Genomic DNA, 72,089 nt, shown 5'->3' with positions numbered 1-72,089 from the left:
TTCATTAGAAATTGTGCACATTTTGCTAATTTTAGTGTGTATGAAATAACTGACATTTTATGTTTATATTTTTATCGTATTAGCCACCTTCGATACCCTATGATATAAGGAAGGTTAAAAATATTACAAATACATCAACAAATATTGAAAGGGCTAAAAATTTAAGGCTGGTTTGTACATGAATAAATATCAGTTCATTGATTAAAAGAGGGCTGGCTGAAACAAATTTACTAAAAAGCTTTGTTTGGGTGATGGGATGTCACTGGGTAATATGAAAGCTCTACATGTGTTCTGTGATAGCTAATTCACACATTCAAGACATCATCAAGTGATAAAATATCATAGATGAACCATCCCTTGCAATTCCTATAATCTTGACACTTTGTAAAATATGAATCCTCTAATGCTATATTTAGATTTAATAGACGTTTCCATTGAATTTCTTTTTTTTTTCTAAAGGATTTGCACCTCTCACATATCCAATAAGTTGCTAAACCAAGGCAATTTATGATCTTCCATGTATCTCCTCAAAAAAAAAAATTATCCCTGCAGGTAGACTTAGTACGTCTAAAATCCAAAGTTATTAGAGGCAATTTTGTGAAAGGGATCATTAATTATAGCACATGAAAGTTTAATAGGCGGCTTCTTTCTGCAGGAATGGAGATCAAAGTAGCTGCCATATGTTGACCTAGCAAGTATGTTAACAGAGAGGTGCACCATCCTTGAGGTGCTGTCTTATTTCATCCCTCTTTACTGGGCTACATTTGCTAGCTAAATTTGTTTTAGGAAGTTCTTCCCTTCCACATACACATTTCACTTACCATTCTTCATAACTGATAACAAAAGAACTTGCCCCACTAGCAAGAACGGTTTGTTCATCAACAATGCAGCTGTTTTATTAGTTGTTTATTTTATTATTTATTGTATGTGTTATTTGTTACATGTGTTAGTTGTCCTATAACCCAGGTGACATACAATTAAACAACAGATAAACATTTAAAATTAAGAGCTTTTCTACACAAGGCATTTCTTGTGCGCTTGTGAGCTGACGATGTGAACTTCCAATTTCACTTCTGCTTTTTAAGAGCATTTTCCCAGTTTTTTGTTTGTTTGTTTTTAGAATGGAGGAATTCTTACGTTAAAAAAAAGTCCCAGATTTAATCACTTGCATCTCTAGTTAAAGGATCAGTTTTGGGGAGTGGGGGGGAAACCTGTTTGAGATCTTGGAGGACCACTGTCAGTCAGAATTGACAATACTGGGCTAAATTGACAAGTAATCCAGCTTGGTATAAATCAGTTCCTGTGTTCCAGTGTTCTTTCTACTAACAGCAGTTATCTGTTTCCTTGAAAGGAGCTATCGAAGATGCTGAACCTATTTTGTAGATAGGGTTCAGAACCTTGGACAACTCCTTTAGAGTTCTGGCTTGTTCTGACTAAAACTCAGAATGGATTTACAGCCCCATGTAAATCAGAGCCACCAGGCTCCATTACTTGAAACAAGTTTGCATACAAGACAGTATGAGCTCAGGACAGTTGATGATGAACACAAAGTTCTTGTAGTTATACTCAAAGGGCTCATCAGGATATTCCACTATGAAAGTGGTATGAAAGTAGTATATAAAAGCCAGGAGCCACACTACTGCTTTATAGCGGTATTGAAGTGCACTGCAGGATCTACACTACTGCTTTATAGTGGTACTGAAGTGCACTGAGAACTGTTGGGGCCCATGACACATCTACACCAAGCAGGATATAACACCATGAAAGTGGTATGAAAGCGGTATATGGCATGTGTCAATGGGCCCCAACAGTTGTCAGTGCACTTCAATACCACTATAAAGTAGTAGTGTGGCTCCTGGCTTTTATATACCGCTTTCATAGTGTTATATCCTGCTTGGTGTAGATTAGGCCAAACTGTGCTTGCTAAGAGCAGGCTTCCACAACCTGGCACCCTCCAGACATTTTGGACTTCAACTCCCATCAGCCCCATCCAATATAGCCAATACATCAGGAATGTTGGGTGTTGTAGTCCAAAACAGCAGAATGACACCAAGTTGGGGAAGGTTGGTTTAGAATTTCTGGGTAGAATTTCTCTGTATACTTGAATTGTAAAAAAAAGAAAAGTGCATGAATGGAGTAATTATTCATTAGCATATACAGTTATGCCATTTACAGTATTTTCCCATACCCAGCTATTGCTCCATATATACACTTTTTTCAGTGCAAGTATTTATATATCACAGTGTGTGTGTGTGTGTGTGTGTGTGTGTGTGTGTGTGTGTGTCTGCTTCTGGGATGAACTTTTACAAGGCACAGACAACGGTACGACTGCACTGGCCAGTAGCTTGCATCCTTTTAAAGCAGAGCAGATTTTCACCTATAGTAATATATAGACTCTGCTATTGCTCCCATTTCGCATGGGTTCTGAAAGAAAGCCTCCCAGCCTTTGATCAGCAGGTACTTCTGCTGAGCCGGTGCTAACTGCATCCCCTAGAGAATTGTTCAGCTCCCTCCAAATGGAATAATTAGGACTCTTTGGACCAATACGATAAATTGCTTGCTATTAGCGGTGCTAAAGATTCTATGCTATCACAGATCCCCCTTTATGGTCGTCGTCGTCGCCCCCACCCCCAATTCTTGAAGCAGAATATCTTTGTATTGCCTTGATTCACTTCCCCCATTTTATGCATGGCCTTCTCTTGAACTTTTTACATTTATTCAAGTTAGCCTAAAGCCATTCATAGAATCATAGAATCGTAGAATAGTAGAGTTGGAAGGGACCTACAAGGCCATCAAGTCCAACCCACTGCTTAGTGCAGGAATCCACCCTAAAGCATCCCTGACAGATGGTTGTCCAGCTGCCTCTTGAATGCCTCTAGTGTGGGAGAGCCCACGACCTCCCTAGGTAATTGGTCTACCCATCTATATGTATGGGTACACACTCAAGACTGCTTAATGAAGTTTGTTTACTCCTTATCATACTTTGATTAATCTCTTGTTTAATGAGAGATGGGTAATGGTAATCCCTATGCTTTCAATGCACATTTGTCTACAGAATAGGGATGCTTGAGGATTTTGTTCAGTCCATATTTTTTAGTGAATTTATCCTTCTGGTTTTGTACTTCTCCAAATTTTTTGATAGAGTTTTCAGCTCAAAAAAGTGCCAGCATGCATATAAAATGTAAACTTCTGGTTTAAATGCATTTTAAAGTGTATTTTTAGATAAAGTCCATACAAAAATGCATATTTAAAAATGTGTACAAAATATATGTATCTTGTGGGAAAATATGTGAATTTTCATCCAGCTTTTGAAAGAAACCATAGCTTGATGCAGAAACAGGAAGGGATAAAATTATGAATGAACACAGATGAACTGACATGCACCAGAAGCAGACAGTTCTAACTATACCTAGTACAAAATGGCATATAGCTAATCTCCTTTAGTACAGAATCAGATGGCTTTACTGATGCCTGATTTTTCACAAGCCAAAGATTGTGATCTGAATCAGCAATGAACATTAAACTCATCTTCTCCTGGTTATTGGGTGAAGAACCTCTGGAAGCGGAAGGATTTTGGGGATAATTAATTTCATGGACTATTTTAGACAACATCCAATATCTGAATTCAAAGTGCTGCATTAAAGTCCTAAATGGCTTAAGAGTAGAATATGATACTATTGGAGACATGGCCTGGGACCACCCAAGTGGTTAGCTGATTATTCTGTTATTTTTAGATTGTTTATCTGCTGCTTCTATAATTATGTGATATTGTTTAATTGTTGGGTTGTTTTCAACCTGTCTCTTCATAATTTGTTGTACTCTGATTTAGGCATAGCACAAAGGCAGGATATAAATCATGTTGAAAATACAAATAAATACTCAATATATAGTCAACTTCTGCACACGATGCATGTTTTCATCTCCCCCAGAGGCCTCCGTAAATATGAATCATCCCATAATGTCATGAACATTCTCTGGTTCTAATTGGAGCAGGATGCCAAGAATTTCCCTGCACCCCCAGAAACATTCTTTGTTGTAAGTGGTTTCCTAACTCCTTAAAGACATGGGTTTTTTTCTTCAGGGTTGTCTTACAATAAACTATCTATTCACCACAACTTTCCATATACAAGGCCGACTTATAGACAGTATTGTGTGGGTACTGCATTTCCATGGGAGCACTAGGGTAGGCAGAGTTGCAGATAGCGGCAGTGGGAGAAAATTCAACAAGTTTCCAGTCCACATGTTTGAAAGTATATGGGCAATGCCATGACCTCTCAGATGCAGAAGAGGTGACTGTGGCCTTAGCTAGACCTAAAGTTTATCCCGGGATCATCCCGGGGTCATCCCTGTTCATGTAAATGACACACAGGATATCCCGGGAGCAGGCAGGGACGACCCCGGGATGATCCCAGGATAAACCTTAGGTTTAGCTAAGGCCTGAGTAAAATTTCTAAGGTTTCAGAGCCCTATTCAAATATCCAAAATTGCAGAATAAATTATGCAAATAGGGGAAATGATACAAATTGGCTTTCTCCTGATCACAAGTGGATTTGTTAGTTTTAATTTGTTTACTAGATTACACACAACTCTGCTTATATTAAGTCGTAGAGCAGTCAACACAAAGAAGGCAGGCATTTTGATGGACCTAGCTGTTATTGATGAAAACACAGGAATAAGAAGCAGTGTATATAAATACAATCATTTGTTTCTTGATAGTATAAACCTAGGGAGGGAAAACCTCTTTCTTTCTTTCTCTTTCTTTCTTTCTTTCTTTCTTTTAAATAAATAAACCAGTTTTCCCATTTTGCTGTGTTGTGCTTTATATTCCATGTTCGCCTACTGCTAGAATTTGTCACCACAAGTCAGAATCCAGCTGACACGGAGTTGTCTCTCACCAGTAGCAAGCCTGGACCATTCAAAGAGCCATCAATCATTACATGGAAACTGAGAAAATACCTAGCTGCCTTGAGTCTCTCCTGTGTGTGAGGAAATCATAAACTCTTACATAAATTTCATGGAAGAAAGCATGTGGGGCAGTAAGTCAGGCAAATTGTTCTACCATATTATAATAATTCTTTCATATGGGGAAAAAAACTTGCTTACAACTAGCCCAAACTACAGCTAAACAGGGTGTAAGGTTACTACAGATCTCCAGACCCAAAATTAAATTATTTCGGCATGATCCATAGTAGTATGACCGCAGTGCCTGTGCATGGAGAAATAAACATAGGGCTTTAAAAAGCCCCTTTCCCTCTGCTTCCCTGCTCGCACTCCCCTCTAGCATCTGGACCTTTATCAGGAATACAATGCTGTGTGTACCTCCTGCATTCACACCAGGGCCTCCCTGTAGCTGCCCTGCAAGTTGCTCAGTTTTCAGAGGTCAACTAGTTAGAGTGGCCACTTAGGAATTGCCAAAAAAGGAAATACACATCACCAAAAAAGAGCAACAAAACATGATCCTGATTTGCCTATGCTAATGAATATGTATAGATAGAAACTTAGAAATATTTTAATTTAAATAAAAATGTCGAATATCTCACCATAATGTGAAGTGAACTGTGTGCCTACCTCATTTTGCTGTCCAGGTGCTTGAAGGCCCTGCTCTTCCTTCTGATGATTTTTTACCTTTATGCCGGATTTGGACTAGACAGCCCTACAAAAAGAGGATCCCTTCAGAAAAGAGAAGACAGACCTCTGTTAAAATAGAGGACTGTTGTCTTAAAAGAGGACACATGGCCGCCCTATGACCTGGCCAAGAGAGATGTGCACACAAGCCTTCTATTCCTGGTAATGGTCTGGGCACAGCATTGCACATGAATTGGTGAGGAGAGAAGCAACACTATTGCATATGCCCATACCTGAGCACGGGCACATATTTACGGATTGTGTCATCGTTCATTCAGATATTTTTTTTAAAAACCTAGCCTATGCTGAAAGCCTCTGGATAACAGCATCTAACAATCTATTTAATTATAACCCTGAAAATGTCCTAGCAACATCAGACACTGCTGCTGCAGCTAGTTCTGTTGCACTAAAATAATCATGGAAATGAACCGCAACGCTATTTCCAGAATGGATTAGGTTAGCAGAAGTACCTTCTGTGAGCTCCATTGACGTGTCCCATTCTGGAAACGAGCATTACCACTGGATTCTGTTCCCCATCGCCCCCCCCCCCCCCCCGGAAATGCTAATTCCTGTTGCATTGGCAGTCCATTTCTCTAGCGCAGGAGCAAAATAGGATACTTCTTATAATTTGTGGAGAAATCCCTGCTCTGTGCTGATAATGCTGCTTTAATAGTTATTACAAAGGATTAAAGAAGAAAATCACTACCACATAAGCTACAAAAATGCACAGGTTTTCAGTTGCTTAATCTTGAGTGTATACAAAATCAGGCCTTTGAAGACATGGCTGAATCCTGCCCAACCCTATTGAAATATTCCCCCTGCCCCCAATAATGAAATTGGGTGAGGTACAGGATTGGTTCACAAATGCCTTCAGAACCATCCGCTTTCTTTTGCTATCAGACCTAAACTCCTAAAGGGCCTACTGACAGAAGACTTGCGTTCACTTCTATGGGACAAGTGCCAATGGAGTATGCTAAGGATCAGGTTATCCATCTGTAATGCCTCAGGAAGCCCGGATACATAATTTAGGAAGAACATCTGTTGTTTCACAAAAGGCTTTTAAACTGTAAATGAAGACAGAAATAGTTTCCTATTTTTCTAGAGGGTGATTATTATCTCTCTCATTTCCAAAGGCCCAAGTGAAATCACAGATAAAATAAGCGAGAGGCTGTAAAAATCCAACGAAAATGTTTGCAAGCCACAAAAATATTTTTTTAAAGGGTGATATTGTTTTGATCAGTCCTGCATGATTGATTGATTGAAGGTGGGATCTCTTTCATCAACCTCATTGTGATACTCAGGCCATTTCTACACCTGCCTTTTCCCCCAGGATCAACCCTGGATCATTCCTGTGCATCCAAATGACACACAGGGGATCCCAGGAGCAGGCAGGGATGATCCCTCCATTTTCCTGGGATAACAGGTGTAGAAAGGAACTCAGACACTCAGCAGGGTTGTCCAGAGGCAAAAGAAAGATATCCCATCCCAGTTCTACATACAGAAGACAACCAGACTGGCACTTGAATCTCCTCAACATTGACAATGGGACGGTGTGTAGTATTTTTAATGCACTGTATTCATTAAATTGCTTGCAAAAACTGTGTATATTAGGTAAAATTGCATACAAAATTGCATGTGAGAAATGAAGACAAAAATGCATACAAAATTTTCATGCAAACCGATTTCTCAAAAATTCACACGAAGTTTGGGACAAACCAAATTTAGGATTAGAAAAATTCTCAAAGTTCAAGAGAAAACAAACTTAAGGCTGGAAAAATGAGAAACCAAAATTGCCAGATTGATCCACCCCTGCTTGGACTTCAGTTTCAAAGCTACTGGGATAGAATATGAAGAGGTTAAAATTCTGTTTGTTTCCGTTTGGTTTCGCCTTGAACTATTTCATGTTGTCTTATTCTTCCCAGACTATGGCAAACTATAACAGAAGAATGGGACAGAGGCTACAGCTTGTTGTAACTGGAGTAATTTTGAGAATTGTAATATAAGTTTCATTTACATATCCCATGTCTATGCTTGTTTCAAAGTATGTACTGGGGTTTGAAATTTCAGCAAAAAGATCTAGCCTGCAAAGTCCTCTGTGGACTTTGATCCAGTATAACGTAATGGAGAGTTTTAGAATTGTACCAAAGCCCTGGTTAGTACAATGCTCACTGGTTGACCTTGAGCCTGTTGCCCTCACTCAACCTAGCCTACCTCACAGGGTTGTTGTGAGGATAAACTGGGATAACCCCTATTGCCCTGAGCTGCTCAGGGGAACAAGTGAGAAACAAATGCAATTAATACATTTTGCAAGCTCAACAAACCGTTGAAATTGCTGAACCATCCCCACACAGAAACACTACCGAAGAGCAAGCAGAATGAACCAGGGCACGTTCCGATTGGCTGCCGCAAAAAACAGTTTGTTTAAATCTTGCCATTCGGCTAAATACATACGTAGTCAGGTGTCTCCATTTTGTTATATTTACAGCATCTTTAAGAATAATTTGGCCAATACAGCCGACATTTTTACAATATAGAATCCACTTACTGAACAGCGCAATTTGGTGAGGAAACAAATCAAAGCAATTGGAAATAAAACAAATCAAGTCATTGTTCTCAAGGGGGCTTAGAAATGCAAACCCCAGGAAGCATCAAAGGGGTTGAAACTACAAATATATTAATGAAATAAAAACAGCTCTAGCATATATGTAGATGAGGATACAGACGCATCTTTTATATGATTAGTTGAGGGGAATACGGCAGAAGAGACAAAAGGTAAATATACAGTAGGGGGGGGGAGGGAGGAATGCGAAATCCAGACAAAATTAGCATGAACCCCTGAGATACTTATTAAGCCATCAGTGGGAAACTAGATGATGATGTCACACCTAAGTACAGGAGAGGAGACGCATGTAAACTTGGATGAGATCCAGTTGGTGCTGTAGATTTATGCAGTTAATTTTGTCCCTTGACTGCATTCAGATGAGCAGTTCTCCTTGACATACACCACGAAAATTGCTGCATTATAGCTGTGTTAATGGTAATCAGCATGTTAATGAGCACCAGAAGGTCGTTACAGGAAGGGGAGGTTCAAAGACGTATCACCTAGAGCAGAAAAGCAAGGAATTCTTTGGGGAACAGAAGTGTCTTGTTTGCAGGTCATAGATTATTTGTTTTGGTCATTGCAGAGCAGAGGAAGCTTAATTTAAGGACAGAGAAGAAGCTACTTGAATGCTAGAAGCAGCATTAATTAATTGAATATAGATATGGAAAGGGGGGAACTAGCAGCAGAATGCTTTTATCCTATTGTAACTGGAATTGCACTGTTATTCAGGTGGGGTGGGGTGGGTTTAAATCACATTAATATGTATCTTGCATAGCTGCCATTCATCATGGAACACATTCTGCTGCATTAACTTTTCTATTCATTAAGATCAATGAGGAATATTCTACTTCAGGTGTCTAGTCCTTGGGAGGTTGGCCTAGATTTAAGGAGCCAGGAGTCTTGAACTTGGGACCCTAGCAGCACTTTACTCATTGCACCAGAGTTTTGCTAGGAAAGGGAGCTGCTAGCCTGCACTCTGCTGCCTCCACTGCAGATGGCCAGAGTGTGGTATTACAACTACCAACTCAGCAGGGATCAGCTGAAGTAGGGGCACCATAGGAGTTCTACAGGCTGCTGGATCCTCAGTATTTATTTATTTACTTCCAATAATTATATACCACTCCCCATTCTAAATTTTGGAGTGGTGTACAAGATAAAATAAAAACAGAATAAAACACTTTAAAATAGATTTTAAAAGAAGCAAAATCTACAGTGAACCATGGCTGGTCACTAAGGAAAGGCTTCCTGGAATACTGACGTTTTCAGGAGGCACCAAAAGGAATACAAAGTTGGCACCTGCCTGACCTCCAGAGGCAGGGAATTCCATAGGAGAAGGGCTACCATGCTGAAAGCTCTTCCCCTGATGGACTCCAATTGGAGAATGGGTCTATGTGGAACCACCAGGAGCATGCCCTCGGATGACCTCAGTGACCAGGCAGGTTGGTAGGGGAGAAGGCGCACTCTCAGTATAAACAACAGTAGCTCAGGTACTGAGAGAATTGCTGGCTGGTGAAGTTGGGAGTTGTCATCCAATGAGTCTGAAGGAACCAAATTGGGGAGGATGCCTTATTTCATCACCAAAGGTTCTAATAAATATCTCATGCTGCAGAACTATTTAGGCAAGAGCTTCCACATCTATGCCCATAGAAGCCCATGCGGCCCTCTCAGGATCACAGCCTTGGAGTTTATTTCTTAGATGTATGTAACCCAGCCTGAGCTTTCAGAACAGTGCAGGATGAGAAACTTCTTGTCTGAGAGCTACAACGACTTAACAGTCCTTCACAGCAAGATATCAAATCTAAACTTCAAACACTGTCTGCATTTTTATCTTAGCAGGCAAAACTAAGGAGAATAGATCATTAACAATCAAGGAAAATATTCCAGCAAACGACTTCCCCAGGGAATGAAAAGAGAGATAAGCAACCATTGTGAGAGGAAAAAAAAAAGCATTTAAAAAGCCCTCACTAAAAGTATTATTTTGAAATGAACCTCACCTACTCTTTGAGTATCGGATTACCTATTACTATCAATAGCCACTACCTTGTGAACACAACTATGTAGTTTTTGCTGTGCTCCAGATGAGGCTTTTGACTAGAGTGGTGGTGCTCAGCTTTTGGCAACTGGCTATTTCTGAAATTATGGGCGATTTCTAAAGCAGTTTGTGATGCAGCCTGGGTGAACTGCAATTGAAAGTGAAGGTGGGGAAAACACAAAACAGGAGTAGGTAAACCTACAGGAACCTACAGGTTGGACTCAATGGCCTTGTAGGCCCCTTCCAACTCTGCTATTCTATGATTCTATGAATAACTGAGAATCAGCAAATAAAAGAGTACCAGGAATGCAAGTCTACCTATATGAACAGCGTATAATTATTGCACATCATATATTAGTAAAATAAAAGAAATGCAAAAGGTGAATGTTCCATAGCATTACAGACAGGTAAAGATCATAAGGGAATTCCATACATTCCAGAAAGTATTCTATGGAATGGACAAGCTCCTGTTGAGCCCAAGGAAAAAATGAATAATTTGGCATGTGTATTGGGACTGATTGTTCTACAACCATCACTATTATCTGGACACATAACTGATAACTGAGAAGTCATCCTTTTTAGAGAATTAAATATGGCATGAAAGAGACATCACCCTTAGGGTATTGTCACCATTCATTGGGTGTTGGGTTTGGCCAGAGACAACAGAAAGAGAATAACACTATTATTATTTTTTATTTATTACATTTTTAAACTGCCCAGTAATCAACACTCTCTAGGAAGAATGAAAACCATCACATACAAAGTGGCAATAAAAACAACAATAATAATACAAATCAGAAAAATCCTAGATAAAACTAGCAGGAGCACATGATAGAACCAGAAGTAAATGCACCAGCAGGTATAAAAGAATGGAAAGATCTAAAAATACTAAACAACTGAGAAAATAAAAAGGACTTCATGCTGAAAAGAACATATCCAATATAAACTTCTCCTGTTGACCTACAAAGCTTTTCACTGTCTAGCTCCTTCCTATCTCTCCTCTCTCACCTCACACTATTGCCCCGCTCGTGCTCTTTGCTCCTCTGATGCCATGTTTCTTGCCTGCCCAAGGGTCTCTCGTTCCCTTGCTCGGCTTCGTCCATTTTCTTCTTCTGCTAACCCTTATGCCTGGAACGCTCTTCCAGAACATTTGAGAACTACAAATTCAATTGCAGCTTTTAAAGCTCAGCTAAATACTTTTCTTTTTCCGAAAGCTTTTAAAACTTGATTTTGCTCTGACTTTTATACTGCCTGTTTGGTGCATTCTCTTCCCCTCCTTATTGTTTTATTATGACTTTATTAGAATGTAAGCCTATGCGGCAGGGTCCTGCTATTTACTGTTTTACTCTGTACAACACCATGTACATTGATGGTGCTATATAAATTAATAATAATAATAATAATGTCATCACCAGGCAGTCCCTCAGGAGATGGGGGGATTGCATAACGAAGGTACCACCACAGAAAAGGCCCTCTTTCTTATAGCCGTCTACCTCGCTTCATTTGATAAGGCAACTTAGGATCTGGGCAGGTATAAATGAGAGGAAACACCCTTTCAGGTAACATGGCCTCAAGCCATTGAGCCCGGAAATATATTGTCAGCTGGTGCAAGTGGCAAGGTACTGGCATAATGTGATTATATCAACCAGTCCCCATTAATTATCTAACTGGTTGGGTTAACTGAAGTTTCTGGGCTGTTTTCAAAGGCAGTTCCACATCTAATGCATTGCAGCAGTCCAAACACAATGTTATGAGAGTGGAAATAACACACAAGACTATCTCTGCCGAGAAAGGGACATAGTTGGTATATCCACTTCAGCTGATGAAAGGCACTCCAAGCCAATGAGGCCACCGGTGCCTGTGAAAGCATTCGGGAACCTTCAGCTAGTCCAAACCAGGGGGGCTAGATTGTTAATGGGGACTGTTCGTACTTTGCCATGCGCTCTAGCAATGCATTATCCCCATAAAGAAATGAATATGTTTGCCATGAGCAAAGGTAGTTCTCCTATGCAACTTTCAACCAACAACAAACAAGACAAAACTATTATTTATCTCCAACCTAAGAAAAGCCATTGGAGGGGTCAGGGGGAGCAAAGAATATAAATAAGGCTTGGAGAGTGTAGGATACCTCCATTATTATTATTATTATTATTATTATTATTATTATTATTTAAAGTGTTCAGTGATATAAACAAAAAAGCACATTTACATCAGACAATGAATAAAAACTGTTTCTAAAAGCCTTCGAAGAAGAGCAAAATGTCCTAGTTTACTAGAAACCAAGAAAATGAGGTGTAACCAGGAGGGTTTTTCCTCCTACTTATTCTTTCTTTGTGGTGAAATGGAGTATGATGCCCTTAGGTTTTCTCCACTATATATGCAGATGTGGGGAAGAAATGAGTTGTGAATTGCACAGGTTCAGGGACTGGTTAAATTAAAATGGTTATAGATAATTTGTTGATCTTCTTTACATAGTTTATATATACTAGAAGCATCACCCCAAATCTGATATTTTAACATAATATAATTCAATAAAATACTGTTTGAGTCACAGGGAAATTCTATAGAAAGAAGCATATTGGATAAAGCATTGCTCATGGTGCAGTTTTAATTCTGAAATATCTTGCTAAGAGGGTTTATTTAAATAAGGTCTCTCAGAGATGAACATTTCAGGGGGGGGAATTCTTACAGGATGATTTATAGAAAAATTATATGAAGCGAATGAAGGACAGAAAATTTTTATTAGAAAAGACTCCCATTTCCACAAAATATAAATTATACCTTTTTAGAGAATATATTGCATTTTATTAATATTCTGGAGACAGCCTGCAGTGTTAATCTCCACCCATACCTATAAGATTTTCATTATTATGTACAAGGTATATTTACCCTTTAACCAAAGAGTTTTAGAAGACTTTGTGGCAACCTTGACTATGTTTTATAGACTCCCAGCACATCCCTAAATACATTTCTGCTTATATGCAATTCCATATATATATATATATATATATATATATATATATATAGTAAAATCATATAATTTGTGGGATATAATTCTACCATTTGTGTCTGGGTCAGGCTTCAAAGCGGCCCATGCCTGGGGGGCCTGGTGGCAGGGATGTCTGCTGATTATGCTTTCCCTCTGCAGATTTTTTTTTTTTTTGAATGTTGAATGTTGCTGTAGACTAGAGGGGGGTCCAATCCTCAAAAAATGCTTGGATTGTGTGCATGCGCGTGTGAGTTACTGTGAGGAAAATGGGCCCTGATGCCATTGCAGAAGGCCATGTCTGGGCCATTGGATCCCAATTGTGCCATCCACGGCGCTTCCCCAAAGGAAGCTAAACTAATCTAAATCCCTCAGGCTTCAGCGTTGGGCGTATGAGGCCCACTATTAAGGCTGGGCCCTTACGCATCATCAGAAAAGAGGAAATGCATCACACACACAAAAGGACAAAAGCAGAGGTAGATTTGCATGGCATTTGCATATGCTAATTTATATGTAGAGGTGCACATTTAGAAATAATAATGATTATTTAAATAGAAATGCAAAGCATATAATAGCAGAAGATGGACACCAGGTGGACAGTGCGCCTTGCCTAGTCTGCTGTCCAGCTATCAGCAGCTGATGGGCCAGTGCAAGGCCCCTACTTAGGGGGCTTCATCTTTAAACTGGAGTTACACTGAACAGTCCTACAAACAGGGGTCACCTTTAAACAGAGGACCATCCTCTATAAAGTAGGACACATGGCCACCCTACTGCCATCCTCCTTTAGGATGTGAACCAATCAGTGTCTTACAAGAAAGCAAAAGGGCCAGCCCTGTGAAAAGCCTGTCAAAGCTGGACAAGACATGAATGACCTCAAACTCCCAGGTTGAGGGAACCCATTTCTGCCAGATAACATACTGCATTGGAGTTTGGATTCCCAGGAAGGGCAGCATTTCTAGCTAACACCTCTTTGGGGGACTCAAGCTAGTTCTCTACAGTTTTTTCCAAGGGTGACAGGTAACAGACACACCATACGCATTCCACGAGGACTGACTGCTAGTGGTATAGTTGGGGCTCACGGAGTTGGGGCTCACGGGATGCAGGACCAGTGCTTTTTTATTAGCAGGGATGCTGACACCACTGACCACCCCACCTCAGACTTCTCTGTTCCCTTTGAGTTGAGCTGCAATCCTCACAGAAGCTATGGGGAAATGAATTTTCCTAGCAACAATATATTGTTCCCAGTTGTAATGCGAAGTATTTTGGGGTGGCTTGGTCTTGAACAGGAAATTAAGACACATGAGCTTTGCAAAGGACTTGCTCCTGGTGAAGATTAAACCTGCTAGAACTGGATTGTTGAAATCCAGCTGCCTTGGGGACATGGCTATGGAGACTGTCATTGTGAATGTCGGCACTTCAAAATTTACCATTACACCACTGCTGACTGGGTCTCCCAAAATGGAGTTTGGGCCTTTTGAAAAATGAAAGCTAGACATATCGACATGGCCAGACCTTAGCCATCATGGTCAACATAGGCCCATCACAGATTTACTACAAGATGGATCACTCTCACGCTGTCCCTGATCCAGCTTTGTGCTTGGCCCCCATACTGGGCAGGGAGAAAGATCTTCTCTTCCTCCCCACGCAGATGAAATGCAGCAAGGGAAGCATGCTCCACTGGCAGCTGCCACCTCAGGGTGCCTTGAAGCAGCAGCTCCCGAAGCCTCCACCCTCTCTTCCACCATTTCAAAGTGTACATGTGTGTATGGAATATGTGTGAGGATGGATGGATAGATGTGTATTGGCTATGTGCATGTGTGAATGAATGTGTGTGTGTGCATGTGCAGATGGGTGTGTGTGCATGTGTGAGAGGGGTGGCAATTTTAAGAGAAAGAGTGAGCAAGACTGTGGGGTGGCCTTGGCTACATCCACCACCGGTTCTGGCCCCACTGATCATAGACACGTTGCGCTCTCCCTACCCCTGTGCTAAAAAAGGAACGCTGCCCTACCCACACCCATACTTAACATGCTCCTCCTGCCTTGCTTTGCCCTCTCATTTGCCTCCTCTAGAACCTGATCACCAGATCTTTATAGATCGTATCTTCTGCCTCAGACCTTTTGGATCTTTTCCAGCCTGGGATTTTTTTTAAAAAAACTGAGCACTATATAAAGGTCTATGGAAAGCCCAATTTTTCAATTAAAACATCAACAACTGTAAAACCAGACATCTTAAATTCACTGCAACTTACTTCCAAGTAACAGATTTGAGGCTTGCAACCCAAATCCAAGGAGGTGGATTTTTGAAGGGCGATTTTTGGGGGAGTGACTTTCCTTTCCTTTCTCCCCTCTCTCCTTTCCTCTCCTTCACCCCTTTGTCCCCCACTCGCTCCCTCCCTCCTGTCCCCACAAAACTCTTTCTTTGCCCACAAATAACCCAGTAGCTCTGCCCCGCACTTACCCTAAAGGTCTGACCACAACCAGCCAAGCTCACCAAACTCTTTTGCATTGCATGGGGCTCAGGTAACCTGAGGAGAGCACGTGCGCCTTTCCTCACTGTTGTTCCTCTTCTACGCATCCACAGGCGCAATAAGGTGAGTCATGGTGAGTGACTCAGAGGAGCCTGTGGAGGAGAGGTGATGGCGCCAGATTGATGCGTCTTTTTCTCTGCTGCTGCCGCTCCATTGAGCAGGCTCAAGGCACCATTTCGGAGGTCAGAATTTCTCCGGCCAGCTGGACCAGGAATCCGGGATTCTTGCCCAGCCGGTCGGGACATTTCAGAATCTCCTGGAAATCAGGACATTCCCATTTTTCCGGGCTGTATGGCAACCCCAAGTGGGGGGAGCAGGGAAATTATTATTTTTAAAAACATCCGTACCTTTTGCAGACAAGCTCTCATGCGCTCCGTCTCCAATAAAAAAAATGGTGGCTGCAATGTCACACACCGCATGTAAACGAGGGCGACGATCTTGCGATCATAAAATTGCAAGATTGTCGCCCTACCACGCCCTCGTCTAGCCATGGCCTCAGTAAAGGGCACCTTCTTATACTCCAAAACAAATGCAACATTCTAGCAATGGCTTTCCTTTGTAAAACATTTGACTTCCTATTGGCATTATATATTGACTTGGGGGGAGGAGAAGACAGGCAAGTGCTGTCATGTGAGCAGAAGTCCCATTGCCCAGGCAGACTTCCACTCACAGTAGGGATGGATCCAACGCATAGTCTGACCCAAAATGTCCCATTTGTTGAGCACCTTTCTATAGAAGAAGCACACTCTACACAACGTACGAATCAAAGTTAAAACCTGAATGAACCAATCCATAGGCGATGTAATATGCATGACAAAGCACTCCAAAACAAAACATATGACCAACAATAGTACATCATTTATAAAATTATAGATTTTAAAAATTATAAAAAGATTTTAAAATGTGAAACCACCTGGGCAAACCAGTGGCCACAGGTTAGGTTAAACACTTCCCCCTCCTCCTTCCAAACACACCTTCTTCCCCCACATCCACATTAACTCAGGAAATGTGTTTTGGAACTCATTTCGGCAGTGGGTGTGTGGAATTCAACTCTAACCTCACCTCAGAAACACACAACACAAAAAAGCAGAAGTTGTTTGTTTGTGTGTTACCTGTGCATCAGTGCTGAGGAGCACTTTTGATCAGGTGAAATTTCCCAACCAGTTTTGAAGGCAGCTCCATGTACAGTAGGTATCTTACACTAATCCAACTGTTTGTTTATTTGTTTATTTATTCATTTATTTAATATCTCACCTTTCTGCCAGAAAAAGTGCTGCTCAAGGTGACTAACAATGAAAAACAGATTAAAAACAAAATCTTAATTAAAACATAACGTAAAATCAAGTATATTAAAAACACAATAAAAGAAATGAACAGCACCCAACCAATTAAAAACAATCCTTCAGCAACAGACCAGTTTTTATGCCAAAGGCCTACCTGAATAAAAATGTCTTTGTCTGTCAGTAGGAAGACAACAGAGAAGGGACCATTCAGCAGGAAGTCACAAAGCCTGGCAGCGGCCACCAGGAACGCCCTCTCTCACATCCCCACCAGATGAACCTCCAATGGCGGCAAGCCAACAGAATGGCTGCCTCAAAAGAACAGCCTCTTAAAATCTAGCCAGGCTTATAGAAGCCAGTCTTCAGGCCTATGTTATTCAGGACGCCTGAAGTTTAAACGTTGAACAAAGAATAAACCCAAATGAAGTTTAAATATTTTAAAATACTATTTATTAACATCCTGATTCCCCGGACAACATCAGTGCACCATAGTCCTAAGCGTCAATATTTCACAAACCAATAACATCCCTCTTTAAGAACACGAAAAGAATCTTAAAATAAGATGGTCTTCTGCCAAAAATATCTCAAGGTTTAAAAATCTGAACTTCTGTTTCCAGTGGTCTGGATGAAGCCTTGGAGTTGGTGTGATTTATTTCTCTGTTGGCCCTTCTAGCCAAGCATTGCCCCCCTCGCCTTCTGCACCCTGTCTTCTATATTTTATTTCATGTGTCTATTGAGGCAATGAAAGATAAAGCTATCTGCTTTCCCTTGTAGTAAAGAACAGTATGGAATCAGTTCACCTGTCTGTCACTCCTCATTAAATTCTTACCCTCTTCATTCACATTCTGATCTTTGCAAATGAACATTTGCTTAATAAATGTTTCTAAGACTAACAGTGCAGAGTGAAGATCCCACACAGCAGTAAATTATTAACTCAGTCACAGGGGGAGCGCCATATATGACTTTTCAGAATGAGTTATTATGTGGATCATCATGTAATTATGAATTTTTCAAGCCATGATAGAGGAAAATTGAATATTTAATATTTTATGGACATATTCTGCACCGAGGATATCTTTCAAAATTTTATGATAATTTTAGAGTGAGTGAAAAGCAGAACAAAAGTTACAAAATAATTACAACATGGGAATATTTAATCACCATGGGCAGTGCTGGCCATTTCTCAAATTGCATAGCAGAATCAAGGTTGCGAACTTTTAATCATGAGCTGTTCAAACGGTGCATGGGGGGAGGTGGGATCCGGATATTAAAATTAATTTATAAGAATGTGTCAATCCTTTAAGAAACTGGACTTTATTTTTATTATACCACAGTCACAATGGTGTAAATATTCAAAACAAGGTAAAAGCTTGACAACCTCTCCTGAATTATCATGGAAAAATCCCACCCAGGATGCAGGGATTCATTATTTCCCGGAAGACCAACTTGAAAATCTGTATTGGAGAAACAAAACTTTAATAAAGACAGGGTTGAGCAATAACTGTTTTGAACACAATGAGCTTTTCTACATGAGGCATTTATTGTGAAATCGTTATTCTCTACTCACAGTTATTTATAACCATGACATTGTGACCATCCAGTTTTGCTTCTGTTTTTCATGCCAGTCCTCTCCCAGCTTCATTGGCTGCCAGTTCAGCTCCAGGCCCGATTCAACATGCTGTTATTAACATTTAAAGCCCTAAACATCTTGTGGCCAGGCTATCTGAAGGAATGCCTCCTCCCATATGTACCTGCCCAGACCCTCCATGAGCCCCTGCCAAAGGAAGTGAGGCAGGTGGCAACCAGGAGGAGGGCCTTCTCTGCTGTGGCACCCCGTCTGTGAAATGAGCTCCCCAAGGAGGTTCACCTGGCACCTACACTATATTCTTGCCAGGTGAAGACCTTTTTATTCTCTCAGTATTTCAACAGTCTATAAATTCAATTTTAACTTGGCTTTTTTAAATTTGTGTTTTAAATTTGTATTTCCGCACTCTTGCTGATTTTATCCTGGTTTTGCTTTTATATTGTATTTTATATCATGGTTTTCTACTGTTGTTTTATAATTTGAATGGTTTTAATTTTTGTGAACCACCCAAAGAGCTTCGGCAATTGGGTGGTATGGAAATGCAATAAATAAATAAATAAATAAAAATAAATAAATAAATAAATAAATAAGCAACACTTTGGGTGAGTTTTTTTTAGAAGAGGGAGAATGTGGTGCATTAGGATTTATAAGCCCAAAATATATATGACTATATATTTCCAGTGCATACATACACATACTGTAACCCGTCACTCTCTCTCTCTCTCTCTCTCTCTCTCTCTCACACACACACACACACACACACACCATACTGCCATGTCTGGCTATAAATAGAAATCCTGATATTGTATGTATGGAATCAGATTGTGGTATCTGTGAGACGGGGGTGGTGTTCCACGTTTTACTGGGCACCATAATAATAATAATAATAATAATAATAATAATAATAATAATAACTTGCGGAAATCTCCATGTAGCGCAACTTGTTGAAATTAGGGGTGCTTCCACACTATGCATTTAATGTGGAATTTCCCATGCTTCATTCACTCACTTTTACAGGGCCAGCTCAGTTTTGGTGAGTTAATATTAAAGTAATAAGGGGTGAATGAGGTCTATGAGACAAAGATGGCAGCATCACACAAAAAATGTATTTGATTTGGGGAGGGATTTGATGGGAAGGAAGAGGTGGTGACACGAGGCGCATTCAGGAAGTAGAATTTCAGGCAAAATGCTGCAACCTAAACAGCCGATCAGAAGCTGATATATCTGCCGCTAATCTGTAAAGGAAAAGAAAGCCACTCTCTTCAGGTGTTCTGAAGAAAATGTGAGAGATAAAAGCAGGGACGGAGATAGAGCCATGTATAATGGACATGCCCCCAACCTCCCTGAGTGGGGCAGGCCCCACGTCCCTCATTCCCTGACTCACTGAGGTCTGAAACAGGGTCCTACATGTTAAGTTAAACATGAGTAGAACCTGTTTTATCAGGGACCCTGATCCCACGGTGTTCTAGTCACATTTGGACAAGAGGAACTTCTGTTCAATGCAGGGAGATCGGGGAATGAAAGGATGGTCCAGGCACACCTGGAGACATGGGAAATGGGGCCACCATTCACGGTCCCACCCCTGCCCCCATGTTTAGCCCTCATGCATTCTTCAGAATGCCTGAAGAGAGTTAGTGGGCTTGGCTTTTTGGTATAAAAGATTACTCCATTATCTTAGTCTGTGGCCCCGTTCAGAAAACAACTTAAACCATGTTTTAACTACTGCTGTTAAGCCAGAAAGCTGAGCTGTGTTCAGAAGACACCTTAAACCACAGCTTTAAACATGGTGAATATAGCAAAAGGCCTTATTCACCATGGTTAAAGCCGTGGTTTAAGGGGTCTTCTGAACATGGCCCAGTTTTCTGGCTTAACCACCGTGCTTAAAGCTATGGTTAAAGGTGTCTTCTGAACGGGCCCATTGAGGGTTTTTTTAAGCCACTCCAGAAGTAGCGGCCTCAGGTGTTAGGGTTTGGACTCCACTAAGTCCAATACATTTTATTTTTAAAATACCATGCCATACCATACTTCTTTATTGCGATCCATAGATCCATGAAAAAACAAGAATCAAACATGAAACATCATACAGTTATTAATTATCAACTTTCATCTAATACACAGAGAGCTCTAATCCTGGCCGACACTGTAAGAAATTTAGCAACAGCCAAAGTTACTTTTGAGGACTTATCTTCCAACAGAAACTTAACATCAGATTTGTCTGAACTTCTGGACAGTTTATTCAACAATGGGGTGATCATAAGATGACGGGCCTGATTATAAAAGCTACAGGACAGAAAGATACGCTCCATCATCTCCACTTCCATATTCCTACAGGGACACCGTCGTTCCTGATAAGGGACACCAGCATATCTGCCCAGAAGTAATTCAATAGAATAAACATTGCATCTGGCCTTGGAGAAAGCAATACGATATTTAGCCACCGACAGGTTCTGTAACTAGTCAGCCAGATGAAGAGGCCCAACGTAATGAACATGCAATGCACTGGGAGGGCAAGAAACATAAGAGCGAGTGCGTAAGTCGCAGAAGGCTATATCCCACAGTCTTTGTTTAACAGATTTCAAAGCAAAATTCAAGCCCAGATTAAGGATGAGGGAAGAGGAGAGACCGATTGAAGCTGCCTTCCTGGCAAGAAGCTTGGACCAGCTGTTCACATAGTATTTTTAAAATAAAACAAGTGTTGTTTTTAAAAAAGATGTTTTTAAAATCTTTTTTAAAATACACACTGTAGAGAGAACATCTCAGGCCATGTGCATGATATTCTGTTTTCTAGAGTGGTTTCTCAAACTGGCGTCTCCTACAGAAATGAAGCTTGCACTCAGGGGCCATGGCCAGTGCCATGTTGCTTTGATTCTGCCACAGGAGCCAAAGGCTGACAAGGCTTGTAACTGGGTGGAACACAGTTGGGGTGGATGAGGAGATTGCTGATATGTTGGTTGGGGGAAGGTGACAGCAACTTTGCTCTTCTGCCTCCATTAATTCCTGCCTCCATTAAATCCTTTCTTGAAAAGTCTTGTTGGATCCTCGATATATATATATATATATATATATATATATATATATATATATATATATCATCTTTAGAACAAAAAGATCAACTGCAACATGGTGGAGAATGGACAAAGCAGACTCTTTGTAATCCTGACCATGCAACAAAGCGCTGTCAAACTCGTTGCTCAAAACTATGCAAGCGTGATCAAGCTGATTTTAGACATGGCCTAGAAATTCATCACTTAATTAACAATATCAATATTTTAAACATTTTTTTTATAAAGCCACAATCAGAGGCTCTGTCACGTGACCCAGCCAGGATTAATTCACGGTTGGTGGAATCATTGGCAATCGCCCTTCATTCTCTCGCCTTACAACAGTGCGATTTGCTTGAATTAATATAGTTCAATTCAAGCCCTGACATCTCTCGTTACTTAATTATGAAATGTCTTTAGCACTCTGGACATTACAAGGACCGTCTGATTGGCCATGACTGATGTCATCAGTGCCTCAGTGGCAGCTGGTCCATGCAAGAGCAGGCTTAGGCTCTCTCAATACCTCCCCTTATTCCTCTCTTTATTCATGAATCCATTTTATTATAATAGTGATATACTCTTGGATTTGCATTTCTTGGGAATTATTGCCTCTCTCAAGTGGTTGAAGTGAAACAGCTTTTCAGCTTCATGCTCGGCAATGTTCTTCAAGTCAAGTTCTAATTGCTCACAAATGTATCGCCTGGAATATAATTCTTCCTATGTGCTTGTTTCAGTTCCGACTCCCCACTCTGCACAGACGCTGACAGAAAGAGAGACACTGGCAAGTATCTGTATTGGTTTTCTCCTCACAGGACGGGCGGTTAAGTTCTACCCATTGGGTACGCATGCCATGCACAGAGTGGTTTGCGCACATATAATTTAAACACATTAATTTACAAACATGAATCATTCAACATACATTGCACAATGTAATGGATGCACTTTCAAGTCTCTTGACAATTCTGAAGCTCCATCTTCTTCGACTTGAAGGTGTCGGGGACTTACTCAAAATGCACGAAACGACACTCCATATTACAAAAGAGGTGGTGAGTCCCACACATTGATACCATAGAAAATGCTTTAAAAAAATAAGTTAGGTGCTACACTGATCACTTCTGAAAGCTTAAAAGGAATCAATCTTGTAATGCAGCCTTTGAGTCTTAGGATCGAAGGAATAAGCCTTTTTGCTCAGTAAATGATAAACTAACTCACCCCTGTATTGAAGTAGGAAGGCAGAGTTGACTGAAGGATCAATGATAGCTCCCCTGCCTCTTTCTAGCCATTGTTTCCAAACTCTCTACCTTCAGGAGGAGTCTTTCCACACTGGCTCTTTTTTCTTTTCTTTTTTTTGTCAAGGAACTGTGAGGTAGAAGATTCTAGCTGGACTGGCGTCAAGGGTAGGTATGTTTGGGCACCTACCCCAACAGAGGCCCACTTGGAATTTCTCCACCTCTCCACCATTGCTTCACATGTTTGTTCACCTGCATCTCACTGTGGCACAGACAATGCTGGTGAGAAGGAGGCGCAATAGATGCCCCTAAATTCTTGCTCACTGGCTCTTTGCCTGTCAAGCAAGCAAATGGTGGCAATGATGAGACAGAGGATGAGGAGTATTCACAGCTGCTTACAATGGTGGTGAGAAAGAAGACCCACTGAGGGAGGGGCCCATTGAGGGTGTCTTGCTAAAGGGCCCTCCCAAAACTTGTGCCAGCACTGCGTGGACATACCCTCAGATCACCTCACACTTGTTCATCCTTTTGGGCCTCCTGATCATTTCACATAATTTAAAACTGAGCCCTGCAACACACACCCCACAATCCCTTACAGCTGCACTTTTCAAGTGAATGGCGCAAACTGTCTTACCAAGAAGCATGTCTGCCATTATTGATCTTTTAATTAAGGAACTTCTAATAGGCTTCCAAGAACCCCTAGTATTTCCCAGAACGCAGCTTGAAATTCGTTGCTTTATAGTATTTATTTATAGTATACCATAAACATTTAAAAATACAGTACATTTTATTGATGCAATTTAAGAACATTTTATGCTTGAAAAAAAATATAGATGGATGATATGTGAGGCGTCAAGGAACAGTGTTTCTCAAAATTTTGCCATACTGAGGTCCACTGTTTTGAACTGTTTGTTCTTTCTGGACCATAACATTTACTTTATGACCACCAAGTGTGAGAATGCTTGAAAGGATTCCAATTGGAGAGGGAGGGAAATCAGCTGCTATATTTGTTCTCTGTGGTTGGGAGCCTATGAAGTTATATGCATGCATATGGATGTTTTAAGTGGGGTGGGTGGGGGTGAAGCATGTATTCCAAAACGAATTGGGCCAGAATGTGAGGTGTGTCATCACATTCTCCAAGATGTACCCAAAGCAACTTGCACCATTGATGGGAGAAAAGCTTGACGCTTCAGAGCAGCTTTTGATGTGACATAATTTGGAGATTGGGAAAGACAGAGAGTAAACACAAGTGTAGGAGAGACCCAGATTCAAATCCTCACCAAGCTCAATCCAAGTACAAGACTGAGATTCTGTTAGTGAGTAGTTCCTCTGACCTGATGGAGGGTGCTCAACCTGTTCTGGATGGGGTTGCACTCCCTTTGAAGGAGCAGGTTCAGAGCTTGGGGGTTCTGTAGGAGCCATGACTGCCACTTGAGTCTCAGATGACCTCAGTGGCTTCGGAGTGACTCCTGCCAGCTTTGACTGGTGCCCCATTTATACCCCTCTCTGGACAGAGATAACCTGGGCCAGATCTACACCAAGCAGGATATAACACTTTGAAAATGGTATATGGAATGTGGCCTGGGCCCAAACAGTTGTCAAAACCCTTATAAATCGTTACCAAGTGGTAGTGTAGATCCTGCCCTGGTTTCAGTAATCTATACTCTGGTAACCTCCAAGTTAGATTACTGCAATGCACTCTATGTGGGTCTGCCCTTAGACTGTTCAGAAGCTGCAGCTTCTGTTTTTTAACTTTTGTAAACCACCCAGAGAGCTTCGGCTATGGGGTGGTATATAAATTTAATAAATAAATAAATAAATATTTTAGGCACAAGGTTAAGACTGTCCTCTACTTCCTGGCATTTATGACATATGATGGGGCATTTATGCCAGCTGACTGAACAACTCTAGTATTTCATTTATTGTTTTTAGATGATGATGATGATGATGATGATGATGATGATGATGATGATGATTTGTATACTTAAATTTATATGCTGTATTTTTATCTTGCGAATTGTGAACCACCCAAAGAGCTTTGGCTATTTTGCAGTATAGAAATGAAATAAATAACTATAATAACTCCTAGCATTCCTGACCACTGGCCATGCTGACTGGGGCTGATGAGAGTTGAAGTCCAAAACCACTGGAGGACATCAATTATCCTGCTCTAAGTTGAGTCCTGGATCTTTGCTAAGCAGATACAGGATGTATAGCATAGTGTAGTCAATTTAGCAGGTGAATGCCCAAGCACAGTTTTATGAAGCACGTAGGGGGTTTTCCATAGCAAGGTCTGAGGCATAGCCAAGGCCAAACACCAGGAGATCCATCAAGCAAATATGCCATCCAAAAGCACAGTCAGGCAGAAGTCCACGGGTCAGTAGCACAAAGGAGATACAGATGCTCAAGCTGAAAATCAGACATTTCTTTCCAGCAGCTCTCAGGTTACATATAGCTAGAGCTATCATAGCCCCACCCAGGGCTCAGCTGCATCACATTATTGGCTTTGCTCCTGAAGAGTCCCTTCCTCCCGAGGAGTGGGTAGCTGAGCACTTCTTAAGGGAGCCTAACTAGCCTGCCTTTTAACAATGAGTTTGGGGGCAAGATGGCTGATTGGGCTCCCTCTCTGCTTCAGAAACTGAGCTTTCTGCCTGTCGAGGAGGCAGACCTGAAGGCATCAGCCCTGAAAGGCCAGGGCCATCTTGGGAGGAGTGTTGAACACTGTCTCCCCAATCTTCAAAGCACCCCCATGGACCTGCTAATCAGCATCCAGTTTGGCCCTTATTTCAGACAGGGTGATTTCAAGTCCAACAGGCCTAGTCAGTATTAACTGTGTGTCCTAGAACATGTGCCCAAACTCTGCAATTCTATGGTAGTTGCTGCAAGATTCCTTGATAGGCACCTTAATATGAAAAGTGTCCCCTGAACATACAAAGTTTGAAAAACACTGTACTATGGTGAAAAACAGCAATATTTGTTTCCATTCAGGCCCCATCTACAAATCCCGTGCCCAGACCAGTCAGTCAGTCAGTCAGTCAATCAGCCAGCCAGGCGGGCGGGCAGGCAGGCATTGCCCTCAAGTGCTGCACTGTTTCACTGTTGGCTGCTAACAGCCTCACAACAACAATCTCACAAGGTTCCTGTAATGCATCATTTACGAATTGCGACATAACCTGAAGGCACACTTTCTTCAGAGTCATGGCATAGGAGCTGTTAAAGTTCTAAAGGCCTGTAGCTAAAGTTACCTTGGGCAGGAAAGAACAAGCTAAACTTTTTAATTTTATATGACACAAAATGTCACTGTTATGAATAAATGACAAAAATTTAAAGCTCCCCAAGGTACGAGTCACTACACTTTCCATTGCACTAGAAAAAAACATGCCAGAATTCCTATGCAAGAATTCCTATGGAGAGTTAAAGAATGCAAGTATAGATAATCATGATCAAATATAAATATATAATTATACCGATTACAAATATTTGATTTTTTAAAAAACATTGAATGTAGGCAGTTTGTAAACACCATACGGTTTTTGTTTTAAACTCTGCCTATCTCATAAACCCAAGATAATTTTGGCTCACTAAGCGAAGGTAGCAGTCTAATTATCAGTGGAGGCTGGTGGCTCACCTCTGATGTCAGGGGTCAGTGAATTTGTTCTGGATTTCAGTCAGAACTCTAAAGGAGCTATCCAATGTGTGAAGAGTTCAAACTGTTTCTGACTGAAACCCGGAGCAGATTCACTGCCCCACTGACAACAGAGCCACCAGCCTCCACTGATAATTAGATTGAATTTTTCCTGAAATTAAGTATTAATTGAACCATTCCAAAGTACCATGATTTACATGCAAATCATTTTTGTACTTTCTACTTCATAATATTATGGTCATAAGGACTGGAACCTTAGAGTAATTTCCAGTGCTGCACTACCACTAATGTAATTGACATTGCACTAGTATAAATTATCTCTAGCACAAAACAAATAGCATTTTCTGGCACAAGTTTTCTGGGAAAACCTGTCACACCAGCAAGTGCTACTAGTGTTGCACTAGTTTACGCTGACACAATCCATTTTGGATCATTGGAATCTTTGTGGATTTTGCTACTGAGTGGGCTAAGATGTGAACTACATCAAATTTATCACAGGAAGATATACAATTGGACTGGTTCAGAAGAAAGGAGTGGATCTCTAAGAGTGAGCATAGGATCCCACCCCCTTTCTCCCCTGCTATACCCCTCTCGGTGCCCACTTTTTAGGGCTGTGCTCTGCTTCTCTTCAGGTCGGAGAAGCAGAAGCAGATTCGGGTGCTTCGCCTCCCCTTAAAGTGGAGGCGAAGAGGATCGGGGGGCAGCGGAGTGTCGCGGAGTGGATTGAGATGAAGACGGATCCTTTGCCTCAATCCGGAGCTCCAAAAAAAAAGGTAAGGGGGCTTTACCTGGTGCTGCATGTGCGGCGATGGCAGCAGAGCCAGGTAAGGGGGCAAGGGGGAGGGGGGTCTTACCTGGTCTGTCGTAGCCTGTCGCTGGCTTCACTAGAGCCCGCGGCTCAACCCGGAAGTGTAGGCCCCGGGGCCTACACTTCCAGGTTGAGCCGCTGGCTTTAGTGAAGCTGGCAACGGGCTGTGACGGACCAGGTTAGTGATGTGCGCGGGGGGGTGTTACCTGGCCCTGCCGCCACTGCCCGTGCGGCGATGACAGCAGAGCCAGGTAAGGGGGCAGGGGGGAAGGGTCTTACCTGCGTCCGTCCGGGGCTTCAACTGAGCCTGAGGACTCAGACTGGAAGACCAGGCTGCAGCTGTGGCCTGGTCTTCCTGTTTGAGTCCTCGGGCTCAATTGAAGCAGCAGCTGGACTGCGGACGGACGTAGGTAAGGGGGGGAGGGAGGGGACCTTACCTGGCGCCGGCACTGCCGGCACTGCGGAGCTCCATTTCAGATCCGGAGTTCCACAGCGAAGTGAAGTGGACCACTGGCGAATCGGCGCGGAGTGGACCAGATCTGGAAGTTGCAGATTGGAATCCAAAGGAGATCAGGGGGTCCATGCACAGCCCTACCACTTTTGTCTCTTGTAATGGCAGTGTCCTCTGGTGTAATTGTCCAGCAGTAATTTTGTTCCAGTGATGCAAGGCAGTTTAGTAGTGATCCAGTCTTGCCCAGTGGATGTTAATGCAAGAACAAGATTACTCTGCTATTTGTGGGACTTCTGTTTAAGAAACACGGTAGCAAATCTCAAAAATACCAAAGCATTTCCATAAAACTGTGACTAAAACAAATATTTGCGCCTTGGGTTTCTTACTCTATTAATAAGTGTTTGTGTTGTTTACATAATGTGAGGCCCTCGTATTGCTTTATTTTCCAATATGTTTCTGATTATTCATTAGGGAGAATAACATGGCCTCTCTTTCAGTAGAAAATTGGGTTGTTCGTGTGGCTAGCTAGTCTGAAGAGGTCTCTGAAGGAAATATTGGGGATGTGGTAAGAAGACGGAAAGCCACTGATAGTGTTCCAGATTTCCAGAATGCATTGTTTTAATGAAAATTTTGTTGGCAGCTACAATACTGTGGCCCAACCTCCAGTATCTGTGAGGATTTGTGACACTACTTTGTTGGTCATAATGTGGGGAGAACAAAAGGGAGTCACACCAGCATATGTAAAAAATATCAGAGGGACTAGCCCAAAGGTGCTATAAAAATGCATTTAATTAAATCATCTACAAGTCATTCGGTGCCTAGTCCTTTATCAGGGGAATCGAGATACTGTTGCAGAAAGATGTGCTGTAGTCTCCTCTCGTTTACTGAAAACTCTACGCATAATGAAACACATTGGTAACTGTGGGAGATTCATTACATACTTTTTATTGTATAGTTGAGTGAATCCCTTTTCTTTTCATCACTCTTAAAGCTGAGACATGGGGATATGACATTATTCAAAACTAGGAGTAAGGGAGAGTTCTCCCCAGCTGGAACCTGGGCTGGAATACCTGGCTCCCATTAGAGCAGAAACATTGCTGGAGTAATAGAAACCACTCCAGGATTTGACAGAGCACTGGTATAATATATTTAAACACAGTTATAGGATTATCCAGTTGCTGTAAAGATGTCTGGGGTAATTAAGAACACAAGAATGTAAGAGGAGCCATGCTGGATCAGACCAAGGGTCCATCTAGTCCAGTACTTTGTTCACACAGTGGCCAATCGGCTGTCATCCAGGAACCCACAAGCAGGACACTGGTGCAACAGCACCCTCCCACCCATGTTCCCCAGCAACTGGTATGTATAGGCTTATTAGTTCTGATACTGGAATAGCCCATGGTCATCAGGACTAGTAGCCATTGATAGCCTTCTCCTCCAGGAATTTATCCAACTCCCTTTTCAAGCCGTCCAAATTGGTTGCCATCACTACAACTTGTGGTCGTGATTTCTATACTTTAACTATACGCTGTGTGAAGAAGCATTTCCTTTTATCTGTCCTGAGTCTCCCACTGATCAGCTTCATGCAATGAACCCAGGTTCTAGTGTTTTGAGAGGAGAAAAATGTCTCCCTATCCACCATGCGTATGATTTTGTACACTTTTATCATCTCCTTAAACTCCTTTTCCCCCCAAGCTAAACGGTCTCAACTGTTGTAACCTTCCCTCGTAGGGGAGATGCTCCAGCCCCTTGATCGTTTTAGTTGCCCTTTTCTGCACTTTTTCTAGCTTTGCAATATCTTTTTTAAAGTATGGTGACCAAAACTGTACACTGTATTCCAAGTGTGGTCGCACCACAGATTTGAATAAAGGCAGTATGTTATTGACCATTTTATTCTCAATTCCTTTCCTAATTGGGCCTAACATGGAGTTTGCCTTTTTAACAGCAGCCACACGCTGGGTTGACACTTTCAGCGAACTGTCAGCCACAACACTAAGATCTCTTTCTTGCTTGGTCACTGCTAGCCCAGATCTCATCAGGTTATACTTGAAGTTGGGATTTCCCCACCCCCACTGCAACATGTGTCACTTTTCACTGGCTTGCATTAAACTGCGTTGTCGTTTAGATGCTCATTCACCCTGTCTGGAGCGATTCTTTTGGAGTGCTTTGCAATCCCTTTTTGTTTTAATCACCCTAAATAATTTGGTGTCATGGCGAACTTGCCCACTTCGTTGCTCATTCCTGCTTCCAGATCATTTACGAACAGGTTGAAAAGCATTGGTCCTAATACAGATCCCTGTGGAACCCCACTATTTACTTCCCTCAATTGGGAAAATTTGCTCCAAAACGACTGCTTAAAGCTCCTTAATGGTCAATGGCCAAGCTGCCAACCACATCTACTGTAAGGAGAATTACAGGTAAGTGGCCCCAAATGGTTGGAATTGCCTCTGGAAGGTGAGAGATACATGGGCAAAGATGAAACATCCCCTCCCCCACCCTGCCCAATAGCTAAGGGGAGGGGCTGACTAATAGGTGAGTGAGTGAGTGAGTGAGTGAGTGTAGCAACCTGACGCCCTGCAGATGTTTTGGACTGCATCTCCCATAATCCCTGACCGTTGACCATCCTGGCCAGGATGATGGGAGTTGTAGTCCAAAACTTTTGGAGAGCTCAAGGTTGTCTACTGTTGGACCTTTGGTCCAATCCAGCAGGCGACTTCCTATGCTGAGAACATTCAAAGATCTCAAAAATCCTGGGGAAAGGGAAGGGTGGTTAAATCAGTGTAAGACCATAGACTGGTTTCCCAAAATTTGATCCGTGAGGGATGGATGATTCACTGCCTCCCTGATTCACATAACAGACAACTGTAGTGAAATAAGGCAAAGCCTCCTTCCACCCCCTTCTCATGTAAAAGCTTACATCCATGCGTATTGCTAGCGGGTGCTGTTCTCAACCACTCTCTTGCCTATCTTACAAGAGTCCTATGAATATTTTATTTTTCTGTCTTACCATCCTCTTACCTCCAACTGTCACTTTTAGTCCTCATACTTCTTGCTTGCAAAACCTGTTTCTGCAATGTCGCTTACAAGTCCACTGTCATCTCCTGTCACTGAGTCTTACCCAAAGAGGCTGCATGCTTAACGGATTTCTGGCTTTGATTTGTAGAATCTGATATATTAGAATGCTTTGACAGAGGCAGTTATATATTCTATATATACACTTTGACATATGTGAGTCCAATTACAAAATCCATGGATCACGTCACCTGGCATGTGTCGTTTTACAGCCGAGTAATCAATCACAGATTACAAGGCATTTATAAGAATATCTCATAATGTATGGGAGGAAAAAATTATATAGACAGGTATAGTTGAAGGAATGTGTGGGATTTGGGGCATGACATCTACGGATAGACTGCGTTTCAAGCATTCACCTTTAAACATTTTTAATTCCTACTTGCAGAAACATCTTTATAAAAAGGTATTTAATTTTTAAAGACAAATTTATTTATTGTATTGCCACAGAAATGGTATCAGCCAATCATTATCATCATCATCATCATCATCATCATCATCATCATCATCATCATCATCATCATCATCATCTACCCTATATTCAGATATTCTGAATCTAGCAGCTCTGCACTTTTAGAGTTGAGATCATTCTAGCTGAAGATCCTTACATTACATGAGATGGATTTATGGCTAGATTTTACTTTCAACCACGGCTACCCGAGGCGATTTACCGCCTGACATGAAGCAACAATCCCACCCACTCCCATCCACCCTCAAATCAATGTGCATAGCACTCAAGGCTGGTCAAGTAATTTTGGCAACTGTGTCAACAGAATGCACAAGTGCCTCCCCCTCTCCCTGGCATAAAAGTACAGTAGTTTTGGTACTAGCAGCACCAAAATATAGTGGAGGTGAATCGTGTTGCACCAGGCCCTCCATGGGCTGGATAATTTCAGCGGGTGTGGCCACTCCCACTGACATAATTGGCCCACCCCCTGACCCCTTTGCCTTTCTCCATGCTGAGAGTTCTGTGCCTCTCTCAGCATGGAGACTTGGCCAGCAGCTAATGAGACTGGAGATCTGACCTTGAAGATAACAGTGAACATTCCTCCAAGGGATGGCAGGGTTTGGAGGCCAAGCCCCACCCACTGGAGGAATCCAAGGAGGCTCCATGAGGAGAATGTATAACTTCTGTGGGCTGGATTAGGCCCATGGGATGAAGGTTCTGCACTCCTGGATAAATGTACCCAAGAATTCACTACCCTTTAATGACACTTCAGATCAGCTGCCTGAGGTGGCTGCTAATGGCAGGGCTGGCGCTACTCCACAAAATTAAATGGTAACATTTTTCTGGGACTTTATCACTTCAGGCAGGATACTGCCCATACTTAGCTTCCTGCATGTCCCAAACCAACAAGTCTGGGGAAAGGGTAGTGCCTAGAATTTCCCCAAACATTATTTTCCTGTGAGCAGAGGAATTGTTCCATGGGGGAACATTCAAACATGCAAGAGATGTCTTTACTATATCAGTTAGTGTTTCATTTGAACTTACTGTTTTATGGTGAAATCTGGTGTTGGCTGCCTTAAGAGAAAAAATCTAGTCTTCAGTACGATGGCCTCAGACTGTTAATATCAGACTTCTCCATTTCCTCATATCTTCTCTGCACAACCTTGCCACGAGGCAGTCACCATTCAAAAGTGACACAAGGACCAAGCCTAGCTTAAATCCCAGAGATAAGTCTTACTTGGATATATGCTTTGGTAGGATACGTCAATAACTGTACTATCACAACAGCACTATGGGCCAGTTCATGCACTCACCCAGATGAGGTGGCACAGACGTATTGGTGGAATAACAGGAGTGCATGACCCACATTGCATCTTTGAACTAAATATTGATTCATCAAAGTGTATCCTTTTTCTATTTAACAAAATAATCAAGACAGCACATTGTGAGCACTATAGGGCCCAAGTATCATTTTGGAGACCTATACAAACTTGCAACATGGGCCCCATCCTATAACTATATCAGCATCCTGTCCCATATATGATCCTGTCCATTATTAATCATGAAAGAAAACTGCTTTTAAATATATCATCTGAAATTATATTTTCTACATTTCTGAAATTACAGCATGGTCCACATTGGGCTTTCAGTCATGTTCTATTTGCTCTTTTTGTTTCACCTAACATCCAGCCTGATGCAGAGTCCTGCAAAGTTGATTGACTATTTTGTAACTTCTGGTTGGCCCTAAGCTACTATCCCGTTGATATTTGGATTATTTTATTCTAATGGGTCAATATAGCTGCAAACATTTCATAAATATACCCATTCACTTTAAAACATTATCATTCTGGCCTTTCTCATTACAAGATCACAAATGCTCTGTCCACAGTCAATTTATCTTACAAGTTCACATTCAATAGACAAAAGAGTTATGTACCTTTTGCTATGTTAGTTACCTTTATTTAACCTCCTTACATTTCTGGTTGCTGGCTTTGTATTTAGAGACAGGTGTGTGTGTGAGAGAGAGAGACAGAGACAGAGAGCTCTTGGCATTTACTCACACATACATCTAGATGTATAAATCATTTCAGTGGCTCTCACAGCCCTTGGGAACAATCCCCCCTGATTATTATAATGCTTTATCCCTCACCCCCCACCAGCTGTCCCTTCCTTCTGCCTATTCACAAGGAACTCTGGGGCATGGTGTGGAGACGTTTTTCTTCCTATCTCATAATACTACAACTTGGGGTCATCCCATAAAGCTAATCCGTGGGAGATTCAGGACAGATAAAATGAAGTACTTCTTCACATAGTACATAGTTAAACTATGGAATTCTAGATAGCCACCAATTTGGATGGCTTTAAAGGGGGATTGAATTAATTCCCGGAGGAGAATGGCTACTAGTAGTGGTGGCTAGGTACTACCTCCAGTATCAGAGGCAGTAAGCCTACATATGTCAGTTGCCGGGGAACATGGGTGAGAGGGTGCTGTTGCACCCATGTCCTGCTTATGGATTCCTTGTCGACAGCTGGTTGGCCACTATGTGAACAGAGTGCTGGACTAGATGGGCCCTTGGTCTGACACAGCATGGCTCTTCTTACATTCTTATATTCATATGGTAGTTCTTGAGAGAGCATATTATATAGGGAAGCACAAATCTCACTCTCTCTCAAACCACAAGTCCTGATTTAACTGCGCACACATTCTCTCTTTGTTCTTGAGAAGGCCACCAGCTCTCTGTTCAGAATGCTGCTTGCTTCGTTTTAACAGTGCTTCTGATTTGGCACCAGCAAATCTCACAAGAGCTGGACAACTGGTGCATAGGTAGAAGGAAATATCTTTCCACGTATATCCACAAGCATAATATGCAATTTATTTAGCCTGTATTATCTTCCTCATGGTAATGGGGTTGCAGCTTAGGCTGGGGCAGCCTAGATCTCTGAGTTCTTTTAAAGAGTGCTTTCTTTCAACTCCCAATTTGGCCCTGATTGTATATGCATGGGTCCAATTAATAACAATCTCCTTAGTTTTTTGGCCAGCTATAATTCGAGAGCTTGAGCAATATAACTTTAGGATACTCTTTTAAAGAATAAGAAATCTCTAACAAACTTAAAAGCATTACTCAGAGAAATAAATGTATCTCTAAAATGAAACTCAGATGATGTTGGATGAAAGTTGATAGATGTTTCATAAATAGTTAATGCCATGGCCAAAACCCTACTGCCACTTAAGAGATGGATGCAGAATATTTGTATGAAAAAGCACTTTTCAACCAATAAGAATGTAATATGTAAATCACCTTAAATGACTTGTACTGCTATACATAAACCATTTTCTGTCTTATGATTGGTGGCGACATCTTTCCTATCAAACCAAGAAATATTCCACACAAATCCGAAAATTAGCCCTGATAGATGAGAAGTTTCAGCTCAATAAATGATTACGTTGATACAATATCAGTGAAATCAAAAGCACTGCAAAGTGTATTTTAAATCTTATGTTTGTAAGCTTTTGCTTTTCTCTATCAGAGAAATGTAATAGCAGCTATGTTAGCATGTGTTCCACAAATAGCCACAATCCATTTTGGCCATTTGAGCCTTTTCCATCTTTAGCTTGCCAATAAATAAAATTTCAGATAATATGGCTACAGAAAAGATTATTAATACAGGGTTATCAAGTTTGATAGATTGGGAAGTGGTGATTTCTGAGCCTTTCTCTTGTCTCCGTCACAACTCCAAGTCGACACATACAGAGAAACTGGCCTGGCTCCACTCTTTGATCTGCAGCAATACCAACCTCAACTTATGAATGGAATCCTAAAGAGGAAAGGTTGTGGGAAAGTTTTCCTAGGCATCCTTGTTCCCCTGCCCTTAATTGTGCTTGCTGCTATGGGTAGAGCAAGAAGTTGGCCCTGCTTTTCCCTGACCAGAGATTTGAGACCCTGAGAAGGAGGGTAGTAAATACTTCTGCCCCCCACAAAACCAGATGCCCCAACCCCACTTCTGATTCTGACTTCTAAAAATGTATGTCCTCATCCGCCCCCACCTCCCAGCTGAGCTGACTTCAGAAATGGATTATGGGCATGTTTATCCCACAATGTCCCTCTCTGTGGTGGCTGAGTGAACATTGCCAGAAGTGGTGGGCAAGTTTTCCTCCCACCAAAATGCTCCCCCCCCCAAGTGTAACACTTTACCTTTCATCATGAGTATAAGCAGCCATTCACTTACATAAATGAAAGGAAAGGGATGTTCTTAGGAACAGCACTCAGAATGGGTGGGATGCCATCCTGCTTCTTTCTAAGTGGACTTAAAACCAATCCACTTCTTTTCTATGGGTTGGATCCAGATTTAGTCATACCTTAAGAAAACCTGAGGAAATCAATGGGATTTAACTAAGTCATGACTGACTGAAGCTCTAGTGTTTTCAATGTGTCTACTCTAAGGCCACAGCTAGACCTAAGGTTTATCCTGGGATCATCCAGGGTTCGCCCCTGCCTGAGCACTGGTTCCTCTGTGTGTTACCTAGATGAACAGGTTTGACCCCTGGACGATCCAGGGATAAACCTGAGGTCTAGCTATGGCCTAAGTATGACTAAATATGGATCGAACCCAAAGGATGCAATTGAGTCTGAGCAAATTTGAAATGAAACCATCATGCTTCCAACACTGCTCAGGAACATTACTGGGGCGGGGGCTAAACTTGCTTCCTACCACCAGTAAAGCCATCCTGAACTCTGCTTCTTGGTCACACATGCTTTCCCCATCCTGATGCCCTCCAGATATTTTGCATGACAACTGCCAGCATTCCTGACCATTGGCCATGTTGGATGGGTCTGATGGGAGTTGAAATCTAAAACAACTGGAGGGCATCAAGTTGGGGAAGGCTCCACTAGAATGTGACCAGATGTTGAAAGTCTGGAATAGAATGTTTGCAACTGGCTTTTTAAATACAGATACGCTTCCTGATTACTGGAACCACCTTTATATTTGCTCATTCATTTATTAATTTTTAGTTGTTTTTTCATTTCCTCCAGTTCTAATTATAGATATGGTCTACTGTAGGCAATGTATCTTGATCGCTAAATGAATATCAATGGAAGTTAAGTAAGATTTGTTTGTTTATTTGTTGTTTCAACCATCATGGTCATATCAACTTTACAAACACATAGGTAAGCACACAAAAACTTTACAATACAAAGAAGTAAAATACAAAATGATACTAAAAAGGTTTTCATTAAAAGGTGTCCACAAATATGTAAAAGTTAGTTTTAATACAAAGAAGTAAAATAAGAGACACTAAGAATTTACATTAAAAGGTCCATAAATGTATAAAAGTTAATACTACTGATACAATAGAACTTCATGTTAAATTTCGTCATTGCAGTTCATCATATTGACGTCTATGAATCTTCTTCTCAACTTTTGGGCAGCCACTGCGAATCTCACAACTCTGTCTGTCACAAATCTGTCAGCATCAGAGAGCAAATATACAACTTTAACTTGATCATCACTGATAGATATATTCCGTAACAGATTCAAAATAAATTTTGTCCTGGGTTCAGAATACAGACAGCAATATAATAAATAGTGGTAGAGGAGACGAACATGGCTGGCACCTCTAGGACTGAATTTAGTTGAGGCAAAAACTCATGGCAGCAGTCTTCCATAAGTTTGCTTGGTTCTTTACATTATAGAACAGTTTATGAGTTGTTTCCAACATGCAAGTCATTAACAAATACTAATTAGTTGTGCAATATGAGCAGAAGGCATCAAGTACAAACTCCCTTCTGAACCACCTATTTTTCTGTACGCAAATCAGACAGAAACAAATGTTTGGCCCCAGCTGGGTAACACGTCCCATTTAGAATTCTTCCCCTCTTCTTTGTTCTTTGATGTTCTGCAAATGAGCTTTAGAACTCCACTCTTCACACAATTCAATTTTACAAGCCCATTATCTGAGATATAATGTGGAGGTTAAATATATCAGGGCAGCCATTATGTGAAAATAATTAACAGTAATGAATAATGCACTAATTCCACTGATGAGAGATGGTTATATGTGTAATGAAGTGTTGGGGCAGCCCTGACAAATGAAATTAAAATATTTAAACACTGTTTTATGATATTACTTTGCTCATATAATTTCCTTTACCTACAATGAGCCCCTTCGATTATCGTCATTATCTTGACAGCTCGGAAGGATGAAATAGTGCAGGTTAATGCGACAGCGATTAGTCACGGAGAAAATCCATCACACAGAACAGAACAAGAGTGAGAGAAAGGTCTCGATACTTTCTTGTTTCAAACATGAGAAGAATGATATCATCAACATCACTTCAATATTAAATGGGTGGAATTATCTTGTCACTCATTTACAGCCACTGAAGAAGTACCTATTTGTACCTGTGAGGGAAAGGTCAGCCATTCTTAATCATCCATAAAAAACAAGTTGATGAATTTCTAGTATCAATAATACTGACAGACAGAGCACCAGGATACCAACCAGAGCATTTCATGGAAAAGCGATCTCAGGCCACAATCCTCAGCGTAATTAGGGGGACAGTAGCTTCGCTAGAATCACTGGAACTTAAGTGTGTGCATTTACGAATAAGGCAACCTTTACTTCTTCACGGTTTTATAATTTTTAAGACTGCAGTGCTATGAAAACACAGACACTTTTTTTAAAAAAATCAAACTTTAAAAAACTTTACTTGAACATAATACTCAGGATCAGACTTCAAGCCATGGGAACTGAAAGTTGGATTTAGAGTTTGTTAGGTAGATTTTCACATACTAAGCCTTGGTTGATTTGTTGCTGGAAGGAGCAGAGTCTATTTAGTTGTGGCTACCTTTTCCTTCACCTGCCAGGTTTTATAGGTTTACAGAGCATTTTATATAGAACTGTATTCAATCATTTGACCATCTACCTGCAATCAGAAATGATATAGATCAATAACAAATACATCATGTACAGGTTCCGTACATGTTGTATTTTTTATTGGGAAAATAACAAATTAAATGAGTGGAATTATCTTTATGATCTGAATCCTGTGTTATATCTCCATAGAAATATTCCAAAGCAGTGGATTCATCAGAAATAACAGACTGCTCTTTAAATGGCTTCCATATGGCCTAGGTGCAAATTTCTACCCCAGTTTGCAATGGCTGTACTCAAGCATCTGCTTAGAGATGTGGGGTTTTCAGAACATTTTAAACTGCACTTCTTTTCTGTGAAAACTAGGGTCATTTGCACTGGGTAATTTAGATCGTACAAATTTCATTTTGCATCCAAAAATGTTCTGATGCCCAGAAGAGGGATCTAATTTAACATGTTTGTTTTAATTATATTTAGTACAAAACAAAGCTTCTTCTTTTTTTAAATACCCCATGTTATATTTTTTTTCTCCCAATGCACCATAAGTATTTCACCTAAAACATTTGAGGGGGACATTTAAAGCACACATAATGTGATTTAAATATTATATTATAGATATTTTTTATTGGAATGCTCGTATTTTTTTTAAAATAGCATGTACTTCCCTTACATTGTTTAAACTTAAGAGGGTGAAAAAACCCAAAGGCAATGAAAACTGTTGACACATTTAGCAACTGCAAAAAAATGTGCATGTCATGCTGACAACCACTCACAAAGAACATTAAGACTGCCAAGCTTCTCGAATATTTTAGTTGCAATTGGCATCTATTGATTGTTACTGATGAACTTATGAAATGGGAAATTTCCCTCATAAAAATAAAACACTGGAAAACCATCCCAGATCATTGCATCTGCTTTATGTATTTAAAATTTAAAATGAACTTTTAACACAATTTTAGCAATATTTTCCTGGAACATGCCCTTAATCTACATGGCAAAGCTGTATAGTTTAAGGAAAATTTGTTCTGTAAGTACCAATATTATTATTTTATTTTGTTGCAGAAAAATACTTCTATTTTTCTTTCTAGCAATTGTTTTATTGCTTTCAAGTGTGTCTTAGATTGTCTTATTTTAAATTAAAATGTTACATGAGCCACTTTGAAGGTCATTCTGGGGATGGGAAGAGGGCATGGGAATTTAAAGAAATGAATGAATTAGTAAGTAAATAAAATCTTGTTCTTTATTTTTCAGGTGGCAAGTAGAAGGGAAAATAAATAAAATTTTGTTCTTTATTTTTCAGGCAGCAAATAGAAGGGAAAGTAGTGTATAGAGGGTGTGCCTCAGACGTGGAAGTGACGTGAAACTTGACTACAAGCAAAATCCTTTCTTCTTTCAAATTACCAAAAAATTCTAGTGTAAATGCAGGCATGACAATATTGTTTATGGCATCCTGAAATAGCTTAAATGATATTTATTTATTTATTTAACATATTTGTATTCTGCCCTATATCATTAGGATCTCAGGGCGGTGTACAGATAAAAGCATACAGTATAAAACAATAAATATACACAGCTAAAAACAAATTAAACCATCAGTATATATTTCTACCATGAGTGAAAAGCTACTTGGAGGGGAAATTTTGATTTAAAAAATAATAATGTGCAAGGCAAGAAAAGCCCCCTCCATCCACCCACTGTGAATTTTGAACTCAGATTACAGCTGATCTAGATTTTTTTTTAAGTGTGTGGAGAGGGAGTGGGGAGGATATTCAGATAACTGAGAGTAACTGTATAGCTACTTGATCCTTTTATCCTCCCAAGTAAACTGGATTACAGGACCAGAACAGGACAAAACTTTGTATAGCTACCACAGAACCTATGGTATAAGAGAACAGAAATTTGCATAGCTAACCTAGAACCTGAAAATCTTATAGCCAAGGCTACATGATCAGAAGAATTATGTGGTGCATCTCTTGATGGTCTCTACTATTTCCAAAGTACTAATCAAACTTTCTTTGCTCAAGTTCTCACTTCAGAGGGCAAAGTCAGACAGGGCTGGCGCTACCATTAGGCCAATTAGGCAGTCGCCTAGGGCGCAGACCTGAGGGGGTGCAGCACAGACTTTTAAGGTCACCGTTTTATACAAATTAGCTGTTTTAAGAAAAAAACATAATAAAAAGAAAATATAATAGTTCAGAAACTCTTCTTGAACAGCTGAATCGAAGTTGGCAGTTTTAGGGAGGGGTGCAAGTAGCTTGCCTTGCCTAGGGCACAAAATAGTCTGTCATCGGCCCTGAAGTCAGAGACACTTCCCACACTGAATTTATTTAGGAAAGGTCTGCATTCTTCCTGTTATTCCTACTACTGAAACCCTTTTAACACAACGTTTGGAAAGCTCCAGGCCCCTTTGCATGTGCCAGCAGTGGTGTCAGTCACACTTCCCCATAATACAATCCCACACCACTGAGCAGGATTGCACCATCTGCATGGTCCTTCAGTCATTCCAGCCTTTCCAGCCAAAGTGTTGTCTTCCCTTGTGGTTGTGACCATCATTGTTGTGATGATCAGATGGGAAATATCCATGCAATTGACCCTGCCTGTGTGATTGCTTCATTATGCTCCATAAATAGTTGGGATTGCCCCACAGAAAACAACTCTCAGGTTATTATAGGCGCATGTGAAGGGAACCTTAGGGGAACCTTTTTATTCTCTCAGTATTTTAACAACTAATTTTAACTTACACTTAAATTTTTACTGTTTTAATTCTGTATTTTAAACTTATAACAACTTCTGCTTCGTGGTTTTATCCTGGTTGTGCTTTTTATATTTTGTATTTGTGTTTTTAGATTGTTGGTTGTTTTATTATGTTCTTCATGGTTTTAATTTCTATGAACCCCCCAGAGAGCTTCGGCTATTGGGCGGTATAAAAATGTAATAAATAAATAAAATAATAATAATAATCTTTTACTGAGGTATCAGAAATGGCTGAATGAAACTGTAACTTCATTTGTAAGGCATAACCTGACTTTCCATGCTAGTTTTAAATAAGATCTTATGTACCTAAGTCATATGCAGCAGCAACAAACCTGCATTATATAACCCTTCTATGTCTTATGTGTATTTTCTGACACATAACAACAAAACCACTGAGGGAGCCTTCACACACATGACTGAATGGCGGTTGGTCAGTCAGCCAAGCTATGAGGAACAGAGTAGACTGAAATCCTGTAACACTTACCTGGGCAGAAGTCCCGTTACAATACTTCTGAGGAAGCATGTATAGGCTTGCACTGAATATTATTTAGGATGGATGCTACTTCTGCATGTTAAATGATATGAGAGTTTGTTCAACTTTGGGAAGGGTTGTTTTAATTGTTAGCAAATATAAATAAATACAATTTATTCCACTTACCTTGTAATAAATGGAATTCCTTGTAATAAATCTAACATTAAAAAAATCATTTCTGGCAAATTACTCCAATAAAATCAATGACTATCAGGCTCAGCTGGAGAAACAAATAAATTACAAACTATTGATGGGTTGGGGTGGATGTAATTGTCATTGTGAAAAGCTGAGAGAGAAAAGGAAATAAAGATGTTATACTAAGGAAGAAATGGAAAAGCAAAAGATCTAAGCTGACAACTTAAATTTGTAAGGGTTTCCTTAATTGAAACAGTCATTTGCATATTGCCGACATTCTTTCTCCCATTAGCACATACACAAAACTTATTTGTATCTATTACATGTAATATATTTCTTGTATTTCAATGGCTCACATGTCGCTCTCACCAAAAACAAATAAGAAACAAATGTATGAAAGAACTGAAAGTAGCCTCTTTGCTGAAGAAATATGTTCTTCTTACAGCCCTAAATGCACATTTTTAAAAAAAATAACTATGTGGTATTCAGGGTGCTTTTCTCAGAATAGTTCTATTGTGGATCTTGCAGGGTCCTGATGCTCAGATGTATGCTGCTAAGTCTGATCCTTCTCCCTACTTGCATTGTTCTTATAAATGCCAAGCAGAACAAGGTAACATAGGGTGTTGCAGGCCCATACCTGTGCCATCATACATCCGAGTGGCTCTTGCATTGGAGTCTCAGCAAAGCCCAAGCCTGGCTAAAAAAAAAACCCAACACCTTAGGGCTTGCCCGTGCTTTCTTCTGGATAAGCAGCAAGTCAGAGAGTTGGACAACACTTTGCCCAGCTTTAAACCTATAGTGCTGGCAATGCAGGTAAAGCTAAGACTCAGGGGAAGGTACTCTGTTTCTTGACTGCTTGGTGTGAGGTAGTACTTTCTGGAAAAGATTGCTGAAGAAGTGGGCAAAGGGGATAGTGCAGGGGTCCCCGAGGCCTGAGAACACCCACATTTTTCCCCATTTATAAAAAATATACATACATGGATTTGTATGAAATTCATACAATTTGTAGCAATTATGAATGGGCTGCAACAACGGGGACCAAACATCCAAAATATCCATTTGAAGGTGACGTCTATATGCCACTCTTCCAAATATTGGAAGTGTTATAAGGTCCTCAATCTATTGCATTATAGAAGGTCAATTTTTATCCTTCCAATGTTGTAGTATTAGCTGTGAAAGAGGTGCAGAGAATCCATTTATACTGTCCATTTGTTGATTTCCATCAAACAGGTAGATAATTTAAAAGAGTGTGTACATCAGTGGATATGAGAGACTGTTCCAGTATGTAATATTTTGTGTAATAACTTCCCCACAAAAAGAAGCAACTACTGGACATTGCCAAAACATATGTTTAAAAGACCATTAGCTGTATTGCACTGCCAGCAATTAGCTGAATTAGACAAACTCTTAATAAAAAGACATTATGGTGTCCAATAGGCATGAAGCAAAAATATTAATGGATAAGACGCAGCCTAAGATCCATAGGTGTGAAAGATGGATGCCAAAGCAGCAACCCACTGGCCCTGTTCAGACAACCCACTAAACCAACCCACTTAACCACAAAATGGTTAATGGACTACCATGCATTTCGTTAAGCATTTTGTGGTGAAGCAGCATGGTTTAGCGTGTTGTTTGAACGGGACCACTGACTAGGAATTTTGTGGTGGTGCCCACAGCAGTATCTCAAATTTCCAAATATGCCCATGGGTCCAAAAAGGTTGGGGACCCCTAGAATAGAGGGACTCCAACTCCAAACGTTGGGCTAGACAGAGGGTAGAAGATCTCTGAAGAAGTGGGCAAAGAGGATAGAAGGATTCCAGCTCCAAGTATTGGGCTGGGACTGCTAGTTCTGAGATTTCAGGGTAAAGCAACCTCTGCTCCTTTTCACAGAGATCTTCCCTCTCTGGACTTGTTGAACACATTCGGCAAGAGCAGGCCCAGTAACTCACACTACAACAATAGCGTTCGAGCATAGTTAAAAATGCAATTGAATTTGTCTTCATCTAATGGGATTATATGTTCAGCATGTACTGTAGGCAAGATATTATGAAGAAATGATTATTATTGATTCCACACCCCCAGCTACACAAATGTTTTTCAATACATCTAATCCGTATTACCGAACTGATTTCTCGGGAGTAATACTAAGTGTTTATTACCAAGAACTGGAAGATGAGTTGGGTGAATACCAGAACAACTGCGACATCTGAAGGCAGGCACGCCAGCTCCAGAGAAACCTCTGAAGTAATAAAGTGATTGTGTGGTTAAATGGCAACCCTAAGCCAAACTCTTTGTACTAAAGACAGTCTTCTAAACACACATTTTTATGACACCTTGGCTTTCCGAGGCAGCCTCTTGTGCAAAGCTGCCCCTCCCTCCCTCTCTCTCTCTCTCTCTCTCTCGTCCAATAACTACATGTGACTTTTCATTAGAGCAGCCATTTAGATCTGTTTTCACCCGCAACGTGAAAGATGGAGAAAATAGCAAGCGCCATGGTAAACCTGCTGCTGCCATTACCTTGATTAAGGCACAAAACGTTAAAAGCAAATTACTGTGAAAGTATGAAACAATTTGCCCTTAATGTTTCAAGTCATATCTGTAAAAAATATGACTTAAATATAGTTTTATTAATAATACATATTTTAATTAAACGGCTAGAGGTGCATCTAGCAGGAAAAAATTGAATCTTCACCGGGTTTCACATACTGGTATGATTCATGGGCAGTAAATATGCAAAGCATTATGCCCATAAGGCAATCAAATTGAAGAGCTGATATGCATGTTTTTAGCGAAAAGAATGAAGTTTAGGGGCAGGCGGAGGGGGGGGAAGGATAAAAATACAGAGTGCTGGATCAGGAAATGCTTCAGTTTTAGAAGACGCCGTTTCCCCCTCCAATGGAAAAGCATCATTCCTCTTAACATTTGTGCGCTATTGAACAAGTATCCGTTATTGCTTTCATTATTCTCATTGCATAAGGCTCTCCTGTGTCTGTACATATGTAAAAGAACAATATCACAGAAATGAGCCATAAAACCCTAGGACAAGAGTTATGCCACTGTAGCATAGCATGAAATGCTTTTGCTGCACACTGTTTGGGGACTTGAAGCCCTCTGTGATCTGTTGATTTGTGAGCATAGTTTCTCCATGGTTGCTTGGAAGCTCTTGACCCAAAAAAGAGGAAAAGGCAACATGCCTCTCAGAATTCAGTTTGCTTTCCTTGTCTTTATCCCGTCCACATTTTTCAAACAACTAGCTAAGTGATTATAAAAACCAACAACACATAGATTCCCCCTGCCTAGAAGGTGGCAACACAAGCTAACAAACATATAGTTCAAGTTACATAATAATCCTCTGAGATAATTAAACAGGATTGAAATATGACCTTAGTGGGTTCTGGGAAGAAAAACAACAAGTGCATAGAAGTAGAAGAGCATGGGCTGGTTCACACATGTGCACACACTGAGTGATGATGGCATGGCATCTTCAAGCGATGGTTTGCCTGTGTGTGAATGGGCAAGCTAGAGCTCTGTAATGTGGTTTGGGTTTGAACCCCCGCTTGTGCCACAAAGCTCACTGTGTGGCAAATCACCTTTCTCTGGACATAGCTAGACGGGGCTTTATCCTGGGGCGAATCCTGGGATCGTCCCTGTGCGTCCACATGACGCACAGGGGATCCTGGGATCAGGGAGGGATCATCCCTCCCTTGCCCTGGGATATAGCCCTCCCCTTTGGCCCCGGTTTTTCAGCGGTCCTGGGCTGAGCCAGAGACCGCGGAACGTGTGGCCAGGTGCTGGAGGTAGACCCGGCTCCGCGTGATTACTCGCGCAAAGCCAGGATCACTGTGCCCATTGGGGGCAGGGTGGGGGGAGCAGGGGAAATAATTTAAATTTTAAAAAACACCTTTAGCGCACAAGCGTTCGTGCGCTGCTGGTCCTTTAAAAAATAAAAAATGGCGGACGCGACGCCTCTCCTGGTGAGGTCGTTGTGTGTCACATGTAGACAGAGGAGGGATCTCGCGTTAAACACAATGCGAGAACTTCCCTCCTCCGTCGCAGGATATCAGGTAGGTCTAGCTAAGGCCTCTCTCTCTCTCTCTCTCTCTCTCTCTCTCTCTCTCTCTCTCTCTCTCTCCTACCTCACAAAGGTGTTGTGAGGATACAATGGGCAACCCTATCCATGTATACTACCCTCAATTCCTTCGACAAAGGGTGGGTTATAAATGTGGGTGTAAGGAATTTCTCTGACATGTTACTGCTGGACAGTGGCTCTAAAAACACAGCTTATAAAGATAGCCTCAACATTATGTTCCAGGGGCTCATTATGGAAAATGGAGGAAACCGGTAGAGAATGGCTGTGTGCATATCTGAAGTCAATTCCTTGCCACCCGTTTCTCCCTCATACCACCACAAGGGTACCTTGAGCGGCATAGTTGCTAAACCCTCTGTTATATATCTATTCGCTTATCTGTATACTGCTTTTCAACAAAACATTTTCAAAGTTATTTATATAGTAAAATTTGGCTTACAAATATGTTACAATAAAGTTGTTTACAGGCCCAAGATTGGTGGGCTTTTACATCTGGATCTTCCATCCTCAAACAGACTCCCTCAGCTGAGGCCTGAGTGCTGGCTGGTTTGGATAGCAACCCCTCTCTGGAAACACCCATTTCCTACCAGATTTGGGAATGGATCGAATAATGTCCAGGCCTGGAGAACAAGGCTGCTCCTGCTGTGAGACCATTCTTCCATCAGAAAAGCTGTCTGAATGGTAGCTGGTATCTTCACAAGATGGAACTTGCAAGGAGTTGCCTTCTCCCGCATCAATGTCAGTGGTGGTTCTGTTAGAGGAGAGACTACAGTTCTCATCATCCCAAACCATTGACCATGCTGCCTGGGCGTGATGGGAGTTGTATTCCAAAACATCTGGAGAGGACTAGGTTGCCTATCCCTGTGTTAGAACTGCCTGGGTGGATATTTTTACACAGCTCCCCGCTCCCCGAGCATTGGAAGCAACAGAAGACACATCATTCAGGACGTCCAAGTCAGGACCAGACCAGGGCATTTTGCTGCCTGGGGCAAAGACCAAGAGTGCACCTCTCTTTCTTCTATGTACAGAAGTTGACCAGACTAGCAACTGAATCTTAATTCAACACTGGGGACAAGACAGCGTCTATCACCTTGCCTGAAGGCAACTGGCTAACTTAGGGGTCTGTGTAAGGCAGGCTGTATGGCGCACACAGCTCTGCCTTTGAACATCTTGTCACAGTTCCACATCCCTAAGAATTCATCACCTGAGGCAGGTGCCTCACTCTGCCTAATGGTAGGGATGGCCCTGGTCAATGTTCTAGCTTTAGGCTGCTTCGCAGATCACATTTTTACTGTAAAAATATAATGGTGTGATGAAATGCATGTTGCCTGGCATATAAGGTATGTACACATGCCAGACGAACTGCAAAAAGCAGAGCTGTTCTACTACATCTGCACATCTTCTTAAAAAGCCCTTATTTCTTACAGTGTGTGAAATAGCCCCCAGTTCATTCCTAATTGCTCAATGAGTTTTCAGAATTAATACCCTACTTTGTGCAGTGAAGAAGGAAGTGACAGAATAGGGGGATCTACACGTGTGTTTGGGGGCAGCTGTCCATCCTCAGATTCCTTATGCTCTATTGCTTTTGCACAAAGTTTCCACTAGATGGAAATAAACTACATGTGGTTTGGTTGTAGTATTGCTCAGTTTAATAAAACCAATTTATTATATTCTTTCTTTCTTTCTTTCTTTCTTTCTTTCTTTCTTTCTTTCTTTTATTACATTTATATACCGCCCCACAGCCGAAGCTCTCTGAGCGGTTTACAAAAGTTAAAACAATGCCAGCTCTCTATTATTGAGATCTTTCCGGTGCCAGGTTAAGACTTTCCTCTTTACTCAGGCATATGGCAGCACATCCTAATTACCCACATGTTTAGTTTTTAATCGGTTTTTAATGCTTTATGTGTGTATGTTCTGTGTTTTAGAGTTTTAAATTTTGTATACTTGTTTTTACCTCAATTTTAGAATTTCTGTAAACCGCCTAGAGAGCCCTGGCTATGGGAGCGGTATATAAGTGTAATAAATAAATAAATAAATATGTCATCACCTTGTGTTCTTTCTGTTCATGTATGTAACTATGGCTGAACTATGAGGGAATGGAAGCATATACTTTTGTTCCAACCAGATGGAGTAGTAGATCAGATCTATTAACCTTGGGAAATGATCCGGTCAAACTTAAGCACCATTAATTCAAGGATGTAAGAAGAGCCCTCTTGGATCAGACGAAAGGCCTCTCTGGTCCGGCATTCTCACAGTGGCCAACCAGATGCTTATGGGAAACACGCAAACAAGACATGAGCACGATCACGCATTCCCACTGTGCTCTTCAGGAACTGGAACTCAGAGGCATGCTGGCTCAGACCCTGGAGGTAGCATATTCCCCAGAACATGACTAGTAGCCAATTTCAATGGGAGGATTCAGCATAAGTTAACTTAAGGTGTATGTTTAACTTAAGGTATATAGGTTAACTTAGGGTGCATGGAGAAAAGGCCTACAACTCCAGGATGCCCCAGTCAGACCCATGCTGACTGGGTCATGGAAGGAATGTTTCCTGTCCCCTCTTCCCTGCAGGCACTTGCACACACCCCCAAGTCCTCCCAGAGACAGGACTCCTGCTTAGTGTTGGATGGGGGCTGTTGCATGTGAGTGAAGGTCCACCCCATTTTCCTCTTCCCCAATATTTCCCTATGCCCCATCTCACATTGCCGAAAGGGCCCCTATCCCTCCACAGGGGCTCATGAGGGGCTGCAGGTAGCTGCAGTGAAAAAGACTGGAATCTTTTCTTCCTTGAACTTCCTTAAGTTCACTTACCTAAAGATCTTAAAAGTGCAAACCTTTTGGTGACCTAAATTTGGAAACCAAAAAGGACAGCATGACCACCCCCAATGGGGTGTGTCCAGCAACATGTCTGCCCCCCAGGGGGACATGTCCAGCCCCAATGGGGGTGGGTGGGGTGCCCACCCATTCATAGCCTTGGTAACATGTCTGATTTTACAGCACACAATTAAGACAAACCTGTTCTACACAACATCTTAATCCTTCACTGGATGACCAAAGTCTCACCTTTCCTAATATTTAACACTCTTTCCCCGTCACCTGTCTCATATCCATACTCACAGATTCAGCATACTGCTACCACTGAACAAATGAAGCAGTTGACAAGTGCAGAATAATCTAGTACAACCATTTAGCATTCAGAAAGAGTATAAATACTGTTACCCTGCAAACATTAGCCATGGAACAAAATGGACTAAAGGCTTTTTGCAGTCATGTCTCACTAGCACCTCTTAGGCTGTTTCTACACCAGCCCAAAAAACTGGGCTGGTCGCGTCCGTGTCCCTGTGCATCCAAATGATGCATAGGGACTCCCGGGAAGAAGGAGGGATGAGAACGGGTTTTCCCAGGGATAAATAATCCCTGGGAAAACCCAATTCTTCATGTGGTCTCGGGATCATCCTGAGACCATGGGACTTGTGGCTGCCCATCCTGGCTTCTTCCCTTCTCCCTGAAAGTAGCGGGGATCAGTAGAGGGAAGGAATCGGGGAAGAATCGGGGGTGGGGGGAGCAGGGTCAGGCTTTTTTTTCAAAAAAACCCTTACGTTTTAGTTGGAGCGCACATGCGCTCATCTCCTTTAAACAAAAAACAAAAAATGGTGGGTGCGACACCCTCCTTCCTCCTGGGATGTCATGCCCGCATGTGGACTAAGGGGAGGATCTCACAATCGGAATATCGCGAGATCCTCCCCCTCCCTTTCTCTACACCAGTATGGTGTAGAAACGGCCTTAGCTTGTTTCAGCTTCTGGTTTATCAATGTGAAACTAATCTTAAAAATGGTCATTTTATCTCTGGTTCATTAGCCATGTAAACAAGATTATGGTCAGTAGCAATACAAAGAAAGGCCAGAACAGATGCCCATCATTACAATGCTAGATCAACTTTCCCTCCTTTTATCCAAATGTCTCCTAAATTTACACTGCCTCGTGCAGAGAACAGAAATACCAATCAGGGACCCAAAGAAAACTGCCCAAGGAAAACTCAGAAATAAGTCCCGTGGATTTACTCTCAGATAAATGAATATAGGATTGCAGCCTCTTCACATCTGTTCACCTTACTCTAGCAAGTGCAAGCCCCTCCTGTCAAGGACAACTGTGCACTCACCAGAACCTGGCCTCGTAGATCATGCAATAAGCAGGTGCTCTCCAGAAGGATTCTTTCAGAGCCTAGGAAATTCAGACACACTCAAACAAGTCAAGCCATGCCATGCTATGCAATCATATATTATCTTGATGGGACAGAACAATTCTGGGACAAGACAATACTTTGCAATCAACCTGACATAACAGTCAAAAACAACAAAGAAAAACACACCTACCTCACTGACATAGCAATACCTAATGACAAAAAAGTTGCAGGAAAAGAGAGAGAAAAATATACACCAATGGCTATGTAAGTTAAAGAACTATGACAACAGGAAAAAGTTACAATTATTCCGTTAGTCACATCAGTCACCAGCATCACATCATTTATTTTTTATAGAAAACCTTCAGAAACTAAGCCTGCCAAAATACATCCATACCAACATCCAGAAAACAGTCATACTTAAAACATTTTCAATAGTCAGAAAATTTCTGAATCAGTAAAAGACAGCATGACTTCGCAAAAGTTCATCTAGAAAAACCACCATGAGGCAAGAAAAGAGAGAAATCGTCATCATCATCATCATCATCATCATCATCATCATCATCATCATCATCCCTGTTAATGTTTTTAAGAAGGATGAACAAGGTCTATGGGTCAAAATGCATTATTAAAAAGGAATTACTATCTTCTAGCACCAGCTAGAGACCCACTTCTTCCTTTGCACTATGGAGCAAGTAGGCACAAATAACTCAAGCAAGCGAGCCAAACCATATACCACAGAGAATGGCTAAAAACAATTATCTATGTTGGGGGAGGGGGGGATTCCTTCACGACTCAAAATTCCTGATCCCAAGTATGGTGATCCAGCAAAGATTTTAGGAAATCTTGCTCAGACACAGGACATTTTCAGGGGATTGATGCAGAAGGGGATTAATGATTTTTCCTTGTTCTGGCAGATGAATAAGGTGATAACAAGGCCTTCAAAGTTTTAGTATTATTTGTGACATATCAGCATAGAGGAGTTTAGAAAATGTGGAAAATAATCAATCAGAGGCTGACGGAGTTCCTACTTCACATCAGCAGTTTAAAGGGCAATGCTTCTTTACTTGCAAGATGGCCTGCATTTCCACCCATTTTAGGCTACTTATTTTTAGACTAATAGTTGCATTTCAGCTGACTGGAGAGCTTTTGCTAAAGCTCAATACGCTTTACAAGTTGGACCAACTGAGTCAGGAAAAAAAACACCCGTGAGTTCAGTGGTGCTTATTCCCAGGTAACTACATAAGATTGCAGTCATGCCCCATAAACTTAATTGTGAGGTTTTATTCATTTCCTAATAAAAGATGTAATTTTTATGAGGTAATTTTTTAAGCAAAGTGCTCACCCCTTTGAGCATAAATAATAGAAAAGCAGGTTATTTATTTAATTTATATCACACCTTTCTTAGACACACACACACACACACACACACACACCGTGTTTTATTCTGGTTTTATTTATTTTACCTCATCTGTTCACCGCTCTGAAATCCTCGGATAGGGAGCGGTATAGAAATATTATAAATAAATAAAATAAACACACACACACACACACACACACAGAGCTTCTGGGTGTGTGGCTATGGACTCTACTTGGGAGCATGGCTATGTGGGGTGTCACAATGAGCTCCCAGACTTCAGAATTTACTACTACACGTCCGTGCAGTTTCACTCAGAGAGCATGCACATTCATCACCAACACATACATAGCAGAGAAGAAAGAATACGCCGTGCATTCCACAAGGCTGCCTTTCTGTGGCATGCACTGGCATGTTCCGTGGTGTGCCTTTCCCCAGCACACTTCCCCTGCTTCAAATTCTGTGCTTTAGCACTGAAGTAGGAGCATGGGATGCACCCTTTGGAAGAAGACGGAAAGCAAATCAATAGTCCCTTTAGCAGAAACCAGCTGAGTACTGCACCGCAATCATCAAATTTACAGCAAGTTTACAGGCAGCTTATTAACTACCCAAATCAAGCGCCTGCTTTAAATAATGCATAGCAATCTGATCAAGATGAGCAGGTTTGTGAATAGACGCCATTTGTTTGCTTCATAGAAAAATTGGGTCCCATCAACTTAATGTCTTTTTTCTCCATCTAAATTTAATACGTGTTTAATTTCAGAGTGAATTGTGATCAATGTGTCCAAATGACTTTTAAATGTTTAGATATGACTCTCTCGGTGTTCATCTTTCTTTCTTTCTACTTTTTTAAAACTCATTAGAACTTCTAGGGTCTAAATACAAAATACTAAGGATTAGCCAAGGTATCAGTTCTGTAGATTTTGGAAAATAAAGGGGGGTTTAATCCATTTGGGTTATACCTATTTATTCTTGCCTCATCAGGCTTTTAAAAAATACTGTTAATCCTTGCACATCATTTCCACTTTACTATGCATTTTCCTTATTGAATGACTTTGTGCCTCAATAGATAGTTTAGATTTTTTAATACTGTTACGTTGAGAGATAAACACTTTGGTACATATTGGAGAGTAATAAATTGTGTTGAACATTGATAAACTAACGCAATTACCAGCAAGGTCACAGAGTCAGCTAATTTAGAAATATCAGTACTAAGATTTTGAGTGGTCCCCAGGAGAACTGTGTCCACTTTATTAAAGCAGGAGGGTGAGGAGGAAACGGTACATTAGGATTGATCTTTTGATCTAATTGTGGAACTCTGCCATGCCTTCTTTGGCCAAAAGTGCTTCGTAAGCAAGAGGAGCCAAAGCTCAGCTAATTGAGGGACATCCCTTACAAGCTAAAGGGATTGTGGGAAATAAAAACAAATTGCAGCCTGCTCAGTTTTATGAGGTTAGTTATCAATGGAAGGTGTAAATACAGCACAATTAATCTTCCTTTTTTTGCTACACGGAAACTTTCCAAGGTCAACGTTCCTAAGAGGATCTTTCGATAATTTTATTTCTTTGAAAATTCAGAAGGAATTTCCAAAAACATCACAAGACCAGAGGCTTCAAATTGCCTATTCCAGACTAATTCACTGTCCTGAAATGAATGGCTGCGAATATTACAGCATTCCCAGGCACCATGCTTATGTTGTGGGCTAGCCAGCCACCATGTGGTTGACACACAGAGTCTGTAATGGAGCATTATCATTTGGCCATTAATTTACATTACGCTATTTATCTCATTCTCCCAGTTGTATGATGGATGGGTACTCAGACATTACAGGTTTGAATCTTGGGGTGGGGTTAGTATTGTTTTCTGACATTAGAAATAGGCCCAATCCTCAATTCGCTGAATGGCAACATTTCTAGAAGCAGGGACTAGAGTTCATAGCCCCGGCTATATAACATGCTGCCCTCTCTTGTAGAGACTATTCTACCAACACACACACATCATCTTGTGGCATGACCTTCCCATTTAGGTCTACATAGCATTTGCTCAATTCTCATGCTGAAATCAATGGGACTTAAAAGTGCATAACTTGGCATTCTGTGCCCTTTGACTGTAAGCAAAATGGGGCACGCCCCTGTCTTTTCCCTCAGGTTACTCTGTTAATCAAACCACAAATTGATGATGCTATGTAGACTGGAAACAACTAGAGGCCAATAATGAATATTTTGGGTGGTAAATTCCACGTCATACAACCCTCCTCCCCTGATAGGCTACTGAGTCAACAAACTCAGGAAGAAACACTCTCTTCCTCTTGTGTATCGCCAACCTGCTTGTAATGTCTGTCTTTTTCTTGTGATGGCAGAGAAAATGTATTTCTGGTTCTCTCATCACCTTCTCTCCCATATCTCCTTCCTTTCTCTCACGCATGTACCAATGGAGAAGCTTACAGTCCTGTGAGGAACATTGGAAGCTGTCTTCCTACCAGATCAGACTATTCATCCATCAAGCCCAGTGTTCTCTCCTCTAATTGGTTGTGGTTCTCCATGGTCTCAGGAAGGGAACTCTAATCTGATCTAATCTGTTTTTAACCATAGGTGTCCAGGATTAAACCTGGGACCTTCTTCATGTAAAACATCTGCTGTCTACCACTGAACTACTGTTCTTCTCAAATGTGATACTCAGAAACAAATGGGATTCTCACCACTGTGTATAGGATCACAGGCTTGCTTGTTCAGCTTCTCCTGCCTCATATTCCATCTAGGAGGGAAAAGAGGAGAAGCTGCCATACCCCCACTCTGGTTCTTAACAATGGTGGCTATCTTTGCAAAGAAGCCATTTGGTCTTCCCCAGAAACACCCGCATTGAGAGCTGGTGGAACAAATGACAAATGGCTTCTTTGCAAAGATGGTCACCCACAGAGGGCCAGGCAGTATGGTGGCCACATGTCCTACTTTATAGAGGACTGTCCTCTATTTGAAGAGCTGTCAGAGGAGCATCCTCTATTTGAAGGTGTCCTCTATTTGTAGGGCTGCCCAGTTTAAAGATACAAAACCCTAAGAAGGGACAGCAGGGGCCTTGATGTTCTTCATCCACACTAGGCAACTGACTGAGCAGGCACAAAGGGTGTCAGGTCATCATATTCCTTACTATCATGAGATGCATTGCATTTCTATTTAAATTATAGTCACTATTTCTAAATTTGCACCTAACCATATAAGTTAGCATGTGAATATTTGGGCAAGTCTGTGTCCCCTTTTGTCCCTATTTTGTGATGCATTTCCTCTTTTTCTGGCAATGTGTAAGAGGTCACCCTGAAACACACACCTGATGCCCTCCATGCCCTGCCCCATCTGGAGGACTCCTCTTCGGAAGATAACCTGGAGTCCGTTCAGCCCAATATCGCAGAAGAGCTGCCTGTGCTAAAGCATCTTGAGGCAAACCAAGGGCATCCGGGGCCCTGTGGAAGACAGCCAATGTACCTTTTTCTCAGCACCACCTTCTGGAATAACCATCCAGGAAGGAATGGAACCACCATAAGAAAATGCCTTCAATTCCCAATTGAGGGCAGCCTATCCAAAAAGATACCATTTGAGGGATCTTGTTAGAAATGTGTGGGCCCAGGAAGCTTCTGTCATCAGAAGCCCACTGACAGTACCTACTAGCAATCACAACCCACAGGCAGACATTGGACTAAGATCATCTTCCCCACAAGCACAATTTCCTCTCATTTTAATTTCTTTGAACAGTAGACCTTTGTGACCCTCTTAAATGCATCTAACGGCCAGCAGCTCTGATGTCTAGAAGGCTCCACATAGTATCACTCAAAGGATTGTCCCATATGGCCTAAAGCATGAGGTCGCTAAGATGATGCAGGCTTAAAGAATTCAAGCTCATAAATGCAAAGGTCCTCAGAGGAATTGGTAATGGGATAGGGAGCATTTTACCTCTCTGTCATTGGCTTCAATCAGGCCCTCATAATGAGATGTCATTGCCCTCTGAAGACTAGTTATCAACAGCTTAGGTGATAGGCATGGGTAGAATCAGAAACACATATGAAAACAGGTTTCAGTTGGATGGGAGAGTCAGAATCTATATCTTGGTCAGGTTTGTTACCACTGACAAAATCTATGTGTTTGATTTGAGATTATAAAGCCTAAAAATTCTATTGTTACCACTAAGAATAGGGCTATGTAGCCCATTAGGTTCCTTTGGGAGACAATAATTGTCTGAAAAGTGAGATAAAAATGCCCTAAATAAATAAAGTATTGTGCTCCAAAGCACTAGAACGCCTATAACCAGTTGTGTAGAGGAAGCCACATAGTGACACCATTCACAGCTCTGGTTGCTTTATAATACTTAAAACTAAGTTGGCCAATAAAAAGGTTTACCTTAATTGAAAGAGGTCCAAAAAAGAAGACTTTTTATGACGCAGCAGATATTCACAAATATTTGAATTTGGCAAAACTGTAATCTTTGCCATGCAAACTTTGAATTATCTGAAATGCTGATTTTTTTACAACATCTCCAGATTGTTTTGGTTTGGGTAGGCGTAAACTATGAAATGTCACAAAATGTCAGTGAGTAAATAATAACTTTGCATTTTATCTTTAAAATTATATCAGACCTTTTTATTCTCCCAGTATTTTAAATAAATTTGTCTATAATTAAACTGTCTATAAATAAATTTTAACTTGGTGTTTTAAAATTGTAATTTTGCACTGCTGCTGTTTTTATCTGGTTGAGCTTTTATATTGTATTTTATATTATGGTTTTATACTGTTGTTTTATACTTTGAATGTTTTTAATTTTTGTGAACCGCCCAGAGAGCTCCGGCTATTGGGCGGTATAGAAATGTAATAAATAAATAAATAAATAAATAAATATCAGATACATGGTATCATTTCAGGTTAAGTCCTATGGGTGGTGCCCTGGTTATACGTAAGCCTCCGAGTAAGGAGCCATGAATTCAATGCAGAGCAGAAGGCAATGGGAAAAGACGTCATCCAGCTGCCCCCGTCTCCTCCCCTCCCCACACCCAGGAATGCCTCTTTCCCCCATCTCTGTGCTCCATTTACTGAGTGCAGAGAGGTAGCCAGCCTTGTTCTCTCTGAGTCAGCTATGATGAGGAGGGGGAGGGGAGCACAGTTTTCTGGCTCCAAGCTCAGAGTCCTGCCTTCAAGCTCGGATCCAGGAAATTGAACATTCCTATTTCCCTCAGATGCGGTCTAGGATACATAGGATTGCTCCCCCCCCAATGCTCAATAACAAATCAAACACTAAAGACCACTGCATGTGAACAACAAAATACAGTAAAGCATTGCATGTCAAATACAATCAAATATGTGGCATGCCAAGCATCAAATACTAAAACACATTGCACCTTAGCTGTAAAATGCTAAATACTATTAACATGTCAATTGACCATCAACATACAATGGCATTTTGTATCTGGCAGCTAGATAGCTGAGATGTACTAGCATCCTTAAAACCCTTAAAATTTTGGATGGAAGTTAGTCTTTTTGGGAGGGGCTCAGGTCTGCTTCCCTATCTGGCTCAGGACAACTACGTGAACAGCTGCTCCAAGCTTCTTGCCAGGAAGGCAGCTTCAATAGGTCTCTCCTCTTCCCTCCTCCTTAATCTGGGCTTGAATTTTGCTTTTAAAGCTATCAAACAAAGACTGTGGGATATAGCCTTCTGCGACTTACGTGCTCGCTCTCATGTCTCTTGCTCTCCCAGTGCATTGCACATTCATTACGTTGGGCCTCTTCAGCTGGCTGACTATCTAAAGAACTTGTCGGTCGCTAAATATCGTATTGCCTTCTCCAAGGCCAGATGCAATGTTTACTCTATTGAATTACTTCAGGGCAGATATGCTGGTATCCCTTATCAGGAACGACGGTGCCCCTGTAGGAATACGGAAGTGGAGACGATGGAGCATATCCTTCTGTCCTGTAGCTTTTATAATCAGGCCAGCCATCTTATGATTACCCCATTGTTGAGCAAACTGTCCAGAAGTTCAGACAAATTTTATGTTAAGTTTCTGTTGGAAGATAAGTCTTCAAGTGTAACTTTGGCTGTTGCTAAATTTCTTACAGTGGCGGACAAGATTAGAGCTCTTTGTGTATTAGACTAAAGTTGATAATAGCTCTAATTGTATGATTTCATGTCTGATTCTTGTGTTTGGTTGTTTGTTGTTTGTTTGTTTTCTTTTTATGGATCTATAGATCGCAATAAAGAAAGTAAAGTAAAGTACTAGCATAGCTAATACGAAATGATGGTCAGGGAAGGTGAAGCTAGACATTATGGAAATAGTGTGGAGGCCACCGAAGGTGATAGTCCCAAGTCTTTTTGTCTTCTATCCTGCAATGCTATTTTATAAGTATTGAGATGCATGTCATGCCATTTGCCAATCCCACAAATGGCAGGCAGAGAGGTGGTAGTGCTGAGGCATAATTCCCAACACTTTGGCCCCATTCAGAAGACACCTTAAACCATGGCTTTAACCACGGTGGTTAAGCCAGAAAACCTTATTCACCATGGTGAAAGTCATGGTTTAAGGTGTCTTCTGAACACGGCCTGGCTTTCTGGTTTAACCACCGTGGTTAAAGCTGTGGTTTAAGGTGTCTTCTGAACAGGGCCATTGACATCACGTCATGCCTTTTAGTTTACTAAACATTATTGGAGACGGGGAAGGAGACGTAGGACTCTTGCGCTTGACAGCCGCCTCATAATCTCCACTCCAAACATGTAGTTTCAGGCTCACACTTTTGATTTTATGTACAAAGGAGGTGGCTAATTCATTTCCACCATTAAGGCTATAATCCTATATTATCCTTGCCTGGGAGTAAATCCCATTCTACTCAGTGGGGTTTATTTCTGACTAGACACACATAGGATTGCACTGTAAGTAATCCTGTGACAATTAGCACACATGTGTGTGGATTGTGTGTGACTCTCTCACACACTATGTGCATGCATGCACATGCACACATTCATTCATTGCTGCGAGCAAGCATGGAGCTATCAATTGCCATGGCTTGGTACAAATTTTCAAGAGAACTGCCTCACTTCTGCTTCCTCAGTAAATGCTTTCTTGTCCTTATGAAATTTACAAATAAAGTCCCAATTTACATGTGTTAATTAGAATGATTTATTCTAAATGGGTTAATTACAGCCACATTTACATTTTAAGTGATTAGTTTTACAAGATTTGCAGACTTCCCATTGTAAATGCTGCTAGTCTCATTAGGATTTCAAGCACTCTCCCATATGGGCACAGCAATTAATCTATTAAACCCCACTGAGTCATCCGATTTAGATAATTTTGTACACAGCCTATTCCGGAGCATGCGTGCATGCTCACACCCCACCAGGTGCCACTGTTCATTCCCATAACATAACAACCAGTTTTTTCCCCCATATCTTTATAATTCTAGCTGAGCTAGTCTGTAAATTCAAGTTATTCGGAGTTTTAGGATGAGGTTTACTGATGACACCGAGCCCTATTTCCTCTCCTCTAAAGCAGGTAAGGCTGTACATGTTCTGAATAAGTGGGCTAGATAGAGTTCATGAACTGCAGCTGAGTCCAGACAAGACAGAGAAGCTCATGGTTGGTGCTACAGTCAAGCAAGGAGTGGCATTGAGCCTTTACTGCAGGGGTGCAGAACCTCCAGCTTGTGGGCTAGATCAAAGTTAAAAGCAAGGATGTGCATGCAGGGTGGCCTGATTCCACAAGAGGTGTTGGTGAAATCCATTTCAGGAGTGGAGTTTGAAGGGTTTTCCAAGGCTCCTCGCCCCCGGGCCCTAGTTTTGGTTCCCATTGCATGCCCAACTTAATCTGCAGCAAGTCGGGCCAGTTCATGGATGTTCTAGGAATTTTGCATATTTTGGGATGGGGGGGAGGTTCTGCAATTTGTGCCAATAATGACCAAATTTGTGCAAATTGCTCAGAAATTTGAGCAAGCTGCAGAACCTTCAAAAATGCGCAAAGAAGTAGCTTGACTGACAGATGCAAAGTGGAACTCCTTCTAGCCAAAAAAGGAAATGGATTTCCCAACAGAACATCCCAAGACTGTACAAGCCTCCTTCCCACATTGCGTCTTCTCTAGCTGAGTCACTGTCACTCCTCCGCTGGAGAAGTGCAGGGACTCAGTGTCCTATTTTTCCAAGGCTCAGGGATTGACTAACAAACCAAGGTCATTAAGCAGGAGGTCCTTGGAAGTTCCACACAAATTAGGAATAAGCAGAGAGTAGTGGTGTGAAGACCACAAGAGGATCAAGGAACCACAGCGAGCAGGGTTCACGCAGGAAGAGTGGTCAATAGGCAATCCTAACAGGCATTCATGAGAGATTCAGTCCAAGGGGGAATTAGGTAAGACACCAAAGTTGACAAGTTTCAGGCAAGAAGTGTAGACAGTCTGGAGATATTCAGTCCAATGGAGCACTAGGGATCCTAGGACTGGTGCCAGAACAGTAAGTCAGATGATATTTCCAGTAATTCTTCTAGCTCCCAACTGTTGTTCCTAAGCAGAAGCTGTCAAAAACCCAACCAGGATCCAGCTGCAGCTTGTTAGCAGCTTCTGAAAAGAGCCTCCTCATGAAGAGCCCCTGACTCCCGGAGAACCTCCTTACTCCCAAGGAGCCTTCTGCTGCAGCCAGGTACTTCTTCTGGGCTCGAGGAATCTGACCTGCCTTTTCAGTCCCTGTTGTTCCCCAGGGTCTTGAGGACCTCTCCTCTTCTGCCTCTGAAGCAGATCCCCATTCTCTGGCAAGGGTAGGTCCTGAGCAGGAATTACAGAGTGCCCTGATTCCTCCAGGTCCTCTGACCCTCATGGGTTCTGCACCTCAGCAGCTCCCGGGGGCTCTGGGTCCTCCTCCTCTTCCTCCTCCACAGAATCATCCAATGGGGACATGACACCCAGCTGCATCTGCTCTGCCTGCTTGCTTCTTTGCGGGAAGGAGGCAGGGTGGACAAAAACAGGGCAGAGGCAACCTAGTCCCCGTCACTGCTCCACTGGAGCAGCAACAGTACTAGCCAGCTTGGCTTCACTGCACATGGCCTTCCCTGACCAGGAAAGCCTGCATATAGCAAAGCCTGGTACCTGGTCCAAACGCCGGGTGAAAGAACCACCCGGCACTTGGGACAGGAAGCAAATGATGTCAGGTGGGTATGGTGATGTCCACTGACATCAGCGGCATGGCCATGCCCATCTGACAGCATATGTCCCACAGAGAGTGCTGGGTGGGGGTGTCATCTGGCACCCCATCCAAAACTGGTTCTGCAACCCTACTGTACGGGAAGGGGTTGCATTCTCTGTAAAGCAGGAAGGGAATTTAGTCCCTCAGGCCCAGGGACTAAATTCAGCCCCACAAGGTTCCCCAGAGGGCCCCACCACCTTCCCCCGGAGTACCAATGCTTTCGTAATTTCCCAGTTTGTGCAGGTTTCTCCCCATTCTAACAGGTTGAAATGCTTCTCCTAAGGCTTTGTTACTGGCAGTAAGAGCTTTAAGCTAAACTATGCTGGTATTTTGCCCCTGCCCCTTTTGCCTACGGCCCTGTCCATGGCCAGAATGTGGCCCCTGAGAACTTCACTCAAATGGAATGACCTAGAGGATCTATGCCAGAGCTTGGGGAAGCTGTTAGGTCTGTTCTTACACCCAAGTGGTGGCTTGCAGCATCTTTCACCAGCTTTGGTTAGTGCACCATCAGTGGTACTTTTTGAGAAAAACACCATCTTGTCAGTTACCCATAGCTTGACACATCCAGATTAGATACCTATGCCACATATGGGGCAGCCAATGAAGACGGTTTGGAAATTTCAGCTGGTGCAGAATGCAACAGTTAGGCTATTAAGCGGAGGAGGTAGGGCTAATTGTCTCTTATCAGTGCCTAAAGAACTTCATGGCGGGCCAAACTGACCACCTGCTAATCATGCATGGTGATGTTTACTCTCATGTAAGCACACACATGGCCCCAACCTTCCCACAGATTTTAATCCCGAAATTCCACCCGGCAGTCTCCGTTGCTGGCTGGGAATTATGGGAGTTGAAGTCCAACACATCTGGGAAGCACCAGGCTGAAGGAAGGCTGGCGTAGGTTTTGCTGTGCTGTGCTCGTCTGCTGCCTTTAGTGCTGTCTTCAGTGGTTTTATTTTTAATGTTTATTGTTTTGCTATTTTATGGAATCATTGTTTTCAATTGACTTGCAAGTTCCCTTGGAGACTATGGGGTGTCACTCAATTTTTTTAAAAAGTGCAGTGCAATCCTTCTATGCATGTTTATTCAAACATAAGCCTTGAGTTCAATGGGCTCTACTTCCATGTAAATGTGCCTAAGATTGCAGTCTTGACAATTAATCAATCAATATTGTATTTTCCCCAAGACAGCAGAAACGTACTAAGGAAAGAAATAGTTCCCTCCTCTTCATTTCCTCTGTACATGCATTCATTATTTTGCTAGAAAAATGGATATTTCTTGGCAAGAACTAGATGAAGGCATGATTCCTTGGGAGTCATAATTATTTTGTGTCATGAATGGGATATTAAGACAATTATTGATTTGGAAATAAGCTGTGATCCCACATTTATTGAGTTATTAACAACCCCTCCAGCATTCTTCAGTTACCTCACCGCCTTGGGCTGTTAAGTCATTCTCCTTCCATGGTTTCCCTCTTATCTCCCTGATCACTCTTTCCATGGGATGATTCCTCACATTCCTTACTTCCCTTAGGAGCCTCCACAGGGTATATTCCCTACTTTTTTCCTTCTATAGCCCCCCCCCTCTCTCTCTCTCTCTCTCTCACACACACACACACACACACACACACACACACACACACACACACATCTCATGGTATATACTACCACTATAGCCATTATATAGTGGTGATACTTCAATCTAACGTGTCCCCACCCCCACCCCGATTTCTCTACTTGCTGGGAACTCCTTCTGGAACTCTTTTATCAAGGGTTCCACAGTGAGAAGATCAATAATAGTGGGTTATTTTTCTTATTTATTTATTTATTTATTTATTTATTTATTTATTTATTTATTTTAGCTCTTCTATCCCTCCCTTTAGCCAAAAAAAGCTCTCAAGGCGGCTTACAAAAATATTTCTTAAGACAGTCCCTGCTCACAGGCTTGCAATATTAAAAAAAAATGACACAAAATTAAAGGGGAGGGGAGAGAGAGAGAGAGAAGCAAATTCAGGCACTGGGTTCACTTGCCCTGCAAAGTTCAGCAGCAATGAAATGTTGGATGCGTTTCACAGCAGGCCCTCAATTTGTGAGACTTGACGAGCTGAGCTAGTGTCCTGTGAAAACTGAGTGAGCATTCAGTATATGCCCCAGAATGCGCTGGAACATGCAGAGGTTCCGTGGCAGAAGCTCAAGGATTCCACAGCAGACAAAACAACATAGAAAGTGCTCCCGCAATGTAGGGTTGTTCCATCTTGAAAAATGAAATTCTGATATCTGAGAGAGGCCCAGAAGAGGAAACCAGGAGGTTTTGGAGACAGAGCATGGTGGGTCATACAGGGGAGCGCACGCTACATTCAGTGTACAGCTGTTGCATGTTCTGGCAAGCCCCCTGTCAATTCAGGCTACAACTGGGCGACAAGTACAATATGAAAGCTAAAACTAAACCCAGAGCAGGTAACTCAAGCAAGTGAGCCTAACCACAGACTACACATCTAGCAGTCTTAATATAGAGCATATTATTAAGGTATTAAGCATTGAAAAGACTGTTTAAAAATGCTTTTCAGTGTGAAAATGAGAAAGACGTAATCTTAAGAGAAAGGGGGATCAGGAAGCAGAAGGGAAGGGAAGAATGTCTCATTTTTAAATCCTGTAAATTCAGAACTAGTTCCACTGTACACTGCTTTATAGTGTAATCTCACCATGAGCAATTACTTACAAAAGTCAAGGAAGTCGCCAGGAGATGTCTCCCCAGACCAATGCTTCTGGCAGGATCCCTGCCCATGCAAACGTCTGTCCTCGTCCTCGTCCTTCATGCGCTGGGGTCCCCGGTGCAAAATTGTGTCCCCTCATCATGAACTGTCAGTTAATAACAGTCAGGGAAATGGTGCCTGAACTTGGTGTCTTATGACATAATTATCCGACCTAAAGAGCTATGCGACATGACCTCCATCAAGTCTAAATAGTTATTATCATTTTGTACTTCCAGATAATGTAGAATGGATTCAGAGTCATCTCATACAGTTTTACAGGGATTATTTTGTAATTTGCCAGTATAATTTGGTGCAAATAATCATCTGTCTGATGAAAGAAAATAGACCACTGACTTCATTAAACAGTAAACAGTGAAGTAAGGTACGGCGGCGGGGGGGGGGGGGGGAGCCCAAGATTTCATCTAGAATTAATTCTCATCATTACTCGCTTGGATAAAAATGGAGATCTTAAAGTGTTAGAAATTGCTGCCTGGAGGGAGGTTGGGTTGGGTTAATCATTTAATATATTTTTTTCTCTTGAGGGAATTTGAAATTACAATAATTTTAATCTATGTTTCTTCCTCTTTGGCTAGAATTGTAAATAATAATGTAATATTTCAAATTAGTTCCTACTAAACCAATTGATGTGGAGACTGGGTTTTGTTCTGTATTTGTTTTGTATAGTGATGTGGCAAATTAGTTCTGATTTTAGCAAAACTATATATTATAAACAAACTTTCCCTGTTTCTTGAGTATATATTTAGAATATATATTTTTGAGGCAGGAAAGTTAAGGAGCTATTTTTAGTGAACAAATCATAGGTAGTGCCGGGCAGGAGAGGAGAGCTCTTCCTAATTGCTGAACCCCTGTAGTTACTTGAAGAAAAGGCACTTCCCACCTGCAAATTAAAGGCAGGAATTTTTAAAAGGTGGCAGTCTTAATCATGTTTAGTTGAAAGTTCATTCCATCCAAATCAATAGGATTTACAAAGAAAATACATTTAGTGTAGGGGTATGAATGTGAAATATACAATTCCTTTTCAGAAGACTAAGGGCGTCATCAGACAGGTGGAAATCGTGTTTGCTTACCGTTGCTTCTCCGCCTGTGTGTTTGTCCCTCATTGCTTCCTCTTTTGAAAGAGGAAGTAAACAACGTGTACGTGGCCCCATTCAGGGAGTTTTGGCTACTGGGCGGTATAAAAATGCAATAAATAAATAAATAAATAAATTAAATTAAATTCAGTGGGCCGTTTTGATCGCACTGCTTCTCCTGCACAGAGCAGGAGATAGCAGCAACTTCCATCTTTAAAATAAGTCAGGCTTACTGGGGTGTTTTTTTGTGGCGTGAAGAAGGCAAGAAGGGGAGGGAGGTGCACAGGAGGCAGACGATGTTGTGAAAGGGACCCGCAAAAATCCGTGAGTGCCCAATAATAAGCTTGCAATATAATGCTCGTCTGATGGAGCTCTAACATGTGGCAAAGCTTGCAATCCCAATGCACTTTGCCCCTTCCGTGCCTCCCATTCTCCCAATATTTTTCCTGATACTGCCACTGGAACAAATAGGCAGAGCTCAGATTTATAACGGGTAGTATCCAATTGTGTCCCACATTAGCACTAATGATGCTGTGCTAGTGTGAACCAACCCTTGCGCAATGTGAGTAGCACTTACTGGGGTAATGGAGAAAAGCGGTGATTTGCTACCGAATTTCGGCAGCAAATTGATTCTTTTCTCTCATTGCCCTAGCAAGTGCTAGTTATGTTGCGCACACATTGCTTTACATTAGTGCAACATCATTAGCACTGGGGGTGGGACACAGTTGGCTATTACCCATAGAACCAGTTTGCACTATTAAATAACCCATGGTTAACAAATTGTGGGTTGTTTGTGAACGTGCTCGGAGTAAGCCAGTTCCTGCACGTATGTCACTTCCTCTTTCCTAAACAACCCACTTATTATCATTATGTCTAAACTCAGAAACTCTGAATTATTTAGACATTAAACAATTCATGCTCTGCTGTTTTTTTTAGGAACATAAGGAGAGTTCTGCTTGATCAGACAAAGGGTTCATATGACGTTTACATAGTGGCCAACCAGCTGTCGACCAGGAATCAACAAGCAAGACATGGTGCAACAGCACTCTCCTGCCCATGTTCCCCATGTTTTTATCTATTTCTTTGCAACCATTCGTCGGGGGCAGCAGGGGAAAGAAATTGCACTGGAAATTGGTGGAAGGAATGAGAATTTTGGAGAAATTTCTCAGTGTGCAGGACTGGGGCTTTCCAATGCTGCTGCCTGCTGAGGGCCTGAAAGCCGAGAGGGGAGTTGTTGTTGCTGTTGGTTTTTTATTAAAAGAACTTTTAACAACAACAACAACAACAACAACAACAACAACAGGAAAATAAAGAGTGCAACTGAATCCCCTCAGCCACCTCCTTACTGGTAAGCACGGAAGCCCTGCACACTAAGAAATTTCTCTGAAATTCTCAACATCTCTACAAGAAAAAGGACTGCCTCTTTCACAGGGAAACAAAGAGGTTGCGAAAAGGCAGGTGGGGGTTCAGAACAGCACTAGAAATGGTCCAGAGTTAACCCATGGTTAGCTGTTATGTGCAAAGTGGGTCACATGTCTATATATAGTGTTTTCTAAAACACAATATAGTAGAAAGTAATAATGTGGACATTCATGAATACGTGCATCTAATCATATTCTCTCTATATTTGAATGCATCTCATGTTGTTCCCATCAAGGCCGACTTCCTCAGAAGGGCAGCAACTTTTGATAGATATAAATATATAGATATATGGGTATCTAGGTGGTATAGAATCAAAAGTTGGTCTAGTTGGAACTATTTGTGGAGAATGGGGAATGGAACCCTGTCGTTTCTGGCAATTGTCAAAGCAGAATGTGGCTATCTCTGGGGGAGTGAGCTAGAATCCAGTGGCTGATTGGTGTATGTGTGGTATACTTACATTGCCACAAGCCTACAGCATGATGGGAAACCACAGGATGGTCAAAAAAGGACTATCTGGTCCCGTCTACACACACACACTGCCCTAAAATTCCATGTTTAAGTCAGGCTGATTGCATTTTAAAAACCTAGTCTGGAAGCACCCATAATAATCTAGTTCTAATTATTTATTTGTGATTCTTAATGTAATAAAATCCCTAAGCATTTTACATATAAATATTAAAATCACATTTAAAATGGATTATTAAAAACAATTCCGGTTGCGATACAAGAAACAGTACGGTGGAGCAGCATATTAATTACAATCAGTTACAAGCCAGGGAAAGGTGGGATGAACGAGTGCATTTTCAAGAGGCATTTGAAATATGCTACATTTTCTATCTCCCATGGGGGAGGGTGTTCCAGAGGGTGGGTGCTGCCACCAAAAAGGCCCACCTTCAAGATATGACATGACAACATTCTGTTTGCTTTGGAATGATCAGCAAGGCCTCCTCTAACTATCTTAAAGGTTGGCTGGATATATACAAGGGAAAGCAGTCCGCTAGAAATCCTGGTCTCACATTGTTTAAAGCAGTGGTCTTCAACTGGTCCAGACCCAGGACCTGCCTTGGGCTCCCAACCACCAACATGGGACCCATTTTCACAATTTTCTCCATGCCCAACATGGCGGCAATAGCTTTGTCGTGCCCCATCTGGACTGATCTTGTGACCCACCTTTGGGTCGTGACCCCACCAGTTAAAAAACACTGTTTGAGAGCTTTGTATGGCAATAACATAAACATAGCTCAGTGGCTAATAAGCAGCCAAGTGCAGTTCTTTTAACACAGATGTTATGTGAGCATAGCTGGGTGTCCCAGTGAACACCCTGGCTGCTGCATTCTGCACTAGCTGCAGGTTCTGAACCACGTATGAGGGCAGCCCCACATAGAGCATATTGCAGTAGTCTAATCATGAGGTTACTACTGTAGAGGTTAGTTGCTTTAAATTCAATCCTCCTGTTGCCCATTTCTCAGATTAGCATTCAGTTTGACTAAAAGGATTTGGTTTGTATTTATATTATATGAAGGTTGTCACATATTATTATTTATATAGTTAAACACAAAAGGTCTAAAATAACAGAAAGGTTAAAAGGTAACGAATTATATTCCATTTGTTAAGCTGGTTTTACTTCTGGAAACCTCATGCCAAAGCATAGTTCCCTTGAGACTTTGGTGAGAGAAATCTCTGAGCTCCTCTTTTGAAATCAATCTAAAAATATTTAGCATTGTACAAATCCTATAATAGCCACATGCATCTTTGTTAGATCTTGCCAATATTAAAATGGTTTTCACAAAAGTCGAGAGCTCAGTAAACTATATTTGTCACAAACATCATCATCATTATTAAATTATTGCCGGGTCAGAAAATTCATCAGGCCAGTAAGCAAAAAGTATAACAGTGCATTAGTAAAGTAATCTTATTTTAACTGAATTTCCACAAGCCCAGTGTCATTTTAGCACTTCTTAAAAAATAAAACCAAAGTGCTCCTTCCACTTCAAAAAACCTCATTTCATATATTTCAGAAATGGTTGCTTTAACACATTTCCAATGTATTTTCATGAATATTTTATTCCAGAAAGCTACAAATCCACTTCAAGTCACAAACAATAAAACTGTGCAGTTAGACTGTCTACAATATGCAGCCTATTTTCAGTCACTACCAAACACTTGGAGATTTGCCTCCATCGTACCTAACTCCAAAATGGCCCCCCTGTGAGGCAAAGGGAGGTGGCTGCTGCCCAGCTGACACAGTTTGAGTGCCATTGAGGACAATAGAGACAGATGTAACGTATGGAGTACAAATCCATGGCAGAGTTCTGTCCAAGCCCCATTGAAACAAAAAGAAGCTGCACAACAGCACTGTACTCTTACGTAGCTCCGTTGTTGTTGTTGTTGTTGTTGTTGTTGTTGTTGTATTTATATCCTGCCTTTTTTCCTACAAGGAACCCAAGGTGGTGTAAATAATCCTCCTCCTCTCCACTTTATCCTCACAACAACCACCCTGTGAGGTGGGTTAGGCTGAGAGTCTGTGACTGGCCCAAAGTCACCCAGTGGGTTTCCATGGCCAAGTAGGGACTAGAACCCAGATCTCCCGACTCCCAGTCAGACGCCACTACACCACACTGGCTCTCCACACCACACTGGCTCTCCAAGAGCTTTTTGGGATTTGTTACTCTAAAGAAGGGACGGGCAATTCATGGCCCTCCAGAAGTTTTGGCCTACAACTCCCAACAGCCAGCATAGCCAATGGTGAGCGACGATGGGAGCTGTAGGCGAAAGCATCCGGAGGGCCACACATTGCACAGGGGACCTGATCTGGATCAGCCCTCCAATATAGGGGAGTGGGCTTTAACTCTTTGCTTCTTGCTGTGGTGCAGATCTGGGCTGGGTTCCCTGGCCAGCAATTTATATTGCCAAAAAATGACATGGCAAATTGCAGGTGCAGGGGCCTGATCCGGATTGGGAGCATACTGGGGAGGGACAAAGCGTTAAAGCCCCCAGATCCTAATCAGGAAAGATCCCCTGCACTTAAGAGTTAAAAAAAAGTGGAGATCTAACTGCTAGCTACAACTTTAAAGTCATGTGTTGCTTGGCCCTCTCTCTCATGGATTTTGCCCAATGATTTTGATTCTAACAAGGCTTCCACAAGTGGAAACTCTCCCTCCGTTTAAAGTGGGGCTGAGATCCAGCAGAAGATCCCACCAAAAGAATGGAATGAGGTAGGTAGTCTTGTACGTTTCTCTAACTCTGCCTTCCTCCATGTTCCAGAGGGTCGCCAAACCCTCTGGAGCAGATTTGGTGTGGCTGCAGGAAGACAGGGAAATCAGTAAAAATTGGTTCCCCCTACTTCCACTAGTGGAAATGTCTCATAAGTGGAACTCTGCTCACAGAATACTTCCACCAGCAGGAGCAAACTCAGGATGACAGCCGATGTTTAAATAGTTTTTTGGGGGGAGAGTCTTTTATACAAAAAACAACAGAACACCATGGAGAGTTTTTGAGCCTTAGCAGCGAGAGAATGCAAGTTACACATTAAAATCCTCATAGTGGGCAGTAGTCTAGCAATGCAAGATTTAAATTGCCACAAATACATTCCTTACTCCAAAATGTTCAGGAAGATGCTATCACATTTCAACTATCAACCTATATCACATTCCAGGAAATTTCCCCACACCCCCTTTTTTATGGTGTTCATATTTCTTCTGTATAAATCTCTTGAAGTAAATAAGGCAGAGAAATGAATCGAACGCCACCTGAAAGAGGACGTTGCAAGTTTCAAATCATATATGCTTCAAATTTACATGTAATTCAAGATATACTGTGGCCAAAAATTGCTGACATTTTGTGTTTAAAAATAGATAGATCAAAACTAGCGCTCTAATATTTTAATAGGTTATATTCAAATGGTCCCTTTATAACACCTTTAAACTGCAATCTTATGCTCACTTAACTCAGAGTAAGCCCCACTGAAAATAGTGGGGCGTATTCCTAAGGAAACATGGGACGTTATCTAATGGCAGTTCTACTTAGATTAGGGTCATTCACTTCCATAGGTTTACTCTGTGTAGGAGTATCATTGGATACTGCCAAGGCATAGGATTGTGCTGTTAGGCATCTCAAACCTGTGGTTTTGTTCTGAGAAAATGAAGTTTTACTTCCAGAGGGATGCCTCATTAATATGTTCATATTAAATGGTCATACAGATCCAAAAAGATACCTCGGTGTTTAGATCAATATTTTATGGCATGGGAACAATGAAAGCTGGGAATAGTCATAAAGTGGCAGACTTAAGTCTGCAAACTTCAGTTGCCAAAGGGCTCTGTCACACCAGCGTTTTATCGCACTCTTGTCATGCTTGGTTTGCCATGTTGCAGTGCAGTATTCACATGATGTTGTGCCTGTCCTGCAGTCATCCTGCCTCTTCCCCTTCATTTTCTGTGTTTTCCTACAGTGGGGAAAGTCTGGTTTATTTCCTCCATATGGAATTAAAGCGCCCTTCCGCCCCAGTGTATTGCCATCCTTGCGCTATTTCCTTTGTTGGAGCCATGTGCTTTGAAGGGAAGTCTTGCTGATGAAACAGGAGGGCAGGGTGGTTCTCCTCCAGCACACCACGTCGAATGAACAGGCTTGTGCTCACTCAGTTGAACCAATGAACTGGAAGGGGAAGGAGAAGGGGTGGGGTGGGGCAGGATGGAGTGGGAGAGCAAACAAGCGAAAGGAGATTTCACTGGTACAGTGGCAATACCACAAACACACATGAAAGGGACCATTAGCTTGACCCGCTAATGAAACAGAGATGGAAATCACGGAGGCAATCCAGGAAAATAAAGTAGGTGTGATGGGGTCCCTAGAGTAGCAAAATGGCAGTAGAAAGATGTGATTTGCAAGAGAGAAATAATAGCTGGGAGTGCTAAACCCTTTCCCCACCCACCACTTTTCACTATGAAGTGATAACACAAGTCTGGGAATCCTGGCTAGGGGATGGATTTACAGGGGGAGAAACAGCAAGCAGGAAAAGGGTTGTATCTTCCCTGAAAATTGATGATTTGATGCTTGGTTCACCTATCTAAATCCTAGGATGGGTGGGGGACTTGGGCCCCCCCAGATGTTGTTGGACTACCAACTCTCATGGACCTTGGCCAGCACAGGCAATGGCTGGGGATGAAGGAAGTTATAGAAATGCTTAATATTCTCCGTTCCCTAGGTTGTGGTGGCAAATTTAAATTAGCTATTGGTTGCCTGTACAGTCTATCCGTATTAAATTTATACTCATCACCATGAAACGTGAGGGACAGAATGTGCAAAAGAAAATGAAGAGTTCACACTTTCCTGGGACTCGCTCTCATGCTTGTAAATTGACGAATATTAATTTGTGGCATTTTCTTTTGCATGTGTCATTCTAAACGTGAATCAAAATCAATGAGATGTAGGAAAGTAATGAAAAGGAAGCCCTGTTTTCCCTAGAGTGGTCTTCAACATGGACCCACTCGGGTGTTCTTAGAGTCAAATTTCATATATGAATTGATTGCAGAGATATTTTTTATATATATATAAAAATAACCAATTGATTTTAATCTCTTTAACAGAGTTAGTTTTTATGAATATGTATGGTTGCAAGGAGTGAAAATGCTACTTCGGAATAATGCCATCAATGGTAACTTAGTATTTCATTTGTTATACAAGAAAAACAGGTTTTCACTTAACATCACCCTGGGATATTGGGGAAAGTGACCTACGTCTCTTTCACATAATTACTAGGCTCTGGCTGGGATCGAAAAAGCCAGGTGCATGTGTTGGCTTCTCAGTGACCTTCTCCCCACATAAACATCCCCCCAAAGCCACTTCTAGTTAGGAGGCCCCTGAGCAACATTCCAGTAGGCACGAGGGAATGTCAGGAGAAAGGAAAATCAATGCTGCTGCTGGGTGTGGGTGGACACACCATCAGCATGTTCACAGGCCAATATGCATCACTTGCACTGTGAGTGGGAACCGCAAAAAGTGGAGAGCATAGATCTCTCTTAAAAGGACTTACTGGAGACTCGTGGAAGTGTGGAATGGAAGCAGGGCACCCGCAAGTATCAGCCCAACGATTAAAACCTTGGGATCCCTTTGCTAAGTGGCCAATCCTGTCCCCTTTTCTCAACCTGTCACTGTCGATGGATGTCCTATCAGCCTATTTGCAGTCTCGTCTTAATTTCCTTCAAACAGAGAACTCTCCTCTGTCGGTTTCTCCCAAATAGAGAACAGTGCTCTGTACAGTAAGCTGCACCAGGATGAAAGACTGGAGCATGGGAGAGATCAGCTACTACAGGCTATAAGAAAGCTGGTTGCTGTTTTCTGCACTTTGTACTCCTGGGGTAGCTGTTTGCAGTTTGTATTGTTT

Source organism: Elgaria multicarinata, chromosome 5, assembly GCF_023053635.1.
Source record: "Elgaria multicarinata webbii isolate HBS135686 ecotype San Diego chromosome 5, rElgMul1.1.pri, whole genome shotgun sequence".
Lineage (NCBI taxonomy): Eukaryota > Metazoa > Chordata > Lepidosauria > Squamata > Anguidae > Elgaria > Elgaria multicarinata.
The sequence above is the reverse complement of the archived record's forward strand: the minus strand, read 5'-3'. Positions refer to the sequence as shown.